This window comes from Bidens hawaiensis, unplaced genomic scaffold (assembly GCF_021521415.1).
Source record: "Bidens hawaiensis isolate Kalapana, Puna unplaced genomic scaffold, B.hawaiensis_p1.1 tig00014775_1, whole genome shotgun sequence".
Classification (NCBI taxonomy): domain Eukaryota; kingdom Viridiplantae; phylum Streptophyta; class Magnoliopsida; order Asterales; family Asteraceae; genus Bidens; species Bidens hawaiensis.
Genome location: NW_027492302.1, coordinates 311,575 through 383,663, shown reverse-complemented (window position 1 = coordinate 383,663; position 72,089 = coordinate 311,575). Strand labels below are relative to the sequence as shown.

At 36.5% G+C, this 72,089-nt stretch overlaps 5 protein-coding genes and 2 long non-coding RNA genes across 7 annotated transcripts; 6 read left to right on the top strand and 1 right to left on the bottom strand.

The window, feature by feature from the left end:
* Positions 1–6,373: 6,373 nt before the first annotated feature.
* LOC143547681 (F-box protein At1g67340-like) lies at positions 6,374–7,953 on the top strand. The gene is made up of 3 exons (XM_077039045.1): positions 6,374–6,636; positions 6,711–6,873; positions 6,978–7,953. The coding sequence occupies exons 1-3, from the start codon at positions 6,500–6,502 to the stop codon at positions 7,680–7,682; spliced, it is 1,005 nt and encodes a 334-aa protein (XP_076895160.1). The 5' UTR covers positions 6,374–6,499; the 3' UTR covers positions 7,683–7,953.
* A 20,600-nt stretch (positions 7,954–28,553) lies between these two features.
* On the top strand, positions 28,554–29,647 carry LOC143547680 (uncharacterized). The gene is made up of 3 exons (XR_013137814.1): positions 28,554–28,599; positions 29,064–29,183; positions 29,284–29,647. It is a non-coding gene; the product is annotated as an uncharacterized LOC143547680 (long non-coding RNA).
* Positions 29,648–37,608: 7,961 nt separating this feature from the next.
* LOC143547679 (uncharacterized) lies at positions 37,609–38,236 on the top strand. Its single transcript, XR_013137813.1, has 4 exons — positions 37,609–37,699; positions 37,784–37,828; positions 38,004–38,054; positions 38,153–38,236. It is a non-coding gene; the product is annotated as an uncharacterized LOC143547679 (long non-coding RNA).
* Positions 38,237–49,396: 11,160 nt separating this feature from the next.
* On the top strand, positions 49,397–53,871 carry LOC143547686 (putative inactive purple acid phosphatase 27). Its single transcript, XM_077039049.1, has 11 exons — positions 49,397–49,630; positions 49,703–49,794; positions 49,886–49,955; positions 50,570–50,692; positions 50,764–50,856; positions 50,934–51,075; positions 51,173–51,254; positions 52,055–52,393; positions 52,502–52,627; positions 53,097–53,406; positions 53,566–53,871. The coding sequence occupies exons 1-11, from the start codon at positions 49,397–49,399 to the stop codon at positions 53,869–53,871; spliced, it is 1,917 nt and encodes a 638-aa protein (XP_076895164.1).
* A 755-nt stretch (positions 53,872–54,626) lies between these two features.
* On the top strand, positions 54,627–59,481 carry LOC143547685 (putative inactive purple acid phosphatase 27). The gene is made up of 12 exons (XM_077039048.1): positions 54,627–54,803; positions 56,135–56,226; positions 56,334–56,403; positions 56,571–56,693; positions 56,789–56,881; positions 56,955–57,084; positions 57,546–57,627; positions 57,695–57,827; positions 57,915–58,120; positions 58,326–58,451; positions 58,530–58,839; positions 58,999–59,481. The coding sequence occupies exons 1-12, from the start codon at positions 54,627–54,629 to the stop codon at positions 59,302–59,304; spliced, it is 1,848 nt and encodes a 615-aa protein (XP_076895163.1). The 3' UTR covers positions 59,305–59,481.
* A 1,143-nt stretch (positions 59,482–60,624) lies between these two features.
* LOC143547677 (putative inactive purple acid phosphatase 1) lies at positions 60,625–63,625 on the top strand. Its single transcript, XM_077039044.1, has 12 exons — positions 60,625–60,832; positions 60,903–60,994; positions 61,082–61,154; positions 61,245–61,367; positions 61,466–61,558; positions 61,696–61,825; positions 61,918–61,999; positions 62,062–62,197; positions 62,284–62,489; positions 62,570–62,695; positions 62,777–63,086; positions 63,282–63,625. Exons 1-12 carry the CDS (start codon positions 60,650–60,652, stop codon positions 63,585–63,587), a joined length of 1,860 nt encoding a protein of 619 aa, XP_076895159.1. The 5' UTR covers positions 60,625–60,649; the 3' UTR covers positions 63,588–63,625.
* A 1,462-nt stretch (positions 63,626–65,087) lies between these two features.
* Positions 65,088–68,123, bottom strand: LOC143547676 (uncharacterized). Its single transcript, XM_077039043.1, has 7 exons — positions 67,731–68,123; positions 66,695–66,881; positions 66,375–66,625; positions 66,178–66,292; positions 65,895–65,987; positions 65,508–65,651; positions 65,088–65,398 (listed from the first exon to the last, which is right to left on the bottom strand). Exons 1-7 carry the CDS (start codon positions 68,087–68,089, stop codon positions 65,288–65,290), a joined length of 1,260 nt encoding a protein of 419 aa, XP_076895158.1. The 5' UTR covers positions 68,090–68,123; the 3' UTR covers positions 65,088–65,287.
* Between the last annotated feature and the right edge of the window lie 3,966 nt (positions 68,124–72,089).

Here is a 72,089-nt window from a genome sequence, read left to right as displayed (position 1 = left end):
CCTTCGCTGATCGGAGTGGCATTGCATCCAGTCGGATGAAGAAGATTTTGGTTCCTCCTTGATTGGTAGATTGGAGAGGAAAGCATACGAAGGATGAGGATTTGGCAAATATCCGGTCGGGAATTGTTGTGGTATTTCCGAAGGTTGATAAGTTGGAGTCTCCGATGGGTAATATATCGGAACTTCCGATGGTTGGTACATAGGTAGACTTGACGGATGATAGCTTGAATGCCTTGGTGGTTGATATACTTCGTGTGGAATGTTGTCAAGGTGATAGATTGGACTTGGATTGGGATTTTGATTGTGTTCCTCGTTAAAAAATGACTCGAAGTAGTCTTTACTCATGATGCCTTGTGGAAATTTATAATACTTCCTTGCTCTTCTTGATTCCTTATCATAATATTCCATTAACTTCTCATAAGACATCTTTGATAGGTGGTTTAGATTGAGGAGAGGGAAGAAAAGGTTACCAACCAATCTTATCCATATTCAAATAAACAAGTAAATATTTCCAATGCTTGAATCAAAGTTTGGGTATTGTTTTATGATACCCAATTCGCTAAAATCGATGGCTCTGATACCAACCTGTCACACCCCCAATCTAGGCCTAGGAGTGTGAACCATAGTTGGTACCATGTTTGTAAATAAATCAGAGTTGCGGGTTAATGCGGAAGACTTTATAAAAACAAAGGATCATATTTATAAATATTTACATTACACAATGCGAGACGAAAGTCTCGTTTTTAAGTTTACTTGTTTATATATTTTACAAAACCACCATATTTTATATTTACACAAAATTATCCGAGCCATCGGATTCTTGAGCTTCTTCGTCTTGCAAGCTCTATTCCTGATTACCTGCAATATGTTAAATAAAATACGTCAGCAACGAATGCTGGTGTATGCTGACGCTAAAAATATTTTCTTTACTTAATTACCCCTCGAGACCACCTAAGTCTCGGCCCATCTTGGCTTAGGAATAATCAAGTTAAAACAATCATCATAAACTCGAGTCTCTGCACTAGGTCACCTCAGCGAAACACCGCAGCATTTATGACATAACTTAGGTACCATAAATATACACATGGCCATTCCCCACTCGGACGTAACTTAGGTCCGACCCATCGTGGCTGGAGGTCGTGACCAAGCGTGGTGCGATGTGCCCACCACGTTCCACATATGTAAGGATCCAGACAAACTTATACCATAGTCTGAGGGCTGGCTTATACTCTTATTTATAATGTTTTTAGAGACACGTAGTCTCATGTAAAGTTTTACACATTACACGTTTGTTTGTTTGAAAACAAGTTTGTAAAAGTGGGCGTATTCACCTTTCAATGGGATCGGCTTCCAACACCGTCCGTTAGTCTTTTTTCGCTATCTCGCACCTATAGTACGAGTATAACATTCATTAGTCGGATACACGATCCGGCTTAAGAACTTTAGTCTTATCATCTCGATGAACCTTTAGTTCATTATTTCTTTTACTTTAAAACCTTTAGTTAAAAATTAATCTTTATAAACCTTTAGTTTATATTTAAAAAACCCGACGTTTCTTCTTCTTTAAGAAACGTATTTTCTTTATTATTTAAGTATACTCATTACACTTAAATAATATATTTTATAACAAAGAATAATCATATACATATATATATTCTCATATTTTCATCTTTCTTTCTTTATTTTCTTTGTTATATATTTTCTCTCTTTTTATATTCATCGAGTATAATTCCGACTTAGGGCATTAAGCCGTTATAATATTTTATTATTATTTTGGTAGGGCATTATGCCTACCTTGCTTGTCTTAATAATTCCCTTCACACTCGGGCAGCATTTTGACGCTACTCGCTTTTCAACGTTCACTTGATCAACACTCCTTTTCGCACTTGGCACGTTTCTCGAGACACCTTTGGCACGCACTTCGAGGAAATTACCGGGTCGTCGAGCAACACATCTTTCTTGTTCGGGATGTCGGGGATTGGCACGGAAATCGAGGTAACTGGCACGTTTATCGAGGTTTCGGGGCACGGTTATCGAGACGGGTAGAGGGCACGTATTTCGAGGTAGTGAGAGAAAGCTAGAGAGGGTAAGTGTGTGTAATTGAGGGTTTGAAGGGACTTAATTCGTGACTGCCCTATTTATAGCTCAAACTGGATCCCATCGCGGTACGCGATGGGCTCCCTGGCTTCCCCATCGTGTACCGCAATATAGGGTAGTCGAGTCAGCAGGTAGACCTGCCACGTGTCGACATGTTGTAGGTGCCGCCACACGTGGCGGACGTGTTGCCAAGTGGCAGCAGGCGTTGCCACCGTGTGCCACGTGGCACACGTGTCACGTTGTGTCAGACACCCCATCGCGGTACGCGATGGGTGTCTTTTTTGACACTATCGCGTAGCGCGATGGGTAAATAAAAAAGATTTTACATTTTAGTCCCTAAAGTTTGGAAATTGGCAAAATTGGTCCCTTGACTTTGGAAACTTAACTTTTTTGGCCCGAAATTTACGTGATGTTACAAATTTGTAGTAAAAAAAATTAATTCAAAAACAATGAAAAATTAATAAAAACATCTCAACTTAAAATCTAATAAAAATGAAAACGTAAATTGCAAAAATATTTACACAGTCTTCCTAGTTCTAAAAAACATATAATGTTGAGGAAAAAATATCATTGTGCCTTTTTATTTATCACTGTATTTTTTTTGTTTATTTTCGTTATTGACTATGTCTTTTTTTTCCTTAGCATTGTATCTTTTGTTATATTATTCAACATTGTGTTATATTTATTTCGACATTGTGTTATATTTTTCAATGTATTGTGTTTTTTTATTATTGTGTTTTTTGTTTATTCTCTGTATTGTGTATTTTCGTCGTGTTTTTTTTATGGGAACGGGAATGATGAGGGAAACATTTTAGTTTTTTTAATTCTTTCATTTTTTATTTGTAGTTTGAATTATGATTTTTTTATTAATTTGTTTTTAATGTTTTAGAGTATTTTTGTGCTACAATTTTTTCTCACACTTCTCATTTATGTCTTCATTTGTATTTTAATTATTCTTATTAATAATACATAATGTTTAATAAATATTTGTCACCGACATTCACTTTTGTGATATATCATATATGTAATGTAATGTTTGCCTTTTAACTTATAACTTAAGTAGTCTATCACTCTATCATGTCACAGCTTCATGATTAACATCGATGTTATAGCGATAACCATTCTACAATAAGAATAAACTTTGGTGGGAAGGATGTGAATAAAAATTATATGGTGTCAAAAGTCTAAAGGAAGGAACTTGTAGCGTTGCTTATTAATAAAGTTCAAGTTGTTCTACAAAATATAACAAAAATAAGAATGATTAAAAGAATTTGTAGTAAAAAAAATTAATTCAAAAAAACAATGAAAAATTAATAAAAACATCTCAACTTAAAATCTAATAAAAACGAAAACGTAAATCGGAAAAATATTTACACAGTCTTCCTCGTTCTAAAAAACATATAATGTTGAAAAAAAAAATATCATTGTGTCTTTTTTATTTATCACTGTGTTTTTTTGTTTAGTTTCATTATTGACTATGTCTTTTTTTTCTTAAAATTGTGTCTTTTTTATATCGTGTTATATTATTCGACATTGTGTTATATTTCGTTCGACATTGTGTTATATTTTTCAATCTATTGTGTTTTTTTATCATTTTGTTTTTGTTTATTCTCTGTATTGTGTATTTTCGTCGTGTTATTTTTATATGAACGGGAATGACGGGGGAAACATTTTAGTTTTTTTAATTCTTTCATTTTTTATTTATAGTATGAATTATGATTTTTTTATTAATTATTTTTAATGTTTTAGAGTGTTTTTGTGCTACAATTTATTCTCATACTTCTTATTTATGTCTTCATTTGTATTTAATTATTCTTATTAATAATACATAATGTTTAATAAATATTTGTCACGACATTCACTTTTGTGATATATCATATATGTAATGTAATGTTTGCCTTTTAACTTATAGCTTCAGGTGTCTATCACTCTATCATGTCACAGCTTCGTGATTAACATCGATGTTATAGCGATAACCGTTCTACAATAAGAATGAATATTACCTGATATTTAAATATAATTACCATTTATAAAATAAATACTAATTATAACAAGTAAATAAAGAATCTATAAGAATGTTATCTTACGTTTAAATAAATAGATATTACTCGTAAAATATTATAATTTAGAGACATGTTTTGTAAATCATTTTCATACAAATAACATTCTCAAAGGTGATCGAAGGTGTAACACTTTATCTTTCAATTTCCATGAGGCTTTTAGCCTTACCGCGTCTACAAGTCGGTTTATATTATAATTAAAAATAAATATATAAATATTTATTTTTGTATCTTTTTAATATATAACAATAATATATATATATATATATATATATATATATATATATATACTAGTTTGATCCTCCCGTGTTACGGGAGTTTATTTAAGTTTTTGTTTTTAATCGTTTTGCTATTTTATAATGATTATTTTATTTTTAACGTAGTTTGTTTGAATTTAATACATCTATTTAGTTTGTTATTATATTTTTTTGCGTTTGGGTATTTTCAATTGAGATGTGTAGGTCTTTTTAGATTTTTAACGAACAAAAATACACGAACACGAACATGTTGATTTTTTTAAAATGAACAAACATGACCACAAATATTTGTCTAATGAAAAATGGGACGTTGATGTAGTTGACGATGGCGGGTAATATCGGAAGTAACCAGCGATGGAGATGATAGACCAGCAATGAAGAACATATAAAGAAGATAAATTAAATTAGGGTTTAAGGATGAAAGTATTTACCTATAAATAAGATCTTATGACCCATAACCCGTGGAAATTATTCTTTAATGATTAATGAGTTATTTCACAAATAAACGAGATGTTATAACCTGTTTAAGGGTTATCTGGATTTATTGAGACCCATGACCCACGAAAATTATTGTTTGATTATGAAAGAGTTTCACAAATAAATGAGATGTTATAACCCATTTAAAGACTATCTGGGTTTGGTAAAGCCCATACCCGCGATTTCGGGTCAAATGCATGAGAATCCTCCATTTAGAAATTAAGCAATCTGGTGGCTCTAAATAATGGGGGGAACAACCTGAGAGTGACAAGTAGGATTTTATAGTAGACAATTATATAGATAGTTAGATACATATATATATGTATATGTATATGTATATAATCATTGAAATAATTTACATCAAAATAAAATACAAACAGGCAACAAGTTGCACCGCTAGCCCAATTTAAATTGCAAAATTAATTCTTTTGTTTTACGTTGTCCATAGTAAATTTCGGTTTTCATCAATATGCCCTTTCTCTTTCTAGCGTAAATCGTAGATCCAACGTTTAGAACACATCGAAGGTAAACGGTTTATCGCATAACCGCTGCCAAACACATGACTGTCACCTAACCTTAGATTCAACTTCAATCTCCCTAGTTTATTGTTGGAACAAACTCTACCTTTCCCTAGCTAATCAGATGTGGTGACATCACAATTGATAGGATTAACAATGCATGCATTCGAGGGAGACGAGACCATACCCGTAGGTAAGTTGCCGTATAACTAGAGTCAGTTACAGAAAAGTATTTCACGCTAGTAACATACCCAAACTCGATGTCCATTTCGCATATTTAGATATTCACTCGAAGAAGATAGAAGTCGAACTATATGAAATATTGAAAAGGATGGTGAATCACCCGTTCAATTTTTTGGGTGAGATTTTGTATTCTAGGTCCAATCATATTACTTCAAGTGTTCCGGATGACGATGTTAATTGTTTTAGGAAGAGAGAGAGAGAGATGATTGTGGTAAAGGAGGTCGTTGTAGGCGAGGTCCAAATATGGCTTTGAGGCAAACTAGGTTGAAGGTAGCCACAATGGTCATGGTGGTCCGAATTAGGTGGCAAACTTGCAGTTGGTGGAAGCGTTAGGCTGTGCATAATGCTTTAACGTTTTGTACATAGTATTAAAAGACCAATATGCCCTTTATCAAACAACCGAGACTAACAATATTAATAAAGTGGTCTAATTGCAACGAAAATAAAACATCTCTAACTAAAATAACATTTCAAAATATTGTACTGAAATAACAAATTTCAATCAACAAGATGGACGAAATAGCAATAAAAATTACTTAGATTAAAATAAAAAAAAATAAAAAATATATGTATATTTTTGTCCTTTATATCCGTCCTTTTATTTTACACACATGTGGGCCCCGTAACCGTAGCATCTTTGGTTTTACTTGATCTTTGTCATCACCTATATAAGCAGCCCCTTTTGTTTTTATTCCATTCACTCCAATAATATTAATTTATCACCTCGCAAGAAACGTATGAATCAACCGTTTCGAGATTCATTACAAATTTATACAAATAAACCCACTCACTCTTAAACACAAATTCTTCATAAATTAATTCAACTTTCTACACAGAGCTATTGCTCATGAAGCGACCTAGAGGATACAGAGTACCGAGATCTGATATCTTTGAATCGTTACATGATGATATTGTTATATACATCCTCTGTAAACTCAGCTCCTCAGCCTCTTCTCCGTCTGATTTCATCTCCGTTCTTTTAACGTAAGCTTTTATTTAACTTTTAGTCCATACATATTATTAAAACGTATAGATAATAATTGTTTTTCTTCTCACAGATGCAAGCGATTGAACAAATTAGGTCTTAATCCATTAGTTTTATCAAATTCATGCTCAAAATTGCTTGCGGTTCGAGCTAAAAACTGGTCAGACGAGGCACACACGTTTCTGAAGCTTTGCGTCAACGCTGGAAACCAGGAGGCTTATTATACTCTAGGAATGGTAAGTATTGTAACAGAATATTATTATTATTATTATTATTATTAAACTTTCTTTATTTGATATATTTTGATTTATGTATTCATCTATTTATTATTTTCGTGTAGATCCGGTTTTATTGTTTGGAAAACCGTCGAAATGGAGCGTCGTTAATGGCAAAGGCGGTGATTAAGTCACACGCTCCGGCACTGTACTCGCTGGCGGTGATTCAGTTCAACGGCAGCGGCGGGTTGAAGGACGAGAAGGATCTGCGTGCCGGAGTTGCGTTGTGTGCACGCGCAGCGTTTCTCGGTCACATCGACGCTATCCGTGAATTCGGTCATTGCGTTCAAGACGGTTACGGTGTACAGAAGAACGTCGCTGAAGGCCGCCGGCTTCTCGTGCAAGCTAACGCACGTGAGCTGGCACGTGTGCTTAATAATAATAATATTAATATCAATCCTTCATTTCCGCAATTATCGGAACTACCGTTGTGTAATCGGACCAGGTGCGGGTTGGAGTTGTTTAGCGACTACGGGTTTAATATTAATATTGATATGATAACCGGGGATATGCATCCGGTGAATAGGTTTATGGTGGAGTGGTTCGGGTTAAAAGGCGTGGGCGAGGGATTGAGGATGTGTTCTTATGAGAAGTGTGGGCGACCCGAGACACGAAACAATGAGTTTCGTAAATGCTCGGGTTGCGGGAAGGTAAACTATTGTTCGCGCGGGTGTCAGTCGCATGATTGGAGGGTGCGCCATAAGACGGAGTGTGCACCTATAGAGGAGTGGATGGGTCATGCGATTGATGACGTGGAGGGGGTGGTGTGAACGGTGGGGATGGTGTGGTGGGTGATCGGATGGTGGAGATTGTAGAAGGGTAGTAAGGTGATTTGGATCCAGATCTGAATTTGGCTGTTTGTGTAGACTGATTTTGTTTCTTTTTTTTGGTTATTTTTTTCTTCTTTTTGTAATATTTGGTTTTGTTAGGAAGATTTTTATATTTTTAGGCCGAATTTTCTATATATGGCATGGACGGGAGAAAATTTCCAGTTTGTACAAACTTTAATGTTACAGTTACAAGTAGACATGTTATTTTTTATTTCTAGATATACAATGGATTTTTATTTTTCTTAAAAAGTATGAGCATCAAATCTATATTCATGAAGTATACAGAAGTATACGATGTACATGTGGATATGGATGACAATGAAACCCGAATCCGATGAGAAAAACTAAAACCCGACATAATGGGACAGGTAATACCCGACTCATTAGGGTTTGAGATTAGTTTTTAAATTTTTCATGGGTTTGGGATTTCTTATACCCAATAACATAAACAATTTACCCGATTATATACCCGATGTAACTGATATAGCTTATTATAATATATATATATACACTATATTACAAATATATCATTTGTCGAGACTTATTTATGTTAATTATTTGGAATATTTTATATTTATGGTATCCATTTTTGTAATCGATTAGTGATATTTTGTCAAAATCAGACGGGTTTTGAGCCGGGTATACCCGACGTGTATTTTATCAAAACCGATAGGAAACCCAATGGGAATACCCGAAACCCGATGGGTTTCGAGATGAACTTTAATAACCGGGTATGGGTTTAGGAATACCTAAACCCGACACATTGTCATTCCTACATATGGGTCTACTTTAGTTTGGATAGAAGATTTAAATATCTTTAATACCTAATCTTCTACGTGATACGTAATTATGTATAAACCTTTCACTCACATGTGATTGGAAATCATCCTCTTTGATGACAATTAACTCACCTAAATATATTATTTAAACTATTGTAATGTATATTATGATCGGTGTTGTGCAAATCGTTAGGCATTAGCCGGTTGATGGGTACAAACTAAAGATTAATATGGTTAAATAATCGTAGTGGATTTTATATGTAAATTTTCAAATATACATATATATTTTCAATTTTGACTAGCGATTAGTTAGAAATTAATTGACTAAACATGATTTTTTCAACCATGATGTTGATCACGTATTGGTAATACTAATTAAAATTGATTAAATTAAAATTTGATTTTTAATACTTGATTCAATTAGTAATACTAATGGTTCGTTAATTGTAATGTTGGAATACTACTAAAAATTGATTAAATTAAAATGTTATATAATTTAATTGCATCACAGGTCAACTTATACGACGATATATTCTAATGTCAACTAAAGATTTCTAGGAATAACTAATCAAAATCTTTATTTGTTATGTATATATTGTGTATTTGGTGTCAATTCTATCCCAAATATGTAGACATACATGTATACAAATACGTACATATATAAATACGGCTAGGGATGACAATGAATCCTAAATCTGATGGGAAAACCCGACATAAATGGGACTGGTAATACCCGATTACCCCATAACATAGACCCATTTACCCTATTATATACTCGATGTATCTGATATAGCTTATATATATATACACTATATTTTGAATATATTATTTGTCGAAATTTTTTATGTCAATTATTTGAGATATTTTATCTTTATGGTAACCATCTTTGTAATCGATTAATTATGTTTTATCAAAATCCGGTAGAAACCTGACGAGCTTTGAGTCGGGTGTACCCCGACGAGTATTTTATCAAAACCCGATATGAAACCCGAAACCCGACAGGTAATTATCCGATTTAAACCCGACAAGTTTAGGACGGGTTTGAGATGAACTTTAATAACCGGGTATGAATTTGAAAATACTTAAACCCAACCCAACCCAACCCAACCCAACCCAACCCGTTACCATCCCTATATATGGCACTTATAATGTCTATTTTCATTCAATATATTTTATATGATAAGTTATTAGTTTACTAAATAATAATAATCATTATTTTGGATTTAAAATATTCACATCCATTATGCCAACTGATAATTAAAATATGCTCACCGAGGCATTTACATCACACTTAAATCATATTTAGGGTGTACTTAATAACATTGCTTTTCGTTTGAATATTATGAGTTGTATACCAATAGTTGTTACATTTACATCTTTCTTTAAAAATAACTAACTCTCTCATACATTCGTCTAAATCTACATCTTGTCTATTATATAATTAGAACGATCATCCACTTGAGACAAAATCTTTTCACACAACTTGATACTTTTATGGAGTAACATTTTCATATGTTGCGATTTTGACACATAGATCCAACATACATTAAAAACATGTATTGTTGTTGATATGTCCAAGGCAGCTTATAAAGATGATTTTGGGCAACATAGCACTATAATTATGAGAAGTAGACGAGGAATTAAAGTATTAAACCCTTTACTTATTTATACACGATTAAACCACTTAATCGATGAACTTTCGTCGAATTCTTAAGTAAACTTTGAACTTTGTTGCCACACGATTAAACTAGTTTATCCTTTTGAAACACATTACATTAATGTTTACATACAACAATGACAAATAAAGCATAAGAAATGATAAAAGACATCTCAATTTATTTTATAGTTTGTACATTTCTCTTCATGATTCACGGATTTTTCATGACAACCAGTTTCTTTTCCTTTAAGCTAACATGATTGTGTCAAAAATGTCATGCATCGGTTACTAATTGGGTAAAAATGTCAAATCATCATATGTCGTTTCAATCTCTACAATTTATCTTTTATAATACATTTAATACTCCAAAACATAAAAATAAAACAAGAATCAACACACGCATAAATTAAATACTATATAAAAACATGGAATGTTAAAATCTCATCATCATCATCGTACTCAGTATATTCCACTAATAACAAAGTTATAGTAGGGTCTGAGGAGGGTAAGATGTAGACAACCTTACCTCTAGCTCATAGGGATAGAGAGGTTGCTTCTGGTGAGACCCCCAACTCGATAGTAGCTTTGCATCAAGCCTTGGACATAAGGCACATAACACTCAATCGTCGGGACACCAGCTGATTGGTGCATGTACCCTTGTCTTTCGGCTATCAGCGCCACCACATGATATTTGATTAACCTTCCGCCACTTTTAATGTTATTTTCACAAGATTAGTAAAATAACGTTAAAATTAGACTGATGTAATATTAAAATCTACATATAATAATTAGACTGACCATAGGGATAATATAGCATTAAGAAAGATGAATGAGTTCTACATGTACTATACAACATAACACCATGTCACTAATTCACTGTAATGTATTATAAGGTATGTAGTTTCAACGTAAGTTGGAAACGTTAAATTAAACCGAGTTCGAATACACCAATAATACGGATAAACAATCAAATTCTGTGTCTTTTATATCGAAATAAAAGAAAGTTGAATAACAAGTTGTGCCGATAATTGGTTTTTAAGTGGAAAAATTATGCGATTACTCAAAAAGTATACAATATCACTTTAATAAAAGGTGGACTTACCAATAATTAGATTGTGTGACGAAAAGTCGAAAATAGCCACAAATCTTACATCTAAAAAGGCAATTATAAAAAGACAATTATAATAATGTAACAAATTAAAAAGGGTGAAAATGGTATTACGTGTTATCGGCCTCATTGTTACCCTTTTTAGTTTTTACCCCACCCCACCCACCCACCCTTTTAGATTAATGGTGAAGTAATGAAATGCTAAAATTATTTAAATTTTTTTAGATGATGTCCGACTATTACTCTATTAGTAACTATATTAAATCGTTCAGGGTGGTGACTGACGGTGGGTTGTGGCCTTGCGGGTAGTAGGCTCGGGTACATCACCGTCAGCCACCCCCTAATGGTAGTGTAAGATAAAATTTAAGTGGCAATGCAGAATTATCGGTTATTATGCTGGTTTTTAAAATTGAAATGGACGCCCCCACCAGTCTTAGTGTTATATAAATTTATTATTTGGGGACCTAGTTTTAGGAGTGATCATTGGATCGTAACGATTTATCCGGTTCGGATTGTTCGAGTTTAAGAATTCTAGAACCTTATTCGAAATCCGACCAAAATTCGAATTATAAATGTTCCAATCCAATCCGAACTGAATTCAGATCAGATTCAGATAATCCGAAATAATCCGTTTAACACACATGCAAACAACAGTCTAATTAAATAAAACATACAAATCGAAAAATCACAAACGAACAATGGTTTTATTAATTCCATCACAAATAATCAAGCTCTTATAGTCTTATTTTAACAAACAAACCCGTATTTTAAAATCGTTCAAATAATCATACAAAAAGGAAAAACATAGATATCTTATTCAACTTATGGAACCAACAAACTCCCATTTTCGAGTAACAAATTATTAAATTAGTCAACAAAATAACACAAAACATATGGAGTATGACGGTGTGTGTATGAGTGAGAGTATAGGGCAGTGTATTAGTTTTTTTTTTCATCTCAATGAATAGAGAAGTTAGGGTTGTTGTAAATAATTAATGGTGGTTAGGTCATATACTCGTATAAAACCATTAAAAACACATGTTATTTATTCGAATTCAACGAATATCCGAATAATCTTAACTATTCAAATTTATTGAAATTAATATCTGAATATATATTGAATCTGAATTAGTTATATGGATATTTGGATCGAGCCGATCTGGATTCCGAATAAAATCTCGGATCAGTTATTCGGCTTTTGTTTTGGTTCGAATTCGGGATTTTTTCGGATTACGGTTTTTCTGAACACCATACCTAATTTACAATACATGTATATAAGAGTCAGACTAAACATACCCCATTTTTACTTGTCGTACCCCGCCTCTCATAAAATCAAATCAAAACTTGTTATGTATTATCATTTGAAGTTTTTTAAACGGTTTTCTTTAAAAAAAAAAAAGAAGAAGCTAAAAACATTTTATTTAAAAAAATAAAAATATTTTATAAAAATATAAAAAAATTGTTTTGTAACATATATAGAATTTAAAATGATTTTTTATAAAATTAAAACATCATTTTAATAACATTTTCAAGCAAATATTTTTACTTTATATAATATGTATTTATAGAATAATCATATTACGTCTTTATAAAAACGATTAAAAGTTTTTTTTGTTAGATTCAGGTGCATCAGATTAGTGTTACATGAAAAAAAAACACTTGTTGATCAAGTCGTATATTATTTATTAAAACAATACAATTTAATAAAAAAATGTAAACTATCTTTAAAAATAATTTAAAAAGCAGAGAAAAAATGATGTTTGAAAAATAATAATGATAATAAAAGATAACATAATAGAGAAGAAAGAAACTAAGATGGTCTGAATTGCCTTAATGTATAAGTTGAGGGACATGATACATTTATTAAATTTGAAGGGATGAGAGTATGTTTAGCAACGTTAGTACTTATTTTGTGTAGGGTTAGGCTAAATGTACATTCCCTAGTTAGTGGCGGATCCAGAAATTTTTTTCAAGGTGTGCACTGTTTTTAAACGTTTCAATTTCATAAAGTCGGATATAATTTAAAAATTTCGGGTCGGTTTGATGGTTCGGTTCGGGCAAGCTTCATCACATATTAAATATATGATACAATAATAAAAATACATTATCATTAGAAATTAATTATTAACCACATAATGGTGAAATTATTAGCCACATAACAGTTACGGTTGACGACGCCGGTCTTCCTTCATCGACATTTCGGGTCAATATACTCGACTTTCATATCAACCGACAGCCACTTCAATATCATATTTGTCACAAACGGACGTGACATCTTCCAACCGCACTATCTTCTATTTGTGCTGAAATTTCATTATATATTTATGCATCTATACTATTTCAACAACCGAAGCGGAACCATTACGAATTAAAACCGAACTAAACAAAGCCCTTACTAACATTTTGATTTCATGGAATGGGGTTTTGTGAAAATATGATAGCTCAAAATAAAATTGTTCACTCTATAATTATAGGCGCACATAAAAGTATTTTCTTTATAAGAATGTTTTTTTTCCATATTTTAGAGGCTAGATTGTGTTAGTTGGGTCAAACAACTTAGTCCAAACAAGCTTAAATCAATAAATCTATATGCATATCCAAGCTTTAAATGAATAATTATGCAGATAGTTACTGTTCACACAAGTTTGTAAAATCTAAAAATAATTTGAATATAAACTAGCAATATTAATAATATGTGTATGCATCAGGTATTGGTGAGCAAAAAGTGGATAATAAAGAAGAATCGAACTCATGACATCAATGTTAACAGCAAATTCCTTATTCACTCCACCACTTTTTTAGTTTATTTTGGTGGTGCACTCCAATTTTATAAGGGGGTGCACTCTAGATTTTCATATACAACTTTACACTATAATTTCAAAACTCGGGGGGTTCCCGTGCACCCCCACCCTATAATGTAAATCCGCCCCTGCCCCTAGTTGCTTGTCATACTCCCCCCCCCTTGGAAAAACCAACTTTCATATTAACCTTTGAAATCAATGGCGGACGCAAGTTATTGTCAGGGGGTATTAGCCCCCACTCAGATTCCTATGAGATAGTGTATTTAATAGAATTTATAGTAAATTTGGTTAAAAACAAATTTAGACCCTGAAGAGGTAGGTCCCAGCAGAGCCCAGTTGGACCCGCAAGACTCACCTTAAACAGGGACGTCTGCGCAGAGACCAACTGGATCCGCAGGACCAACCATGCTCAGAGACGTGACGTCCTTACGCGCAGTACGCAAGCTGGTCCCGCAGGAAATGCCTCCCAATGGTGAAGGACTCCGCCTGTCCCCGCAGCCTCGGATACAAGCCATTAGGGAAGGCCACCCGCGCAGCATGGCTACACGCACAAGGCACTTAGCTCTCGATCATTCAGTGTCACCTGAAGGAATGAGCCAAGCCGGGAGCAATCCCGCACAGAGGCGGGAGGGGGAATACTCCCGCCCAAATAAGCCAGTCCGTATACTGAAGGATCTTTTACTGTACCTGACGAGGTATGGGCGAAAGATCTGATCAGAGATACGACAGCTCACTGATACAGTATGGCGAGCATCATGCTCCTGTACTGTATCACTATTAGCCGCTGCCTACTCACCAACTACTGCCATACCACGTGCGTAGCCGTCAGTTGGTGGAACAGGAATAGTATACAGCAGGCCTGGTCACTATCAGCCGCTACCTACCCACCAACTACCAGCAGGGCACGTGTGTAGGCTACTGTTGATGAACAGGAACACTGTAGCAGCCGGCCATACCTCCTTGGAAACCTACCTTCGGCTATAAATACCACAAATGGTATGACCATCTCATCTTATCATACCTTACTACATTATCATCATATTATACCTGATATCTGCTCTAGCAATCTCTTAATATACTTTTATATTTAAAGAGCAATCTAGTCTGATTCTCACGCCGGAGGGTGGTCACAAGGAGGAACCCCCCCCCTTCTCAGTGACGAGCTCACGGTGTCGGTTTTGCAGGTTATCAGAAGAACCATCTTCCAAGGGTCTAACCCCTCGTGGGAAACATCTCTCCAACCCCCAGGTTACCAGTAATCTGTCCGGGGTCCGGTTAGTGTTTCTCCATTGGCGCCATCCGTGCATAAAGCTAGAACTACAATTTTCTCCAGTTTTTTCAAACTTCTGCAAAGATGGTTAGAGAAATTCCGGTAACCACAGCCCCAGCTACTAGGGGGAATACCGGCAACACAGTTTTTACGAACACTACCCCGGCTACCGAAGCCGGGGCAAGTGAAGTAAATTTTACGAACACTACCCCACTTACCAAAGCTGGGGCAAGTGCAGTAAATGACCGCCTACTGGGATCCACCGATACCCAGTTTGAGAAACGAAGACTCCCCCGCCAGACTCTCGATGAAGTTAAGGCATGGGCGGAGGCACGACAAAAGGAATTCCAGGCTGAGTTGGACGAACGCTTGCGTTCCGTGCAACAGGCCGACGAATTCGAGTACTGGGAGGATGACTCGGAGGAATCCGACTCCGACGCGAACCCTCGCCATAGGGCAAAAGGGAAGCGTAAGGAAACGGAATCCCAACCGAAAAGGCATTTTGGACAAGCCTTCAAACCAAAAAGCACAGGTGGAAGTCCACGAGACTTCTCTAAAACGTTCAGACCAAACGTTGCAAATGCAGGAACGTCCAAATTTGCAAGGGACATTGCTGAAGCAATCGCCCCAAAGAGTGCCAAACAAATGCCCAACATAGGCACATATGACGGTATATCTGATCCAGACGATCATTTGAACAGGTTCATAGCGGGGGCAACCGTCAGCAATTGGACGGAACCCACGTGGTGCTACATGTTCCAAATGACGCTTGTTGGGGCTGCTAGAGCTTGGTTTGATCGTCTACCGGTCAACCACATCTACGACTGGGCAGACTTCCAACAGAAGTTTAGCCAACACTTCAGCCAGCAACGGAAGTATACCGAGGAGCAATGGACAATCCTCAAATGCATACGAGAGGAAGATGAATCTCTGCCAAACTTCATCACTCGCTTCAACTCAAAGAAGCTAAGTTTGGGCAATATCAGCGAAGATCTTGTTCGCGCTGCCTTCATCCAGGGCGCACATGACCCAGAGCTCATCCGCACCCTAACGGGTAAAGATGGCATGCCATCCACATGGGATGGCATCATGACAGCAGCAAAACGCTATGCGGAAACGGAGAAGCAACTGGGTAGAGATCTCCCACAGAGCACAAACCTCTACACTCAGAAGACGAGAGAGGACAACGTCCTCACCGCCAGACTAAATAAAAAGCGAAAGCTAGGCATTTGGCAGTCAAGGGTAAACTTTGACACCTCATCCGGCTTGCAACATCGAGTGGGCGGAAGGGATAATGTACAGCCGCACCGAAACTCCAGATGGACGCCACTCACCAAAAGCGTCACTGAGATATTCGCCACTGAAGAGCTCCCGTGGCCAAAACCTCCGATAATCCGACATCGTCACGATGCTGATCGGAGCAAATACTGTGACTTTCACAAGACAAAGGGCCACAACACTGAAGAATGCATAGATGTAAAAGACATGGTCGAAGCATTTGTCAGAGATGGGACGCTCGCGCACCTCGTGGCGCAATAAAGGCTGAGCAGGCGGATGCGTGTAGAACCCCAGCTGGGGAAAACGAATAAAAATTCCAGCTTCAACATTGAGACTACATGCTGCGTAAAGAACGAGATCCCGAACCAGGTGCGTATCGGCTCGATGGCGCTCCCATCCCAACATGGAAGGGAGCTCATTTACACAGTTTGCATGTAAATCAATTCCAATTTGTAAAGAAAAGGCCAAGAGCCACTTCTAATGGAAATGATTCTCTTTTAAGAACATCGAAGCTGATGATTTTACATTTAATACTTTTCTGAACACTAATATGCCGGTTTTCACCGCATAATTACGTGAAGTCATTGCATGGGAAGGCGGTCCTACCCGCACGAACCCAAAAAACGTGACAAACCTTCACGCAACCGCGCGTCGAACGGTTAAACTATGCAACACTGGTGACGGCATTCACATTACGTGAAGTCGTTGCGTGGGAAGGCGGTCCTACCCGCACGAACCCAATAACGTGACAAACCTTCACGCAACCGCGCGTCGAACGGTTCAAAACAAAATTCTTAAAGAGGATAAGGAAAACCTACACGCAGGTCAGATAAGGGTAAAGTTTTGCCATCCTACTAAGTGCAAGTGACGGTTCTACCCGCACAATCACGAAAGAGGAAGCAAGACTTCCTGTTATCAACCACGTTCAAAGGTTAACTTATCCTCAAAAGGTGAGAAACCTACACGCAGGTCAGATAAGGGTAAAGTTTTGCCATCCTACTAAGTGCAAGTGACGGTTCTACCCGCACAATCACGAAAGAGGAAGCAAAACTTCACACCTATTATCAACCTCGTTCAAAGGTTAACTTATCCTCAAAAGGAGAGAAAAACCTACACGCAGGTCAGATAAGGGTAAAGTTTTGCCATCCTACTAAGTGCAAGTGACGGTTCTACCCGCACAATCACGAAAGAGGAAGCAAAACTTCACACCTATTATCAACCACGTTCAAAGGTTAACTTATCCTCAAAAGGAGAGAAAAACCTACACGCAGGTCAGATAAGGGTAAAGTTTTGCCATCCTACTAAGTGCAAGTGACGGTTCTACCCGCACAATCACGAAAGAGGAAGCAAAACTTCCTATTATCAACCACGTTCAAAGGTTAACTTATCTTAATGCCTTAGAAATTTCGAAAAGGAAAACCTACACGCAGGTCAGATAAAAGTTAAAGTTTAGCCATCCTACCAAGTGCAAGTGACGGTTCTACCCGCACAATCACGAAGGAGGAAGCGAAACTTTAACACATTATCAACCACGTTCAAAGGTTCTTATTCTAAACACTTGGAAAATTGCTAATTTAAACTAAGTATGCAAGTCATAAGTTTATAAAGCAAGGAACCCAAAGAAGGAAATAACAATCTTATACGCAAAAAGATTAATATTTCAAAAATATATTACAAGAATGGCCGGGTAACTACCCGCCTAAAAGAAAAAAAAAAAGCTATACAAGTCTATCTTAGCAATGGGAAGGGATCTTCAGGATCAAGCTTCAGGGCCGCTTCCACTTGGACCCGCTCCGTCAGAAGAACGGGGTGGTTCGAGGAACGCTTTGAGGACAGCTAACCCATCATCAGCAGCAGCTACTTCGTCCACCTTCTCCACCACTGGATGCGGGAAGGCGGCGTATTGATTCAATGCTTGGTCATAAATGGCTTCGGTATCCACATCGAACAAAGGGAAGTTGGAAGGCGGGACGCCTTTCTCAACAAACCCTAGACCAAGCAGGAAGCCGGCCTTTTCCCCATCCTCATGAGAAGCGTTGAGGGCTGCGGTCATAGCATCATCGTAAGAGGTCTCTGAAAAGACCCGACGCACAACCTACAAAGAAAAAACACAAGTATTAGAACCTTTTCTTACAAAAGAAAAGCGTGAAGATAAAACTAAACATACCTGAGGCAACGCTTCTCGAAGAAGCCATTGGAGGGCAGCTTGAGCTTCTTTATGGGCGCGTTCGGCTTCGCTCTTGTTAAGGTTGGCAAGTAAAACTTCCTTTGCGGCAGCCTCTTCGACGCCCTTAAGCCTCCGCTCGGTGTGGTCAAGCACCCCCCTCTGGTCTAGGATTTCCTGGAGTTTCTTGGCATCTTCCATTGCCAAGGCATCATGAGCGCGTTGGAGAGCCTCTAATTTGGCCTTGAGCTCCTCATTCTCCACACGCAAAGGCTCAGCAACGGCTTCAGCCTTGGCAGCCCTCTCGGTTGCGTTTCGCGCAGTCTCCCTGGCCAGCCGAAGCTGTTCATTCACAGCTTGGGCAGCCTTGGAGCGGGCCTCGAGTCGCGCCTGAACTTCAACCTCGAGGGCCTTGAAGGCCTTCTCCTTGTCGGCGGCAGCTGCCGCCAGCCGTTGGTTCTCCTCCCGAAGAGCACGCGCCTCAGATATATCCTTGGCGCGAGCTGCTTTCAACTTGTCGTTTTCACGACAAAGCAGCTCGACGCGCGGATGCATCCGGGCCTGGAGAACCCGAAGCTCATTAGTTAGCCTACCCTCCTGGTAGCTAACCATGGCTTCCCCCAACGCACCCGGAGGAGCAGCGTGGCGAGCCCAGTCCACGCACTCCACAGGTGTGCGAAGGGTTGTTCCTCGGCGTATGTTCCATCGTGGAACATACACTTCATTGGAATCCGACACCACAAAAAAAAAAAAAAAAAAAAAAAAACAAAGGCAGTAAGGAAAAGATGATAAAAAACATAAGAAAAGAAAGGAACCCTACGCACCTGTAGGGTCAATGACAGGCCGATAGCCGCCAAACCCATCACCTGAACCTAAAGGAAATCCATCCAACAGGTCAGGCAGACGGGAAGGTGGCAAAGATCGGCGGGAAGCCCTGCGCGTACCTGATGGTCCGGCCATCGGTGCCGGTGGCGCGGGCATGGTGGCAGCCGCCGAGGTCGCCGTTGTGGTCACCGCCGCGGTCGCCGCCTCGTAGGCAGCAGCAGTAACCGCCGGCTCTGTGAAGGATGCTGTAAAAATCGCACTCACAGCCGGCGGTGACGTCATCTCAGCTGGAACAGTCTGCTCAGAGGGAGCAACTGAACCAGCGGTAGCAGGCGCAGGCACATGGGTCGACGCCTCAGGTAGGCTGACCAAGCCTACCGTCATTGGCGGAAGGGTACTCCTCTGCGCTTCACCCCGGAATGCGTCAACATCCACGCCTGCACAAAGAAAGTGTTAAATTTATGAAGTAATAAATCTGCAAAGACATTATGATTGTACTTACGGGTTTTCTTGACCCTGAACGTACGAACGGGCGGGGAGGAACCCGATGGAGCCGGCCTTTTGGTACCGGTCACCGTCGTCTTCGTTGGTTCTCCGGAGGTAACGGTCGTTGCCTCCGGAGCAGTGGTCTCCTCACCACCGGGGTTCCCCGCCACCTCTTCACTATCTGACTCCGAGTCAGATAGAACCACCGGACCAGCCGTGGAGGCCTTCTCCTTCCCTTTCCCGCCGGCAGCAGCTTTCTTCTTCCGCACCAGTAGAGGAGCATCTGAGGATTCCTCAGAAGAAGACAGGTCAAGAATTCCAACAGCGGGTACAGCATTAAGGGGTTGAGGAAAGAATATCGCCTTACCTGGCCGCCGGTGGCTCAGGATCTCGTGGCCCAGCGGATAGACCTCCACAAAACGATCCGCCGTTTGCTCCAGGATGGGCAACTCACCCTCGTCCAGAGCACGAGTACCCATCCGCGCGGGACCGTCGGTTTCCCGCGGGAACAGAAGCGACTCCAAATTATTTCCCTCTGAAAGAAAAGAAACAGTTAGAAGACAAACTTGTATCAAAAAGAAAGACAAGACATACCATAGGGAATAGAGTTCAAACCGTATTCGAGAAGGATGGGAACCTGAGACGCATCCTTCCACACCCGGCTCATCCCTAACATGACCATCCCGGACTCCGCAAACCGGTAAACCGGAGATTGGATCCGGGATATCTTCGAAAACCATTCCGCCTCCTGGTAGTTGGGGGCGTGAAGGCTCGGTATCGCTTGGCCATTTTTAAACTTCATGGCAAGGGGGATGGCGCGGGCAGAAATGTAGAAGAATTCCTGCTTCCACGCGCGAAGACTGCGCTCGGTGTCGCAAATCTTCAGACCCTTAATACGGGTCGTCAAGGTGTACCACCCCTGGATGCACCTCCAGGTATAGAAGGTCATCAGGCGGTCCACATGGGGCTCGATGCCCAAAATCCGGCACACCCACTCAAAATGGCGAATCTTGGCGATCGCCATGGGGTGCAGCTCGGTCAAATGAACACCGTGCCTCTCAAGGACACGGTAAACAAATTTAGTCAATGGAAATCTAAGATTCCCATAGACAAAAAATGCAGCATAAACCCCGATCTTGCCTCTGGGGGCATCGTACACGGTCTGGTGGGATTCAGGAAACTCAGGCTCGAGATGATCGAGCATGAACTTCCTGACAACATACCGGTACTGATCGCCGGGCAGAGCACACTGGCACTCGCCAGCAGTACCCCTGTCATCGGCTATAGCTTCAGCATCACGAGAAGACATCTTGCAGAGAAAGAAGAGAACGATTTCGAGAGAATGCTCGATTGAATAAAGGAGTATTCGCCGGAAATCGCCTTAAGGATGAAGAGAAGAGTGAAAAGTGTGAATTGCAAATAACCCTCTCCCCCTTTATATAGTAATCGCAATTAATGCGGTGAATTTAATGCGGAGGAGAGAGAAATTGAATGTGCAATGAAACTATGACACGTGGCAAAAAGCAGGCTGGCAACAGCTGTTGAAAGGACGTGTGCCAGTGATTTCGCGGCCACGCGCCCGAAAAATCGCGCCCACGCGCCTGAAAAAGCGACTGGAATGACCATGTTCTGTCACGTCACCATAACTTCCTGCACGTCCTGACACAGTCAGAAGAAACCGTCGCACGACGTTTCAGAGGTTTGGACTTATCTTTTCACCAACTCTTCGAATTTCAAAATTCAAAATTCGAAAATATTAAAAAGTAAGCGGGAAAATACCCCTTACCCCTTGGCAAGCAAGTAACCGTAAGACGGATGCGGGTACAGTGTAAAGGCAAAACCCTTCACATACCTAGCACCCGCAGGGAATTGAAGCCAAATAAACCTTGGCAAACAAATAACCGTAAGACGGCTGCGGGTACAGTGTTAAGGCAAAACCCTTCACATACCTAACACCCGCAGGGAATTGAAGCCAAGAAAACCTTGGTGAACAAGTAACCGTAAGACGGATGCGGGTACAGTGTTAAGGCAAAACCCTTCACATACCTAGCACCCGCAGGGAATTGAAGCCAAGTACCTCGGCAACCAAGTAACTATAAGACGGGTGCGGGTACAGTGTAAAGGCAAAACCCTTCACATACCTAGCACCCGCAGGGAATTGACGCCAGGAATACCTTGGAAGTAAAGTAACCGTAAGACGAGCACAGGTACAGTGTTAAGGCAAAACCCTTCACATACCTAGCGCTCCGCTGGGAATTGAAACCAAGAAGGATCTTCTGGGCAATGCTTGCGGAAACGGAAATAACATCCCCGCATAGCGGGAACGTCGAGAACTACGTTGTTTGAAGCTCCAAGATGGAATTGGTGGTCTTAACATAATTGATCACTATGTTCAAAACTACCAAAACCTCATGGAAAATACATACAACTGGGACTCAATGCTCCTGACTTGCGAAGAGGTTACAGACCTACCCGCATCATACCCAAAGACCAAGCAGGAAACTCGGGCATTTCTGCAAGTGACAAGGACTTCCGCGGAAAGAATCCCCATGGAAAACCTTACAAAACCCATTTTCAAAACCCTTTGCTCAAGTCCAAAAGTTCACCTCACTTTATTAAACACTCATGAGAAGAACATTGGACTGGGGGGACTTGAAGAGGTAGGTCCCAGCAGAGCCCAGTTGGACCCGCAAGACTCACCTTAAACAGGGACGTCTGCGCAGAGACCAACTGGATCCGCAGGACCAACCATGCTCAGAGACGTGACGTCCTTACGCGCAGTACGCAAGCTGGTCCCGCAGGAAATGCCTCCCAATGGTGAAGGACTCCGCCTGTCCCCGCAGCCTCGGATACAAGCCATTAGGGAAGGCCACCCGCGCAGCATGGCTACACGCACAAGGCACTTAGCTCTCGATCATTCAGTGTCACCTGAAGGAATGAGCCAAGCCGGGAGCAATCCCGCACAGAGGCGGGAGGGGGAATACTCCCGCCCAAATAAGCCAGTCCGTATACTGAAGGATCTTTTACTGTACCTGACGAGGTATGGGCGAAAGATCTGATCAGAGATACGACAGCTCACTGATACAGTATGGCGAGCATCATGCTCCTGTACTGTATCACTATTAGCCGCTGCCTACTCACCAACTACTGCCATACCACGTGCGTAGCCGTCAGTTGGTGGAACAGGAATAGTATACAGCAGGCCTGGTCACTATCAGCCGCTACCTACCCACCAACTACCAGCAGGGCACGTGTGTAGGCTACTGTTGATGAACAGGAACACTGTAGCAGCCGGCCATACCTCCTTGGAAACCTACCTTCGGCTATAAATACCACAAATGGTATGACCATCTCATCTTATCATACCTTACTACATTATCATCATATTATACCTGATATCTGCTCTAGCAATCTCTTAATATACTTTTATATTTAAAGAGCAATCTAGTCTGATTCTCACGCCGGAGGGTGGTCACAAGGAGGAACCCCCCATTCTCAGTGACGAGCTCACGGTGTCGGTTTTGCAGGTTATCAGAAGAACCATCTTCCAAGGGTCTAACCCCTCGTGGGAAACATCTCTCCAACCCCCAGGTTACCAGTAATCTGTCCGGGGTCCGGTTAGTGTTTCTTCAGACCCCCTTACTTTTTTATTTGGCTCTCATGCTTAGGGTTGTTCACGAGCCGAGCCGAACCGAGCGAAGGCTTGCTCGTTGCTTGGCTCGTTTACAACCGAACCGAACCGAATGACTGAAATTCGAACCGAGCGAAAACCGAAACGAGCCAAAATAGAATCGAGCATTTTTCGAACAAACGTCGAGTGATATCGAGTATTATTTATTTCTTTTTCATTTTAAAATTTTCAATAAAAAACAAATTTGAAGGTTGTAAATAATATCTTTTATAAATAAATTAGTAGTTTCTAGACAAACATGTAATATATTGTAATTTTTTATTAAAAACTAAGTTTGAAGTGAGATATAATGATCATTTAAACAAAATTTTAGTATTCTAAAAACTTGAATCGAACAAATAAAACTAAAATTGATGGAATATGAAAAATTTTAATGGGTAAAAATAATTGTAAGCTTATATTTATGTGTTTTGTCTATATATCTATATATTTGTTCATATATAATTATATATACAATAAATTAAAAATAATTGAGCCGAACCGAACCGAGCAGACCTTTGCTCGTTTCTTGGCTCGTTTACAAACCGAATTGAGCAGAGCCGCTCGATTTCAATCGAGCGTAAAATGAGCGAGCATTTTTCGAGCAATTTCCGAACGAGCGACGAGCAGTTTGGACAGCCCTACTCATGCTCTACAATATTTCAAGTTTCAACCTAATGAACAAAATTTGAAAGCCCAGCTCACGTGTATTCTGGCTTGTCAATGATCAATTAAAAGAAATATAACAAAAACCTAACGCTCGATGATATGAAGAACACGAAGTATTTGTTACACACTTAAAGCAGTTTTAATTTATTATTTATATTTTCATTTTATTTTTTTATTTGAGATTTTAGTTTTTTAGAGTGAATATTGTTTCAAAAGAAAGTTATATCAATGACAGATGTCACATCTAAAAGACAAAGATACGATATCAAAATTGTTGATATGCTAATTTTAGAGTTTGGTGTTTAAATGAGATTAACACAAAGTTATTTCAAAACATGAAGGCTTTCATTTGGCATGACTTATTTTCTAAGTTTTATTCATTGAAGTTAATGATATCGTGTGCACTTTTCAATATGAAGTTTGTGTAATTTATAGCATCGAAAAAGAAAGATTCGGAAGTGTTACGAATAAAACTACAATTGATCGTTTCCAAAAGATAAAATCACGTAGAGGATATTTATAAAGGTATTTTGCGACGTAATAATTTAATGAAGTATGTATTTACATTTTTATGTAGTTTATTTATATTGATTATTTTTTACCTCCACTGAATTAAACTTCTAAATCTGCCACTGTTTGAAGTCATATAATTACCAAATTAGCACAAAAGTAAGAATTTAATATTATTTTTTTTACAAGTTGCGTTTTCTTTTTACGATTTCGAGTTTAGGGTTTTGGGTTTCGGTTTTAGGGTTTAGGGTTCGGTTTCGGGTTTAGGGTTTAGGGTTCGGTTTCGGGTTTAGGTTTCAGTTTTAGGGTTTAGGGTTCGGGTTTAGGGTTTAGGGTTCGGTTTCGGGTTTCGGGTTTAGGGTTTCGGTTTTAGGGTTTAGGGTTCGGTTTCGGGTTTCAGGTTCGGTTTCGGGTTTAGGGTTTCGGTTTTAGGGTTTAGGGTTCGGTTTCGGGTTTAGGGTTTAGGGTTTAGGGTTCGGTTTCGGGTTTAGGGTTTAAGTTTTAGGGTTTAGGGTTTTGGGTTTCAGGTTTCGGGTTTAGGGTTTTGGGTTTATTTTGTAAAAGATAAAGTGGTAAAATAAGGATTAGGGTAAAAGGGTTATAAATATACTATTAAAATTTAAAAAAGATATTATAAATATTTATAATAGTAATATTAAAATATTGTAGGGACTAATATGTATATAAATAATGTTAAGAGCTAATTGTAATTTATGTAATAAGTTCAGAGAGAGTATATTTAGTAAAAATGGAGTAAGGGGTATACGTTTAGCAGCACCCTTATGTGTATATGATTAGGATTTGTTATTACATTGAGGGTGTTAAAACTTGAAATTTGATAAGTGATTAAATTTATTATAGACCACGTGGTTTTCATGATTCGCAATATTTGACAAAATGATGAATGCGATTTCAGAGTTATCCTAAATTTTTAATGAAGTGATATATGTTGAATTAAATTGAAATAATACTTCTTGATGAGATGATGATATCATGATAACATATATTGTTGTTATATATTGATATGTTCTTTGTTTTTTTTTTGAAGAAGGTTTGTTGAAGGTAGAACACGGTGATGATCGAGAAGGAAAACATGTAATTCAGATGGTCACTTGCTACAAGCCTACAAGTGATATATGCATTATACTGTTAACATTCATTAAATCACCAAGACGAGAACAACTTCTAGACATTTTCTACTTAGGAAGAGGGAGAACACGTGAAAACAAACAACATGTTAACTTTACTGGATTGTCATATTGTTCTCATGAAGATAATATTAGATTAAGAATAACGTTTAACCATTAATCGCCACCATCTTTGCTCTCTCAATATCATAAAGTTGTTAAGGTATTAAAAAGGGCTAGACGATCACGATCATTTACAAAAATATACGATATGTACATTTACCTAAACAATGTAGTTTTTATGTCATGAACGTTGTAAGACAAAGACAAAGAAAGTAAGAAAACTCAACCCTTTGAAGAGGTTAACTCCTTAATGCGTATGACCCATCATTTCTGAATGGCGTAAAAAATACTTACAAGTAGGTCGCAACACCAATCCTCATAAATAACCTTTTGTTCACCTAAGAGTGGCATCAAACAAGTAACATGTTTTTTTTTACAAACTAATTACATTTGATCTTATTAATTTAAAAAATTATGATAAGTTCAAACACTTTCTATTTATAAAAAAAAGTACCAACACATAACGGCATCTTTATGTATATTCTTAAATAAGTTATTAGTTATTGAAACGTGTTTTCTAAGTCTTATTTAGCAATCAAGAATATCGTTTTAACATTTTCGTCTTAGATCGGTGAATAATAAGACGTATAATATGTCAATTCATGTATGTTTGCTAAATGATTTTAAGATTTAAGTATAATATGTGAGTGATAGTAGATTTAAAGGTTAAACATTAGGAAAAATTGCTTGCTAGTTCAAATCATTGATACTTATCTATACAGGGCAAAAGGGGCACACAAATGGTGAAAGGTTGAATCCACCTGTAGATTACAGGGAGAATGCGACCAAAAAAGACTGCCCACTCATTAAAGAATAGGTAAGGTACCAAAGTGCTGTACTACGCGTTAGACATTTGTAAGCTGTGGTTACAACTGATTTGTCATTACTTTTATTGTCACAAAGTATATTTAAGTTTTATTCTACAACAAAATCTTAATTATTAACCTTTAGAGTTGTTATTTTAAAGGTCATATCAAATTGTTTTCATCAATCGACTAAGTTGTTAAGTCTCATCCAAATCGACTAGTCAATTTAAGAGTTGGTTGTACATCATCTATACTTTTATAATTAAGTTTTTGTTTGAAATTGAGATAATTAGTCACAGTGTTTTGACAATTTTTTTCTTCATTATTTGACTTTTGGTAGCAAAATGATAAAGATGATGATCGAGAATAATGTTTAACTGTTCAATCCCAGCCCTCTAGTTAATTATTTTAATCACGTTGTGAGCCAAAGCGATAAGATTGATAGCAATAATAAAAATAACCTTTTTAGTAACAACAACAAATGAAGTACCATAAAAATACATACTTGTTAATCCGAATTAATTAACCATAAATATACATATTTGTCGGTAAAGACGAATCACCGAAGAATCTTAACAACAAATCACCAACAAATGTTATCATCAATGAAACGTTTATGAATTACTATGAAATGGAAAAGTGTACTTTTAATGTTGCAATAAACTTTAAGAAAAAAAAGAACATATCCAAACAACCTACATCTAAATTAGAAAATATAATATATATCTCCAATGTTTCGATTGTTAATTTTTGAAGGTGTATCATATTGTAACTCACTTGTGAAATTACATGTAATATTTGTAGCTAAAGTATTAAAACATGTTAGGTTGTATCGTTAAATTCAAAGCATGCCATGGGCTGTTTGAAACCACAAATAGATATAAACCTATTGTTCAACAGAAGAACAAACACCTCTAAAGCCCCAAGCCTAACTGTCGTGTCATTTGAAATGATAATCGCGACAATAGGGAAGGTTGCGATGGCCGGATGACATTGATTGGGTTATCTACGTTAGTTGATGTTGCTTTGACAAAAGTGGTTGTTGCTGGAATAATATGAAATAATGTTACGTATATAAATCTTAAAAAAGTGGCCTTAAGAAGTTAAAGGTTTGTTTTACTATATGAATGGAGATTATTTTTAAGGAAAACTTTACAAATTAGTAACAAAGTTCAAGTAAAAGCTAAAGTTTTGTGAACCCCAAACAAGTCTTACTAAAACTATGCATTTGACATGTATTAGTCGTATATGTTCTTTACTAATAGTACAGTAATTGAATACTATAGCGTTCATATACTTTTTATAATAAATATTATCAATTATTAATCCATATATCTACTCTATAATAAAAGAATACAACTTCTGCCACTTGTCACTCCAAGAATGATCCTCACCCTATTTCAACCCATTTCATATTGTGAGTCTTATTTCGGGTCCCGTTGCAGTTAAAACTCGACCCGCTAGATTATTGTCGGACCTATATATCTTAATAACCTTTTTTTTTGTAATCGCAATGTTGTAAAACCTCAGTGAATCCAAACCCTTGGTTCGCTTCTTCTATCCAAACCTCTCCGGATTTCAAAGGTAAATATGTGAATAATTCATTATTGATTGTTTTTGTTTGTTGATTTCCATCAATTACATATATTTTGGAATTGAACGATCCCTGATGGTGATTACATATATTTGGGTACAAACAGAACCCTAATTCGAAAGATAAGGCTATCTGACTACTTCATGTTGATTAACTAATTACCGATTTTAGTTCCTTAACTTTTATGTTCAATATTACGTTGTCAAATCGATTTGAGTTTATCATTCTTTAAAGTACCATAAACCCTAGATGTATTTGTTTATTGATTCTTCATTCATCAAAAGTCAAATCTAATCACAACCCCTGTTAATGTATTTTGTTTTATTTTTACAGGATGGGCTTCAAATTATATCATTAGTTATTTAATGTCTTGACTATCAGATGACAAAGTTTAACATCTAAATATTAGGATTCAAAATCATAATACTAAATTGTGCGCGCGTGTGTGTATCAGTTGATTGAATGTGAAGATGATGATGTTAATGTTCAAGACAGAAATCATTTAGTTGAAGATGATGTTTGTGCTTCAGTTCTTGCGGTTGTCACTTTTAATTTAACAATTCGACGTCGTTTTGTAAGTTTTAAAACATAATTCGTTTAAAGTTGTTTCTGCCCACCCTTTTATTAAATTTGGGCACTAATCATTTTTAACTTTTAACAAAATATATTTGTAGTGCCTACCTCCTCACTTATTACAACTTTCTAATATTGATGAGAGTCCGGAGACCATGGTTCTTAACTTTGTCAATCTAGACGGTGATCATCGTTAAATGCCTATACGTGCTTAGAAGAATACAACTAGGTAAAATATAAATAGCGTACAAAATATATATGATTTTAATCTGTATCTTGGCGGCGCCATCGTGTTATTTATGTGAAAGGAACAACAATTTCTTTCATGTTACGCCCTCTGCATTTGCAGCTTGGGTTTACCTTTCTTTGTTCACTTTATTATATATATATGCAAGGCTCTTATGATCCATTTGAATCTCTACATATCTAAGCCTCATATATTGCCTTTATTACGTGCTACTTTAATGTTTTTCTTTGTCGGTTTTTTTTGCCTAATTCTAAGTCTCTGGGATTCAAATGATGATGGAGGCAACAATGTATTAGCTCTATCTAATCTATCTCTCGCTTATAAAATCCAATTTCAATATTAGATTTGAATTCAATCAGTTGCATTGATCATTGATTCAAAGCAATAGGCGTGGTGTTTTATTTTGTTTTCATTCATAATATGATTTTGAGATTGAGATGAGGGCGAATACACTCACTGGACCTACAATAGATAATTTGCAATTTTAAATAAATTCTTAGCTAAAACATCATAGTTCATATCCAAGATTGATTAAAGGCAATTCAGGCTGGTTCAGGAAATTTCGTGTTATTTCGTGTCATTGTTTCAGGTTTTTCGTATCCTAAACGGGTCAATTGATTGAGAAAATTCAGTTGGGCTGAAAAAAAAATAATCTAGATATGTAATAAAAAAATATAATCAAAGTGTTATAGTCTAGATATATCTTATTGTGTTTCTATAGATTTTTTGATGAATTCTTATAAAGATATGTCCATGACAAAAACAAACATGAGTTGACCTAAACACATACTGTGAACACCCCAAAAATAAGTATGGAGATAAAAACCAAGAATATTGGCAAAAGCAGTATTTACTCAAAATATTATTTTACAAACCATGCAGACCATTTAATTGAGAACTTGTCCCACGTATATTCAAAATATGAAAGCTATACGCTAAACTATAAAGCAAAATACGATTATAACATTTATTATGAAATTTGTTTGGCAAATTGGATATTAATAATTCCAATTTAAAGCAGTTGACCGATAATAATCCCAACAACTTTCATACCATTTGTTTCATTGGACCTCCGTTAAAAATAACTTAACGACGTTAATTTTTTTTCCAAATTTCAAACTGATTAATAAGACTTTTGATCGGAATGAGGATACGGGTCAATTGATGTATAACTTACTTCAAAACGGTGGTCCAAACGACTAAAGGATGCTTCAAGTCTGGAGCTTAAACTTTTAATTAACAAAAATCAAGTTGTTTGGAGCACCGGTTCGAGTTAAGTTTTACATCAGTCGGTTCGTATTCTCATTCCGATCAAAAGCCCTAAAACATCAATTTGAAATTTGGAAAAAAACTTAACGTCGTTAAGTTTTTTTTAACGGGGGTTCAATGAAAACAAATGGTGTGAAAGTTGGGACTGGTAACAACTATTTTCTAAGTTGGGATTATTATCGGTCAACTACATTAAGTTGAGATTATTAAAATCTAATTCGCCATTTTGTTATTAAAATTTAAGATTCACACCTTAAATATAACCAAAATTTAAATGTTTTAAATTTATGACATTTATAAATATAACCATTATTAATTTTAGCTAAAAATGGCGGTTAAATTTTAAAGATGACAGTATTCCCATGAAGTATGTTTCACGATTACCATAAACAAAAAACCAGTGTCAATCATATGTGGTCTTATCTAGAGTTATAGATAGACATGAACTAAAGATTTTGATCCTCAAAAATTAATATATGTTGACCAATACAATCACAAATGTAGTGTACAATGTAATTTTTACTTATTTGAATAATGATTGTTTTGTATTTTATGTATTTGTAATTGTGTTTGCAATATATGATACTTGTGTTGTTTACTTTATTTCGCTTAATGGTTAAAGTTTAAAACTTTCAATAATTACCCGTGTAATACACGGGGCTCAAACTAGTAAAATAATATAGTTCGAATTTGTAATTCATATGCATTGCTAGCTTGAGAAACAGAGATCACCATAGCTGGTTATCTAACACACACCGTTATGGAGTAATATGTAATTTGAAAGTACTGAGGCGTGAAAAATATAAATTATTTTTTCAGTGTCAAAGTGATTGTGTTCGTATCAACGTGACAATACATGTTATGTCTGAGTTTATGTGTCTGACATGATTTTCAAATTTGTATGGTTTTTTTTACGTCCACTTGGCTTTCTCCTTTCTCTCTGCAAATAGCTAGGTCAACATGGTAAAGGTTGTGCAATGATATAGGGTATATTATTTGAGTGCTATATTTGTCATTAAATAGTGTGAAAATATACCTTTTGCATTTAAACACTTTAATATAAATTCATTTTTAATAAGAAAGAAGTTAATATTCGTTATGCATCACCAGGATCTTCACTAGTGTTTTCCAAGGTATCAATGCTATCCTTTCACGAAACGGATAGCAAAGGCGGAAAGCAAGTGATTCGCTTATAATACAACGAACCATTTTTTCCTTTAGTATTTTCAATTTCTAATTCATCTTTCAACCGTGACTTTCTTGATGAGGAGCGGATAAATCGAATGATCAACTCCTATATTAATCAGGATATATAAGAATAAAGTGATTTTTTTACTTATTTTAAACTTGCTTTGTTTTATCTACCTTTCGATGTCAAATGATATATGAATAAAAATGTACCAGTTATTGAAGCAAAAATGTACCAGCCATCAAAGTTATTTCAAGGCTTTGTTATTTTTCTTTTAACATTTTTCTGTTTCTCTTTGCAACTTTTTAAAAAGTTTATATTTAATTTGTAGTTTTAACTAAATCCATAATTTTTTTTAGTTTGTAGTGAATATATTGAAACAAAATAGTAATTAAATAATATATTTGGTTTACTAACTAGAGACATCAATATATTATTTTAATTAATTATATGGGTTTTAAATCATTTTCTTTAGGACCACATCAATTGGAAATAAAGAACGAAATCGTGTTATTGAATAATAAAGTGACAAACTGTACAAGCCAAACCTAATTCAATGTCACATTTAAACCACACGGTAATTCATCATTTATGCTCCATTGTTTCGTTTGGCGGTTTCCCTTCATATTTCATAATATTACGAATATGTCATTCGGACGTGTTTATTTTAATCAATGTTTTGACTTAAACTTTACTTATAATCGGGGCTTACAAATATTCAGATGCGTTTATATTCCTATCACAATAAATAGAATTACATCTACTGGTTGAAAAGATTCACAAGATTCCTCAGCTCTTTCTCTTCCCTTTCAAGCAACACTTAATCGGTAATTTTATGTCAAATGATATATATTATTTTTCTAACAGTCGATATATTACAAAAATAATTAAATAAATAACGAACCAAGCTCAAGCAAATACTTGAAGCGAATTTTTCTTCTGGGAATAGTAAATAGTTATACTGAATATTTTATCAAAGGCCCATACCATATTGGTCCTTAATAAATGTGTATGATTACTTCAATTAAACTATTGGATCTTGATGAGCTTGTCATGTGTTAGTATTACTGAGTATTTTGGTTATACAAACTCATATAAGACCCTCAGTAGTTGAACGTTTTGGGGACGCGTTTTAGCCCAAAACGCCGGTGGGGGGGGGGGGGGGGGGTCCCCCCGGCGTTTTGGGGGTTTTTTTTTGAACGTTTTCAGTATAACACGGAAGTGGGCACAAAAATAAAAAAAAGAGCCGTTGCATGTATCATGCCGTTGGGATTATATATATATATATATATTAATTAAATTTATACTATAAAAACAAACCAAACTCATATTTTTTTAACACATTCCTCTATTCCTTCCACTTCTATATATTTTTTACTCAAATATTTTTATCAAAATTTCCGAATAACAACCAAAATATTCTCGGTTTCGGTCAATTTGCCCGTCAAGGCAACCAAAATCAACAACCGAACACATCTATCGCCCCGATGCCAACCGTACCTATGATGGACCCGCAAATGGCCGAGTACATTGCATTTTTACAAAACTCTATGCCAAATGCAGTGCCCGGTTTCCAAAACCCAACGGCAAACATTTTTGCCGGTTCGGGTTCCCAACCCGTCCCGGAGACCGAACCCGAGGTCGAGTTCGTGCCGGAGACACAACCCGTCCCGGAGACCGTAGGCGGCTCGAGCTAACACGGACGTCCAAGAAAACACGCAAAGAAGCCCGCCGGTGAACCTCGGGTTAAAAAGACGGTGATACCGTGGAGTATCGACGAGTAGGGGTGTTAATCGGGTCAACCCGATCGGGTTTCGGGTTATTCGAGTCGGGTTATTCAAATAACAATATCACTTCAACTAATAATTATAAACTGAAGGTATGCAAATTTTGAAAACCAATTTGTGTATCATATTATCATACTTGGTTGATGAGAATTACAATATAATTCAGATTTGTATTTGAAAATAATGAATGCAATCATACTCTAACTCTATTACAACAGAGCATATTAATGGGAATGGGCTCTCTTGGCGACAATATTGATATTAACTAAAACTTCATTTCATGGCTATTCATATTATAAGAATGGGAATTAGCTTTGTTGGCAAGAAAGATTGAACTAAACTATTTAAGCCTAATATAATTGTTGTATAATATAAATGTAAAGTGCAGCTATTAATCGGGTTATTCGGGTTAACCCGAAACCCGATTTTTTTACTAAAACGGACCCGAAACCCGACCCTAATAACTATTCGGGTTAATCGGGTTAACCCGATTAATACTTTTTGACCCGATTAACCAGACCCTAATTAGCTTATTCGGGTTCGGGTTGGGTTAATCGGGTTCGGGTATTTTAGACACCCCTATCGACGAGTGCGTACTATGTGCTCATGCTTGGTGCTCGATATCGGAAGATGCCAAATGCGGTATATTTTTAAAGTACATATATATTTTTTTAAATTTCTTAAAACAATCATTGAACGTGTAATGTTTTTATTTTTTTAGCGAACTATCAAAAAACGGGGGCATTTTTGTTACTGTCGAAATTGGGCGACATAAACACCAAATGCATGGGTTTCCATACGGTTTACTCCCGGATCAATCGAACGAGGAGTAGCGGTGTCTCGGACGCGGAAGTCATGGAAAACGCGTTGACAGAGTATCAACATAAGGTCTTGGGGGCCTTCAACTACTTTGGCATTTGGAAAGACCTGTTGAGGTTTCACCCGAAATGGGGCCAGGTTTTGGATGCCGAAGCCGAAGGTGGTTCGCGTAAAAAAAGTCTAAAACATCATCTTCGGCTGATCCAGACACGCCCTGTTCCGACGCTCGAAACTTCAGCTTAAGCAATAATGATGCCGTGAATACTACCGAGATGCCTCGGCCGGGGGGTAGAATAACCAAGGGCAAGGGTAAGGGGAAAGGGGCCGCTTCGTCGTCGAATCCCAAAATGGATAGTCAATTCAAAGAAATGAACTCTCGACTCCGAGATTTACACGAACTTGGAACTGAACGACTTAAAGTAAATTTGGACGCCGTCGAACTTCTTAGAAGAAATGAAATGGACAAAGACATCGAGATTTTATCAAGTGAGCTTACTGAAGCCGACCCGAGAGTCCAGTCTCTAAAAGCCGCTCGACAAGCGAAAATTTTAGAAACATATAACATGTAGTTTTATTAGTATGTTTTTTGTATTTTTTTATTTGAGTATTTTTTTTTATTTTATTTTAGTTTTTATTTGAAAGTTTAATGTAATTTTTAATTTTAAGTTTATTTATTTAAATGATTTATTATTTAAATGACTGGACGCCACGTGACGCATAACGCTTCGGGGTGGAGAGTTATGACTACTCATGGTCTAAGGTAAAAAAAAATCATTTTGGGCCTTATGTTACATGTGTAGTTGTGTACGATTCTTTTACACTATGGGGGCCTTGTAGTGTGTTAGTTGGATGTTTCGTCTACACAAACCCACATTAGATCATAACAAATTATATTATATTTTCATGTCCTACAAGTAAATTACATTAAAATTCCAAATATTAGACATAAACTACATTGAAGTTCTACATTTTTACATATAAACTACATCTTAGAAATAAACTACATTATGTTTACACCTTTTAGTGAAAGTTACATTACATTTCACGTGTGCCTATGGCTAGATGAGAGTAATATATACATATAAACTACATTTACATGTGTACATATGATAGAACATGCATACATAGGAAACTACTCCTAACATGACCTTGCCTCAAATCTCAAGATTTGGGAATCCAATCAGTTGATCACATCAAAACCAGGTTTGCTTTAAAATTTGTTTTAGAGAAAGGATGATGCAATTATCTATGGCAAAGTAATTAAATTTCGAGAACACCAATTTCAAACAAGCTCGCTAACTTCGTGTTACTATTCTATTCTCATATACCAGTCACCAGTCACATACGAAATACAAAGAGGTTGTCAATTTTGACCTTTAAAGACCCGTTGGTTACCACCATGCGTGGATACCATATTTGTTACAAGTTTTAACAATGGATGTTTTGTTGCAAACGGACCCACACTATATAGTGATTGAAAAGATAGTGAGAATGTCATAGAAAGACTTATCTTGTTAGTCGCCAATGGCGAAGGACTCTTAGGGCCAGGGGTGGCCCCGGCCCCCTGCTATTTTACGCGGCAATGTAAATTTATTAGTTTTCGTCCGAAATTTTTCATACGCAGTGTAAATTAGCCGTTTTCGACCGAAATTTTATATACGTAGTGTAAAATTTAGTTGCTTTCGCCCGAAATTTTATATACGTAGTGTAAAATTTAGCCGTTTTCGCCCGGAATTTTTTATACGTAGTGTAAATTTAGCCGTTTTCGAACGAAATTTTATATACGTAGTGTAAAATTTAGCCGTTTATGGCCGAAATTTTGTATACGTAGTGTAAAATTTAGCCGTTTTCGCCCGAAATTTTCTATACGTAGTGTAAATTTAGCCGTTTTCGGCTGAAAATTTAAGTCCGCCCCTTTAATTGTGAAATTTTGTATACATTTTGAGTTCGCCCCCCCCCCCCCCCCCGATGTCTTAGTCCAAGCTTCGCCACCAAATTAGTCGCAATGGATTATTGATGGATCATGGATGGTCCGGCTTTCCACCACAACCGAAGAACCTAGACCTTCCGGCCCAGGTGTCCGTCATCAGTTTAACCTTGAGAATGTGTTTCGTCGGTAATATGTTGATAAAAACATACTGACGAAGTACTGACCGTCTAATAATGTTTAGCATTTTTGTAATTTTTTTTATGTTTTTGTTGGGATCTGTCGATCATAATTACGTAAGTAACAAATCACGTTTGTTAACAAACAAAACTCCATTTATGCGTTGAAAATTGAAATCGATCATGATCACCCCTAACAAAATATAATGTTACAGTTTGTTTAATGTCTAACCAAATTAAAATTTTAAACCAACAAAAGTTTAAATCCCAAACCAATTAAAAGTCAATGACCCATTAACCGTATTATATAATATATTGTTCCTCTTAATAAAAACTACCTTTTTGAATGATCATGACCGTATAAAGTCCTCGACTTTCAATCTTCACCGTTCAAACTAGGAAAAAACCTTCTAGTTCCACTCCACCGATATTCTCTGTGTCTCCAACTCCCCTTTATAATAAATCTCACTTATCAATCCACCCTTTTGTTTCCAATAAAAAATCTGACTTGAAAATTCTAATTAAAACGCGATTCGCATCCAGTAATCAACCGATCACTACCGTCATTTGAGTTTGCAGCGTACCTAACGAGTAAGATCAATAGTCCTGATTTTTACGTTTATGTATTTATTGCTTGGTATTAAGATCAATAGTTCTGATTTTTTGAAATTTAGTGTTAGAGCTACGCATTGATCCTGTTGTGCTGCTGAAGTTATGATGTCACAATGAACTGCGTATCGTCATATAAATGGTAAATTGGGCACTGTCATTAGCTTTTCTACTACACATGCTGCATGATCATATGAATCAGATTATTCATGTCTTTCGAAAATCACATCCAAACATTCCCCAAAGTTCATATGTATGTGTTATTTCCATTGGGGGTGGTTTGGTATGCTTCGAGTGGGAATAATCAACAACCAGCTTTGAAGATTTTGGTAAAACTAATAATGATTTCCTTTTTATATATATATATATATATATATATATATATATATATGTTGTTGCAGGAATTTAGTTTCAGCCCTTTAATCTTCAGCCACAACAAAACAACTGTTTGATGAAATGCTTGAACCGAAACTTACTTCAACGAATCTATGGTATTGTCATGACCCTGTTTCAAATCTGCAAAATTTCAACTAAGAAAACATTTAGACTGATTTTTATTTTGTAATTGATTTTAGGCATTAGAGATGTTTTGAAGTTTACTCCACTTTCCCCATCATATGGTAAATAAATGCCCATCAAGGATATAGCTATTTATTCAATTTCTGGCATTCATGATTCACATATGTTTCTATTTCAGGCTTATCACTATCAATTGTTTGATTATTAGTACATTTAACATATTTAAGAATAGAACTTTGCACTTCACATACTTAAACGCGTTTAACATATTTGCAGGTTTACTTTATGAAAAGAAAACCTACCCAACACTTGAGTTATCCAGCAAAGGTACCACTGGAATAATTTATTTGAGACTTAATTTGTTGATTAATCGTTTATTTGTTTTTTTATTCCTCTCTCTTTTTTCATGTTAATTGATAATGAAGGTAACACTCGAAATAAGAAAACGCCACTTTACCACTTTACGTTTGAATGATATTCGAAAAAGTCGCCTTGAGCCTCCAAAATGGTTGTGGCCATGGTTGCCTTCTTGGAGAAGGTATATCATTAGGATAGACTTGAGTCAAAACATTCTTAGTATTCTCCCTCCCCCCCCTCCCCGCCCGACCCACACCAAACACACACACGTTAATGTTGATTTATTATTCTGACACAGCTGTGGCGCCTTGTGCTTCTATCTTGGCAACTGGTGGAGTGGCTAAAATAGTAAAATCCATCAAGGCACACTTAGTGAGTTAGTGGTAACAGCCTAGTAGCAGGTAAACTTTTTATTTCATTAACAGGTAAAAGAAAGTTTTTTTTTTTGTTATTGTGTCAAATTTAACTCGGTCACGGGTAAATTTTTGCTTCTTCAACGGGTTAAAAGAAAAAAAGGCCTTTCTTTGTCGGTCGCATTTAACCCGGTAAAAGGTCAACTTTTGTTTCATTAACGGGTAATTACAAGTTTTCATTATCGGGCCAAATTGATCCGGTAACGGGTCAAATTTTGTTTCATTAACAGGTTAAAACAGGTTTTTATGGTCAATTTTTAACCTGGTCACGGGTCAAGTTTTTGTTTCATTAATGGATTAAAAAAAGGATTTTATTGTTGGGTCACACGTAACCCGGTAACGGGTCAACTTTTTGTTTCATTCACGGGTAAGAAAAGGGTTTTAATTAGCATGTCAAATTAACCCAGTCATGGGTCAAATTTTTTGTTTTAACTAACGGTTTAAGAAAATGCTTTTATTATTGGGTCACATTTAGCCCGTTAACGGTACCAGTTGTGGCTAAACTTTAACAGGAAACATACATGTTTGCATTAGAACTTTGCTGAACAATTCCTTCAGGTTATTAATTCTTTATTTTGGCACCTATTGTTAAATTGCTAACTCTAACTTGATATACATAAAGCATCGCAGAAAACTGATATGCGTTAGGAGTGAGTATATGTGCACTGCAACTCCTACAGATTGGTCATGTTGGTTGTGGTGGCGAGGAATCTGTGCAAGTGGCCAAAGTGGTTGTGGTACCGGTGGTAGCGGCGGGGGTGTTGCTGGAGCTAGTGGTGTCGTTGGCGGTGCTCGCACTTATATTGGCAGTGACGGGTAGATGATGGCTACATTTGATGGTGTGGGTGGTGTTGGTCCAATTGGACTCAGAAAGTGACCCGTGTTAACTCATATGCGATCTTTTTTACCCTCGATTAACCCATTCTTAACCTGTTAGTGCACGAAAATTTGACACTGTGGATATGTTATACTTGCATATGTTTTGGATTAGTTATCCTTAGCATGTGTTCCATATCCCGTCAGGATCAAGGATCCACAGTACTTATTATTTATTAACAGTTGTTCTCATGTGTAGTCTTATATTTAGCAGGTATAACAGTTAGAAGACTTAGTCTATCCACTAACTTGCAGTAAATAAGATATTGACATGTCTGGATCAATTATCCTTTTGAAGAGTTCCAGAGCTATGTCAGGATCATGTATCCTCGGTATTTGGTGCTATTAACGGTTGTTTCTTATATGAAGGCTGATATTTATCAAATGTAACGGCTAGGAGACCTGGTCTACCCCCTATTTCCCAGCCTGATTGATGGAGAACGTGGTTAAAATGGCAGTTACGATTATATTAAAGGCAAAGGCGGATTTTAAGAAAAATTAGTTAATAGTCTTAATTATTATTAACTCCAATGAGTTATTATCTCATATATATATTGAGCTATGATCGAGTAGAAAAACACATGTACTCTCACACACACTAGAGCAGAACACATAATTCTCTCTACACGCTAAGCATACTTTGTAATCTCGATCATATACTCCATCGCACTTGTAACCACCTTTTGTTTATCAATATGATTGACGGTGATACTTTTCACCGTCCGAGGGTTTTTTGTGCCGGAGACCACGATAACCATATACTCATCGACCAAAGGTTACCTTGTTGATCATTGACTAAAATACTTTGACCAAAGATTATCCAATTAATCCTTTTGACCGGAGCTATTTTACCAACGATTACCTCGATAAGTTTTGACCGAATTAAGACTATCTTGGTTAAGGGCTTTTTCCCTCGTGATCAAATCACTGTGTTCACCCCGATTACGATTACTCATTCGATATTATCGAGTTAGCACCTTACCTCACATTTACGAATTTGGATACTTGATCCTTAACAAATTTTTGTCCAAAACAATTTGGCGCCCACCGTGGGGCAATTGGTGCTATAATCCAGAAAATACCATATCAATATTCAACTTTTCATACCCATATCGCCAACAATGGCCTCTCAATCAACCTCAGCTTCATCAACCATGACATCCTCGGTTTCTCTCTCATCAAGAACTTTGCCGCCGATGCTTCCTCCAATTACGGGAGCATCAAGGACCACCGCGGCTGGAAACAAGACACAAATTCCAGTCACCCAGAGCTCAAAAACCATTGCTGCCACTTCGGTGGTCAAATCTAACAATGATGTTTCTGCAATGTTTTCTCAGGTTAAGGCATACATGGAGCAGCAGAACAAAACCAACCAGAGGATCCTACATGAAATTGAAGATCTCAAGAAAAGAAAGAGGCCAACGGAGGATCAGACTTCCTTAATGCCTAGGGTGTTGGATTTCACTACTCCAGGATCCGTGGCTCAACATACTCAAGGATCCTCGATCCATCAGCAAGGATCATCCATCCTTCAACCAGGGTCCGTGGGTCAACAAACTCAAGGATCCTCGTTCTTTCAGCCAGGATCATATATCCCTCAATAAGGGTCCATGGGTCAACAAACTCAAGGATCGTCGTTCATTCTACAAGGATCATCCATCCTTCAACCAAGATCCTCTGGGTTGTATCCTCAAGGATCCTTCAGGTCACAACCTCAAGGATCCTTCTGGCAGAATCAAGGATCCTCCGGAATTCACCATCAAAGGTCTTCAGAGGTCCATGAAGGGGACATCATCCCCATGCAGACCATTGCCTCTGGTGGACCTTCTACTGTAGCAGATGTCTCTCATCTTAACTACACTCCTGGGATGCCAACGTTCAACCAACCAAGAGGTAACGCATATAATCACATATCCTCAGACACTAACCTTAGCTCTATGTAGGATACAGGTATCAATCAGGCTATGGCTAGGGAACTTCAGAAGCTTAAGGATATGATATCCAGCGTTCCAGGAGTGGTCCGTCCAATTCCTGAAATACCAGAAGGGAGCCACAAACTGTCCAGATTTGCTCCACCAATATGCGATGCGGAGATCTCGAAATGCTTTCAAACCCCCCAACATGAAGGTGTATGATGGGACCACTGATCCGGAAGAACACGTGGCTCAGTATAGGGAAAGGATGGAGATCAATCCAATTCCTGAAAGACTCAAGGAAGCTTGTCTATGCAAGGGTTTCGGATCCACACTAACAGGATCTGCACTTAAATGGCTGCTAAGTCTTCCTCCTTATTCTGTTACTTCTTTTTCACATTTAGTTAACTTGTTCAAAAGCCAGTTTTCTTGTAGTAGGAAATTTGAAAAGTTAACTAGTGATTTATATAGAGTTGTCCAACCTTATGATTAATCCTTAAGGGATTTTGCTACCAGGTTTGGCAAGGAGGCCCTAGAAATACCTAATCTTGATATGGCTACAGCTGTTGAAGCATTCAAGATGAGACTTTAAAGGGGCTCCCCATTTTATGATGATCTTGTGATGACTCCATGCAGGACTTTAGATGAAGTCAGAAACAGGGCACTCAGATTTATAAGGCTAGAGGATGATAAGAAGATCCAGGAACGGTTAGGAGCTCCAGCAAAACAAGAGTCACCTAACCAGAAACAAGGATCCTCATTCAGGAACAATAACTCGAAGCTTTACTCCAAGTTCAACAACCAAAACGTCCGGGCAGCTGAAGAAGGAGATGATGATGAAGACTACCCAAGTATTTCTGAATATTGCTTCTCTGTTGATACTCATGATTTGATTTGTGCCATGAAGGATCTTGGAGAGAAAGCAAGATGGCCTCAGAAAATTGAGAAAACAACATCCTTCAAAGACAAGTCCAAATGGTGTGCATTCCATAAAGACTTTGGCCATCAGACCGATGATTGTATTGGTTTAAGGAGGGAAATTGGATACCTCATAAGCAAAGGCCATTTCAAAGAACTATTGGGAAGAAAAAAGTCGAGGATCCAGGATCCTGAGGATATCCCGCAAAAAGCAACTCCGCCCCCACCAGATGCACAAGTAATCAACTTCATCTCCGGTGGCTCGGATATATGTAGTACTTCCTTCTCCGCAGCTAAGAGGCTGGCCAAAGAAACCAAGTTGGATAACGGGGAACGACCAGTCATCTCCACTACTTTAACAACTGATAAAAGAATCTTCTTTGATGAAGAAGATAAAACCAGCATCCAGGATCCTCACCATGACGGTTTGATTATTACTTTGTTTATTGCTAACCATTATGTACGCAAGATCCTAGTAGATGGTGGGAGCTCGGTCAATATCATCCAACACGATGTGCTTCAGAAGATGAACATACCAGACTCGGAGATCATTCGGAGGACGTCCGTGTTAGTTGGTTTCAGTGGAGAAACCAAAAAAACATTGGGGGACATTAACCTCCCAATATACATCGAAGGGTTAAACTCTTACCAAAAATTTTGTGTTATTGACAATCTGTCTTGTTGCAATGTTATTCTTGGCAGGCCTTGGCTACATGGGATGAAGGCTGTAGCTTCTACTTACCATCAGTGCATTAAAATACCAACTCATTTGGGAATAGTAAGAATATATGGTGACCAAGTGGAAGCCAAGAATTATTATTCTTCATCCATGAAGCCGACAGCTAAACATACGATAGCATAGCAATTACAGCAAAATCCTAGGAATGTATTGGAAGCTCGGGAGAAACACATTAAAGAAGTATACATCGATGACATGGTGGTAAAGTCAAAGAAAGCTGAGGATCACCTTAAAGACATTGAAGAAGCATTCAATATCCTCGACCAATATAACATGAAATTGAATCCGTCAAAATGCCACTTTGGTGTTAAGGCTGGAAAGTTTCTGGGATATATGGTGACTAAAAGAGGAATTGAAGCAAGCCCCGAGCAGATTGAAGCCATCATCAACTTGAAATCTCCTGCAAATGCCAAGGATGTCCAAAGGCTCATGGGAAGAATAGCCGCTCTCAACAGGTTCATTTCAAGATCCTCCGAGAAGTGCAAAGACTTCTATGACATTCTGAGAAGAATAAGAAGTTCGAGTGGACGGAAAAGCATGAGGCTGCACTCAAAGCCTTGAAGGATTACTTATCCTCAGCTCCAGCTCTGATGAAGCCTGTGGATGGAGAATCCTTATACCTGTACCTAGCTGTCTCAGGAAACGCTGTAAGTGCTGTCCTTGTGAAGGATCATGAAGGTGAACAACATCCTGTTTATTATGTAAGTAAAAGTCTTTTAGATGCAGAAGCCAGGTATTCACATTTAGAAAAATTAATTCTTGCACTTATTATGGCTTCTACTAAATTGAGACATTACTTTGAAACACATACTATTATTTTGAGAACTAATTATCCTGTTAAGAATGTTCTTAGAAAGCCAGAGTTGTCAGGTAGGATGGCCAAGTGGGATGTGAAGCTGAGTGCATATGATATTCAGTATGAGCCTAGAACAACCATTAAATCACAAGCGCTTGCAGACTTTGTGGCTAATTTCAGTAGTGACATGCAAAATGAAGCTGATCTAGAGGTCCAACAACTTGAAGAAACCAAGGATCCTTGGATCCTCTTCACAGATGGAGCATCCAATGTAAGAGGAACAGGTTTGGGCATACTACTAAAATCGCCACAGGGGGGCATATTACCCCAGTCTATAGCCTGTGAATTTCAAGCAACGAACAATGAGGCAGAGTATGAAGCTCTGATCGCAGGTTTGCAATTAGCTAAGTACATGAGGATCAGGTATCTTCAAGTATATATAGATTCATTGTTGATTGCTAACCACTTTAATGGCTCGTATGCTGTTAAAAGAGAAAAACTAATCAAATATCTAGATGTTGTGAAGGAATTAGCAAAATCCTTCGAATTGTTTAGCATTGTACAGGTACCAAGGGAAGAGAATGCTGGGGCAGATGCCTTGGCAAATTTAGCCTCATCTTTGAAGATTCCAGAAGACACGAGGATCCCAATCATTCATATACTCTCGCCAGCAATAGGAGAACAAGAAGTTGGGGAGATAACAACTAACAAAAAAAATCGTACTTTGGAATCCATCATCCTCAAACAGCCAAGGATCCTGGATCCTCCCAATCAAAAAATACATTCAAGATGGAGAAATTCCAGCCACAGAGAATCCGAAGTCTTTCAAACTCAAGGTATCACAATATATTTTATTACATAATGTGCTATATAGGAAATCTCTTGCAGGTCCATACTTGAGGTGCATCGAGGATCCTGAAATTCAAAAAGTGCTCAAAGATTTTCACGAAGGTGATTGTGGCAACCACACAGGGGGGAAGAGCATTATTCTCCAGGATACTTAGGACTGGATACTTCTGGCCAACAATGAAGAAGGATGCTATGGAATACTCAAAGAAGTGTGATGTTTGCCAAAGGCATGGAAACATTCTTCACCAGCCAGCAGAACCTATGTATCCTATATCCTCTTAATGGCCTTTCATGAAATGGGGAATGGATATTGTAGGCAAGCTACCAAAGGCACTAGGCGGAAAGGTCTTTATGCTTGCTATGACAGACTACTTCTCTAAATGGATTGAAGCAGAAGCATTCGTGCAAGTCCGAGAAAGGGAAGTTATATCCTTTATTAAAAGAAATATTATAACTAGATTTGGTATCCCTTCTAAAATTGTTTGTGACAATGGTTCCCAGTTTATTAGGAAAATAACCACTAACTTTTGTGACAGTTGGGGCATCAAGATGATCACTTCTACTCCAGTTCATCCTCAAGCCAATGGTCAAGCAGAGTCAAGCAACAAGATTATCATCAACAACTTGAAGAAGAAGCTAGGATCCAAGAAAGGCAAGTGGGATGAGGAACTTCCTTATGTTCTTTGGGCTGATAGAACAACACCTAAGAATGCAACAGGTCAAACACCCTTCTCATTGGTGTTTGGATCAGAAGCTGTAATCCCTACAGAAATGGTGGTTCCTACTGCTAGAACAAGCATCCGTGATCCTGAGGCCAATAATGAAATCCTTCTCCAAGATCTAGATACTGTTGATGAGCTCAGAGACCTAGCTAAGATCAGAATGGCAGCATATCAACAAAGGGTAGCTGGGGCATACAACAAAAATATAAGGATCATAAGATTTCAAGAAGGAGATTTGGTATTGAGAAAAGCCTTCCAAAACACAACCAATCCGGCAGATGGGAAACTAGCACCCAAGTGGGAAGGTCCTTATCTGATCGAGTCGGAAGCAGGAAAGGGGGCATATCATTTTCTCACAATGGAAGGCAACATGTTACCAAGAGCATGGAATGCTATCCATCTCAAGAAGTATTTTTTCTAGTCAGGATCTAGCATCCTTCGAAAATCAAGCATCCATCTAGGATCAAGCATCCTAAAATTGGTAATATCAATCTGATCACTTATTCTTTTCAATTTCTTGTAATTAATTCAAGGATAATATATTCTTAACATTTTATGTTTTCCAAGTTTTTAAGTTACAATGCAGATTTCAAAAAGATATTCAATGTCTAAGAGGTTGGCCACCTCTCCCTCACGCTTAAGGTACATTGCTATTTTTCTTGGCCTAGCCCACGATTGGATATGAACCCCGATGGTCATATCCTCCAAGGTTTAAAGGTTTTCATTTTTCTTATAAATTAGAGTTTCTACACTCTCGCCTGGAGCGCACGCTATCCAACGTATAGTTCGGGGCAGCGGGACCAGTACACGCTTAGTGGCTGACAATTTCGTTGTCTTCGGCTATATGGAGGATCCTACGATTTATGGTAGACGTACCATACCACCGGTTTATAACGTTTTCACGTTATCTTAAGACAAAGGTTTCTAACATTTTCATGTTAGATAAGGTTTATAACGTTTTCACGTTATCTCACGTTTGGGCTAAATCCCGTTTTGGGCGAGTCCCCAGTTAACATCCGTATATTGGGCCAGTCCCCAGTTTGGGCTTGTCCCCAGTTTTGGGCTTGTCCCCAGTTTAACACCAGTTCACGGGCTTGTCCCCAGTTCACGGGCTTGTCCCCCAGATTACACGGGTTTGTCCCCAGTTGCACGGGCTTGTCCCCAGATTACACGGGCTTGTCCCCAGTTTATTTTATGGGCTTGTCTCCGGTTTATTGGGCTTAATCCCAGATAATATCATAAATTATTTGCATCAGGTATCATAAATTAGATTCTGAGGATCACCAAAGGATCAATACTTATGGATTCAGAATCCTTTAATTAAGTTTTATAAGGATTGCAAAAGGATCAATACTTATGGTAACTTAGGTCTAACCAGACCTTACAGTATGATTTCTGTTTATCGGTTTATACTTATTTGATTTCAGTTTATATCTTTATAGATATAAGGATTCATTATTCTCAATCTATTTTTATAAAGATTTAAGATCCTGGTTTATTTTTGCAAGGATATTTTATCCTAAAAACTTTTTACTAAAGAATATTATTTCTTAAAACTTTCAATGAGACTTAAGCTATATCAAACAAACTTTCAAAATAACAAGTAACAAGCGAATAGTCAAAATTTTTATTAAACATAAGTCACCTGGACTTATCCAAAATCCTTAACCCGGATTTCATCATTCATAAAAATGGATCATCCACCCGGGTTAAACAGGTGTTACTAGTTGTTCATGATTTGCAGGGAGAAGGATATACAGTCGGAAGTGAAGTTTTCATGAAAACTCCATGATATGTGACAATTATATCCAGCTTGTCAAATCTCATATGTTTTTGCAGAAAGTTTGAATTCAAAGGCAAAATACAGCTGTGATCTTATCACAACCGCCATTTTGGGGGCAATTGTTAGTGCACAGAAATTTGACACTGTGGATATGTTATACTGGCATATGTTTTGGATTAATTATCCTTAGCATGTGTTCCAGATCCCGTCAGGATCAAGGATCCACATTACTTATTATTTATTAACGGTTGTTCTCATGTGTAGTCTTATATTTAGCAGGTATAACAGTTAGAAGACTTAGTCTATCCACTAACTTGCAGTAAAGGAGATATTGACATGTCTGGATCAATTATCATTCTGAAGAGTTCCAGAGCTATGTCAGGATCCAGTATCCTCGGTATTTGGTGCTATTAACGGTTGTTTCTTATATGAAGGCTGATATTTATCAAATGTAACGGCTAGGAGACCTGGTCTACCCCCTATTTCGCAGCCTGATTGATGGAGAACGTGGTCAAAATGGCAATTACGATTATATTAAAGGCAAAGGCGGATTTTAAGGAAAATTAGTTAATAGTCTTAATTATTATTAACTCCAATGAGTTATTATCTTATATATATATTGAGCTATGATCGAGTAGAAAAACACATGTACTCAAACACACACTAGAGCAGAACACATAATTCTCTTTACACGCTAAGCATACTTTGTAATCTCGATCATATACTCCATCGCACTTGTAACCACCTTTTGTTTATCAATATAATTGACGGTGATAGTTTTCACCGTCCGAGGGTTTTTTGTGCCGGAGACCACAATAACTATATACTCATCGACCAAAGGTTACCTTGTTGATCATTGACTAAAATACTTCGACCAAAGATTATCCAATTAATCCTTGACCGGAGCTATTTTACCAACGATTACCTCGATAAGTTTTGACCGAAGTAAGACTATCTTGGTTAAGGGCTTTTTTCCCTCGTGATCAAATCACTGTGTTCACCCCGATTACGATTACTCATTCGATATTATCGAGTTAGCACCTTACCTCACATTTATGAATTTGGATACTTGATCCTTAACAGATTTTTGTCCAAAACATAACCCATATGCGATCTTAGTATGCATGAATGTATGTAGGTCTGTACAATTGTTGTACTGAATTTCATTGCATTGTATTTCTTTTAATAAAGTTCGTTATCCTTTTACACTCATAAGATACGATTGTACTTTTATTTAAAACAAACAATGTTTTTATTTAAAGTGTGTAGAAAGTTAGTTTGTTATTATGACATTAAACAACCCGTCCACCGGACGGGTATAAACCTAGTTTGTTTTATGTTCGTTGTTTAATTTAAAGTTAAAATTTTTTTATCGTATTTCATACAATGTAAACGAAACAAAAATCATTAATAAATAAATTTAAACACACGGGGTACATATTTCTCCTATTCGGTTTTTTAAAGCTAGAAATCGAGCCATTACAACTTTTTATTTTTTTACCAAACGTTTCTCTTTCGACCATACAAGTTAAAACATTGTTTAAATACTCTTCACCTATTTGATTGTGCAAACCCGTATTGATAAACTTCCCTTAAAAAACACATTTCAACGGTTGTAGTGTAAAACCAACGCTAGCTTCAATATTAGATAAACCAAAGGAAAAGTGGAGTGCTTTCTGGTTTACCGAATATTGAAACTCGCATTGTTTTTACCGCCCCAACCGTTGAAATGTGTTTTTCTAAAAAAATAAACTTATCAAGACGGGTTTGCGCAATCGAATTGAGGATGAGTAGTTAAACAATGCTTTAAGTTGAGTGCTCGAAATATTGTTTATTTGATAAAGTAAAAGAAGAGGTAATTATTTGATTTCTTGCTTTCAAAAATCAAAGAGGAGATATCTGCAACCCATGTGTTTAAATTTATTTATTATTGTGTTTCTATTTTTGTTTTGTTTATATTGTATGAAACACATTAAAAGGTAAATTTAAACGTGACCTTAGAGATTTTGTTTTAGATCCGCCACTGCTGCCGGAGGCTGAAAGCCATAAAGTAATGTCAAGATCACTTTACCCTCCGTTGATCCTATCTTTATTCTTTTCTTCGATGCTATCTATTTGTTCTTTTTACTTTTTTAATTGTTTAATTATCGTTTGAGGTGCCCTCATTATTCAGAAGAGCATAATGCAAGGAGTCAAATTTATGGATCGAACGCTGCATGTTAATAACTCTCTATAAATTATGCATGTAGCCATTTCAAATATTTATTCACCTTATGCTCGTTTCTTCATTCAACAGACACAGCATGAACATTCATTTTCAATGTTTATTTTTTGCACCATATTTAACTTTGTTTATTTCCATTACATTAACCTATGCTTCATCTCATCATTATCAAACACTAGCGGGCGGCCACCGCCAAGGCGGTTCTACCAAATTTAACGAACAACCACTAGCGGATATTGCAATCTACGAGGCGGTTTTAGACCTCCACGAAAATGCCTCCGTTGAGGCTTCACCTCATGTTCTTGGCTTAAAGGTACGTACCAGGCATATCTTTATGCATAATTAACTTGTTTAGGATATTAAAAGTTAATTTAATTTTTTTAAGGGTGAGGATACTGAATGGGTTACCATCCAAGTTGACCATCCTGAACCATCGGCTGATGATTGGGTTGCTGTTTTTTCACCAGCAAAATTCAAGTAAAGTTGCTTAAATTAATTTTATTTGTGCTTAATTTTGTTGGTGAAAGTGTGTGATATAAGTATATAACTAATCATGTTGCATTGGCAGTGGATCAACTTGTTCCTTTGAAGATTATACAAGAATACAATCTCCATATATATGTTCATCTCCTATAAAGGTGACATTTTTATTTTTCAAATGGTTATAATAAGAAATATATCCCAATAAAACAATGGGGCTATTTTCTATTCTAAGGGAAAATGACCAAAATGTTTATTTTGAATGGTTAAAGTCAAGAAAACGTCCACTTGACCATCTTGTTCCCAAAATGTTCACCCCTAAATCTCGTCAATTTAATCATTACTCCACGAGTCAATGAGATTTTTAACAATTAGATTCTGTCATTAATTTTTTCAAAAATCTCGTTGGAAGTCAAAAAAATCTCGTCGGATACCGATAAATGGTTTGTTTTTTTAAACTACCGACCCTATATTTTTATGATATGTGGCAGAATCTTGTTGACTAAAATCTCATCGCCAATGATTAAAAATGGAGAGGGTCGACGAAATTGAGGATGGATATTATGAATTAATGAACACTTAGTTTATTTGATAGGCCAAATGGATATTTTGGTTATTTTATTGTTATCCGGTTATTATGGCCAGAGTTTCAACAAGTAACCAAACATTGTTCGTTTGTTACTTTGTTTCCCTCATTATAAATACTATCATCTTTAAGTATAATTTTCTGTTTTCCATTGAAACAAATTGAAGATAAATGTTTTAATCACAGTTCATGAACGTAAGCTACGGAAATCCTAATTACATGAAATCGGGGAAAAGTTCACTAAGGTTGCAGATCATAAACCAACGTGCCGATTTCTCTTTTGCATTGTTCTCAGGTGGCTTGTCAAAGGTACTTGTTGGTGTTTTCCTGCTGCCCATATCAAGTTATGGTTTACCAACTCAAATATCATAAAATTGCAGCCAAAACTAAAAGCAGTGTCGAATACTATAACATTTGCAAACCCGAAAGCGCCTCTTTATCCACGCCTTGCTCATGGAAAGTCTTGGGATGAGGTGAGTTAGTTTCAACTTTTAATTTCGAAAAAATAAATCCCACATATATATAATCCTATAGCATGGTGTTTGAAAAGATGACGGTAACATGGTCGAGCGGCTACAGCATAGATGAAGCTGTGCCATTTGTTGGATGGGGTATGAAGGGTCATCACCAAACACAATCACAATCGCGTTCACCCGCTGGAACACTAACATTCATTCAAAATGACATGTGTGGTAACAATCTCGTCTTCCTCTTCTTCGTCCAAAAATTTGATCATTTTTCCATTTCCTACGTCGTCGTATGTATCAAGCACAATCTTTATATGTGCAGGAGGAGCAGCACGTAGTGTAGGATGGCGTGATCCAGGCTTCATACACACGGCTTTCTTAAAGAATCTTTGGCCAAACATGGAGTATGTTACCTAATTCAACTCCTAAATGTTTTAAATTACTTCGATCCATTGGTCTCATAACATGGATTCAAAACAATAAAATATCTTACTATACTATTAAAGAATACAAGATATTCACGTACTTTCAACTAGTATGTGTCCACATAGGCTTCCAAGTTATCCGGTTTTCATCTATAGAATTGTCACATAGTTCACTAATTAATGTTTTCTAGAATCATAAGTGACCTCATTAATTAATGTTTTCTATAATCATAACCAACTATTTTCTTTCAAATGATTTAAAAACCGATTTTGACCACAATTAATTATTTATAGCTGATTTTGTGTTTCCTTTTTTAGTATTACTATTAGCAATTCAATGATTTGTATAACAAGTTCTCATTCCACCATTTATAGGTTTTGCAGAGAAATATGTAAAATATTTTTATGATACCTACATATATATATATATATATATATATATATATATATAACGTTTGAAATATTTTCCACCCAAGTGTAACACGGGCCATTATCCTAGTAAACGAATTTAGGAAAGTTGATTGATTACTACACCCCCCAAAACATTACATAAGTTACCTTTTATAGTGAATTCTAAATTAGCAAGTATTGCCAAATCTGAGAATCGACAAAATGTCAAACAAATCTTACTATGAAGGCGTAAGTAACTAAATGCGTACTTAAAACCGATCTTTGATTTACGTGTTTGTATCTTTTGTCATGTCTTCTTCTTTCTAGCTGGTCCAAGTAAGAGTTGGCTTACAACGGATTTAATTAATATTGATTGTAATCGTTTTTAGGTACATGTACCGAATGGGTCATATGTTACAAAACGGTGAGTATGTTTGGAGCAAGACGTACTCGTTCAAAGCATCACCCTACCCCGGCCAAGACTCATTACAACACGTAATAATATTTGGAGATATGGGGAAAGGAGAACGCGATGGCGCTAACGCGTATAGCAACAAGCATCCCGGTGCACTCAATACAACGGACACACTCATAAAAGATTTGGGAAATTTCGATATGGTTTTGCACATAGGAGACATGTCGTATGCGAATGGATACATCTCTCAATGGGATCAGTTTTTGGCCCAAATGGAGCCCATTACTTCAAAAGTCCCTTATATGGTTGCCAGGTTAGTAATTTTTGGCCTGTTTAAATTTATTAAGTTAGAACTTTTAGGTAATCTTAAAAAAGGTCATAAACTATAGATCTTTTGTTTTGTGCGTATTTGGTCTTTCAGTGGAAATCATGAACGTGATTGGCCAAACAGTGGATCATTTTACGACACTGACGATTCGGGCGGCGAGTGTGGCGTGCCAGCCGAGACATTGTTCTACGTTCCTGTGGAAAACCGAGCAAAATTTTGGTATTTCACTAATATATACGTGCATTGCTATTAGACTATTTCCGTTCATGAGTCGTAACGCATTAATTATTAAAATAAACTGTCGTTCAAAAAAAGTAAAATAAATTAATTTTTCTCTCTTCCGCATACTCAACCTAAACAACCCAATCTAACTAGTAACTACGCATTCATAAACCATTTTTTTTTATTAAGTTTCCAATTATATGTTGCCCTGTGTCATATATAATTATATAAAATAAAAAATGATATTGGTGACCAAAGGTTGCTACATCCATCAGTTGACGGTGTTTGGTTTTCAAATTTTCTTTTTTTACCTTTTGGGACCAAAGGTTACTTTTTTTTCTTAATACACATTTTTTCCCTTTATTGATGACCATGTATAAGTTACAAATCAAAGCAGTTTTAAGGGTCTTTATAATAGTTTTGATACATTATCCGGTAACAACACTATGGTCTGATCATTTCTTAGGTACTCGACGGATTATGGGATGTTTCATTTTTGTGTAGCCGATACCGAGCATGATTGGAGGATCGGTACAGAACAATATAGATTTATAGAAAATTGTTTGGCATCAGCCAATAGGCATAAACAACCATGGCTTATTTTTGCGGCTCATCGTGTTCTTGGGTATTCGTCAAACGACTGGTACGGGCTTGAGGGCTCGTTTGAGGAGCCCATGGGCCGAGAACACTTGCAACAATTGTGGCAAAAGTACAAGGTTGATATCGCAATCTTCGGCCATGTTCATCAGTATGAAAGAGTTTGCCCCATTTATCAGGTACCTTGGTTTGAAAACAACTTAAAAATAGTACTTATAATTAAGTTCAAATTCTTTCTTATATCAAATAGTTTAAAAATTCAACTAAAATTGTTACTCAACATATTTGACTGTTTATGTGACCTTTATCTAACAAACCTTTTATCACATTGTTCATAGAATCAATGTGTGAACGATGAGAAATCTGACTACTCAGGCACAGTGAACGGGACAATTCATATAATTGCCGGTGGTGGAGGGAGTCATTTGTCTTCTTTCTCGGAGTTGGAAACAGTTTGGAGCATTCACAAAGATCATGATTACGGGTTTGTAAAACTAACCGCATTTAATAAGTCATCACTACTTATGGAATACAAGAAAAGCAGTGACGGAGAAGTTTATGACTCGTTCACCATCACAAGAGAGTATGGAGATGTGTTGGCTTGTGTTCATGATGGTTGCGAGCCTACTACACTTGCAACTTAGGTTCCAATTCTGTTGACAGTTATAAACGGAGCATTCTTAAGCGCTTGTGCCATGATTCATGGTGTTCTATTTTAGAATAAATATATTCTTTTTGTGGTAATAATGTAATTAACTTTTCGAAGAAGTTTGACGATAAATATTTTGCTCGTTTGAAATTATATCATGCCCTTTTGTTTTGTTATTTTTTATATATACAAAAAATTTCATTTGTGGTTTTCACTTATAATTCAGTTGTCCGTCCAAAATTATGTTGAAGTCAGTGGCAAAGCTTGGACCAAAACAGGTATATTCGGACTATAACAGCTAAATTTATAGTATGTATAAAATGTTTCTGATGAAAGCAGATAAATTTACACCTACTGAGAAAAGGGAAAGAAGGGGGGGGGGGGGGGTGAGATTTCCGGGCCATAAGGAACCCTTGCCATTTGCTTGAAGTTGATAACTTGATCAATTATGCTTTACATGATTCCTTTGTTTAATACTAGTCAAGACAGGATGTTAAATATTAAATCGCTTTTATCCTAGTGTGGGAGGGAAATTCTCACTACTAGAAATATTTTTTATTTTTTGCATTTTTGGATGCTGGATCACATTGCCTAACCACTTGATCATTAACAATCTTTAAAATATATAATATTTTTCATCACAATATTATTGAGCATTATATGACTTTGCGATTACCACCTATAAATAAACAAAAGGTCTTTTGTCTTTTGGAGACGTACTAAAGTGTTTGATAAAATAAAATGTGTATAATGAGTAATCTTATTCTCATGTTGTTCTTGTTTTGGGTCTCAAATGATGTCGTTTATGGAGTTGGTCATGGTCCAATTGGTGAACAGCCATTAGCTAAAATCTCCATTCATAAAGTTGTCATTGCTCTCCATGAATCAGCTTCCATTCGTGCTAACCCTTCTCTTCTCGGGTCTGATGTAAGAAAATGTTTTCTTAATCTTTTTTTACTCATTATAATTCTAGTAAGTTTTATTGGTGGTGTTATGGATATAACTGGTACGTTATAGAACTAAGCCTAGGAATTGTAGATTAATCAGTCACATAAAAGAAGTATCAATAAATTAGTAGTAAGTTGGTAACTATGTTTATAAGTTTTTTTTGTTACAACCACGAAAAGTATCGCCTCATTAATTACATATTTTTCACTTAAATTATTTACACAACGTACATCGGGAATTGTTATATGAACTTCGTTACTCATACCAGGGTTGCTTAAAGAGCGAGCCAAGCCAGCTTTAGCTTGCGTCATGGCTCGAGGTTAAGCAAGCCAGCTGAGTTCAACTAGGTTATTCTTAGCAAGCTGAAATTTGAGTTCAAGCCTGGCGGCTAGCTCGTAAAATGCTTGGGTCTGCTTGTTTTTTCACTTTCAATTATAATACTATTTTCTTACAAAAATGCAAACATTTAAACACAGATTTCGTACGAGTCAAATGAGCTATTCAACAAGCTTAGATTAGTGTACAATCAGGGCTTCAAAGGATAGACTGGACTATATATTATTTGAGTTATAATGTATAAACAATAACATTTGGGAATATTTTAAACGAGCTACACGAACTATCTTCGGGGCACGAACTTTTGAACAATCCTAACTCGCACACACTATAATCTCTTTTGATCATTACAACCTGTGAAGTTCTGTTCTACATTTTACACTCACGACATGGAAATATAAAACAACTTTATTATAAGTTAATATATAAACGTGAATTTGATGTTTTAAGAAATTTTGTATAACAATTGATTGTTCGTTACTCTGGGGGCTCTTATGAAGGAATTATTGATATACGTCTGACGTGTTTAAGACCAATGGTGTTTTTCTTAAAAGAATTTTTCTAAGATACGGTTAGAGAGTTTTTTTTACTTTTAATCTTTCATACTAAAACAGTTAAAAGTTGAGTTATGAATTAATCAAACCAATATCAACCCCTTTGTTCAATGTTCGGTTGTATAAGTTTTATTGAACGTTCAAGCACTAACATTTAAACGAAAGGAAACACTTTTATTATTCATGTTCGTTCGTTGAATAATAAGGTCATTTTTGTTCATGGTAAACAAACATACATGAAAAAATATTTGAAATATTTTAGAACAGTCTATTATAAAGTATACATTGCGTTCGATGTCTCATATAATTGAGTACCATTATATATTATAACAAATTTTTGATTAATAGTATGTGTTAATAAGTAACCATAAACATGTAATTGGTACAATACCTCATAACTGTTGATATGCCCATGTATAGGGTGAAGATACTGAATGGATCAACGTAAATCTTGAGTACCCCGAACCGACAATCGATGACTGGGTTGGCGTTTTTTCACCCGCCAATTTCAGGTAATTAATCATATCTTACATATCAACTCCTATAATACTTCTTTAAATGCTTGCATCTTGTGAATATTTTTAAAACAAATTCTAACACATGATCATAAATGTGATAGTTCATCAGATTGTTACCCAGAAACCCGTAATCAGTCGGAGGCTCCATATATATGCACATCCCCTATAAAGGTGAGAGATACCATAAATCTTGGAGTCGGTTTTAGTTTTATGTTTGTCGGGGCACGTTAAATTAGGGTACTGAATTAAATAGAGAACCACGAGAACCATATAATACACGTATAAAAGTATTTGTTTGTTAATACTAAATAATAACATGAAACATGTTTTTGTAACAGTATAAATTTGCAAACCACTCTACTGTTGATTATGTTCATAGAGGAAAAGCAACACTGAGCTTTCAGATTATTAACCAACGTGCAGATTTCTCATTTGCGTTGTTTACAGGAGGATTCGAAAATGTGAGTTGAGTCATTATTTAGCTCCGTCACATTTGTGATTTATTCAATTACAATAGTTTTAAAACATACATTTACTTATGTTTTTGGAATCACAGCCAAAGTTGGTGGCTGTTTCAGACCCTATATCATTCGCAAACCCGAAGGTCCCTCTGTATCCTCGTCTTGCTCATGGAAAGGCTTGGGACGAGGTACATTCACTTGTGCGTTTTGTTCTATTTTGTTCTTTATATTTAAGATGTCCTATGTTATGTGGTTGTGTAGATGACAGTAACGTGGACTAGTGGCTATAACATTTATGAAGCTACACCGCTTGTTGAGTGGGGTAGGAAGGGCCATAACAAAAAGCTTTCTCCGGCTGGAACATTGACCTTCACCCGTGGTAGCATGTGTGGTATGTTGTCATCTTATAGAGACTGGTGTTTATAAGCCGGCCAAACCGCCCAAACTGAAGCAAGTTGGCCGGTTTGAGATCCATTTTTTTCATGGTCTATTAATAAGTTCTAACGGTTTGGTCTGATTTGGAACCTTGAATCGATCGTTTAACTTTTACTAGTATATGTATATATTTTTTTTCATTTATGAAATATGTAGTTATGTATATGCATTATATTCATGAATTTTCTTTATCATTGAAATTTTTTTAATTGAAAACTAATGATCATGAAAAATAAATTATACAAATTGGCTCAAATCACCAAGTGGTAAAACCGGTCGATTTGATATGTTACTTCCCAAAATTGTGGTTAGTGATTTCTTCTGGTAAAATAGGCCTCACCAGACCGCGAACAACCCTATAACATATGTTAAATTAAAATGTGGCAATAGTAAACTTACATTTTAATGGTTGTATAGGTGTGCCTGCACGTACTACTGGATGGCGTGACCCTGGTTTTATCCACACTAGTTTCTTAAAAGAACTGTGGCCCGACACCATGTACGTCTGATCTTTATACTTTCAGATCGATATTTTCATCTTCATTTGTGTATAAAAATGTTTTCAGATATGAATACCGCATGGGGCATCTTCTGAAAAATGAACAAACTATTTGGAGTAAAGTATATTCATTTAAATCATCACCGTATCCAGGTCAACACTCGTTGCAGCGTGTTATAATATTTGGAGACATGGGAAAGGTATAATCAACAAAAAATTGATAGAAAGAAAAGAAACAAATTTTATATTAAATTTTTTTTCTCATAGTTATGCTATCATCATACTAGGCCGAACGCGATGGCTCAAACGAGTATGCCAACTATCAGCCAGGATCGCTGATTACTACAGACCAATTAATCAATGACCTTAAAAACTATGATATAGTTTTCCATTTAGGAAATTTGGCATATGCAAATGGATTTCTCTCACAATGGGATCAATTCACTGCACAAATTGAGCCCATTTCATCAACAAAACCGTATATGATTGCAAGGTTCGTATATATGTATCTCTTATGAATAAAATTGTACCAATTATCAAATTATACAATTTTTAAGGGTTGTATAGTTGTATATGGGCTAGAAAATAAAGTTCTCGAAGCTTATGTAAGTCATAAAGCTCCTTATACATCAAGCATAGATGATGAACTTATATGAGAAATCTTTCATTTAGTGTAAATTTTTTTATGCATCCCACAGTGGTAACCATGAGCGTGATTTTCCCAATTCTGGATCTTTCTTTGACACTCCGGATTCAGGTGGGGAGTGTGGTGTGCCAGCCGAGACCATGTACTACGTTCCTTCAGATAACAGAGCTAAACTATGGTAAAAACATATATATATTTTTTTCGAACAAATTAGTTGTGTTTTGATTTTTGACTCAAACTTTTAGAATATTTACAGGTACTCAACGGATTATGGAATGTTTCACTTCTGTATAGCAGATTCAGAGCATGATTGGAGGGAGGGTTCGGAACAATATTCATGGATAGAGAAATGCTTAGCATCAGTTGATAGACAAAAACAGCCATGGTTGATATTTGCAGCTCACCGTGTTCTCGGTTATTCATCAAATAGGAGGTTAGCCAATGAGAGTGCATTTGAAGAGCCCATGGGTAGAGCACACTTGCAAAAATTATGGCAAAAATATAAGGTGGACATTGCATTTTATGGGCATGATCATAACTATGAAAGAACTTGCCCTATATATCAGGTACTACTTTTCCTTCTTCAATAACCGATACTTGTTAATAAATCAAGAATACATGTAACTTTTTAAAAAGAAATAATGAAACATGATATAACCTCATTAAATGCAAAATCTGGGTAATTTACTCTCAAGAATATTGACTATTTATTATTGTATATGTAGAATCAATGTGTTAACTCGGAAATATATGATTATTCTGGTATTGTGAACGGGACAATTCATGTTGTGGTGGGCGGTGGAGGGAGTCCGTTGTCGAATTACACTGAGATTAATACACATTGGAGTTTGTATAAAGATCACGATTGGGGTTTTGTGAAACTAACTGCTTTTAACCACTCATCACTTTTATTCGAGTACAAGAAGAGTATTGATGGAGAAGTTTATGATAACTTCACAATCTCAAGGGACTATAGAGATGTGTTGGCATGTGTACAAGATGGTTGTGAAGCAACCACTTTGGCAAACTAGTAAATCGAATTTTAGGGGAATAAATTTTCTACTTGTTGTAACGTACACGCTTGATTTTATGACTCAAAATATTAAACATGTGAATGTGCTATTCAACTTTACATGAGCTCAAACACAAAATCGCTTTACTTTAAAAAATGTATATATAGTTTAATTCCCTAGTTGTAAACAACTGACACTTCCGCGTTCGATGATTCACCATGAGGCTTGATCTTGATCTACCTCATGTTTGATGTGTTTTAACTGAGAGTATATGTATATTAACTTACTAACTATTGATAATTGAGAACATGTGATATTACACATAAAGAATTGTGTTTTAACCCAAAACGATATTTACTAATATCCCTATCACTTAAAGTTCTTATTTATTTATTTATTTATTTTAGCAGAGTATAATTATTATTGAACTCAATCTTTTGTTTAATCAACATAACCTACTTAAATCATAAAAGTAAACCATAATTATAAACTTGAAATTTCAAAGTTTTATAAGATAAATCAAAATATAGGATGTTTTGAAAACAAGGCGGGTCAACGAGTAAATGATAGGCTACTCGACTCATATCGGACCGTTCGTGAAATATTAAAAACCAGATGATCGTTAGGAGCGATTACCAAATCCGTTTATAGGTTATTCGAATTTGAAAATTTTAAAACTGAATTCAAATTCAAATAAATTCATAAAACCCGATTAGAATTTAGGTTATTTAAATCGGTTAGGTTCGAGATATTTGAATTCCATTCAAATTCAGAATTCGGTTCGGATAATGACATGATTCAAATAAACCGAAATTTGAAGTCTAACTGCAAAATTTATAACATTATAACCTAACACCATTTATAACCTAACACCATTTATAACATTTTTTTTAAAAAAACATGAACTTCATTAAAGTAGCAATTAGAAGTTTATTTTTGTAAGTTGATAACTCAAAAGTAGTTAGAAGTTTATTATTTTTGTAAAAAGTAGTTAGAAAGTTTATTATTTTTGTAAAAAAGTAGTTAGAAAGTTTATTTTAGTACGGAGTTTATTTTCCTGATAACGAAAGAGTCCAAAATTGACTGACTCTCCGTAATAAACTAATAATTGGCCATATATCAGAGTTCAAAGATTCTCACGTTCTCTAAAGTCCAAACTAAAGTATAATAAACAAACAACTAAATAAGATGACTTATTAATCCAAGCTAGTCAAGTTAACGTTTTGGATCACTCGCCATCAATCTCTCTTGACTTTTACGAAGTTCACTACAGGCCGGATATCTCTTCGAATCTTCCCAAATCAAATCCCATTAAATACAAACAAATAAACCATATTATATTCTTGCCTGCAATCCTGCCACAATGAAGATCCTATATACAATATTATCATTTTACATTGTTTTACTTTTAGCATCAGCCCATGTCATCAAAGATGATTACCCGATCACCGAACAACCCTTGTCGAAAATCGCTATTCACCGATCGGTTCTTGCTCTTCATGATGAGGCATCCATTAAGGCTCACCCTACTGTTCTTGGCCTCAAGGTAAAAGTTGATATATTATTATTGTTTGTGTGATTGAAAATGATAATGATTAGTTGTTAATATGATGAAGGGTAAGGATGTTGAAAGAGTGACTGTGGAGCTTAAACATCCGAAACCGTCTAATGATGATTGGATTGGAGTATTTTCTCCAGCTATATTCAAGTAAGTTTGTGTTGATTATCATGTATTTAATAACATTTTAGTTTTTAATTTTAATTAAGATTAAATTAAGATGTTATAATAATGCAGTGCATCCACTTGTTACTATGAAAGTGATGATAATAAGCAGCAGGTTCCATACATATGCTCTGCTCCAATAAAAGTGAGATTAATTCTTTCAATTGCATGTTTTATAACATTTTGAAAAATATTAAATTTATTTGAGTTTAATGTTTACTTAACTTCTTCACAGTACACATTTGCAAATTACTCGAATCCTGGATACACGAAAACAGGCAAAAGTACCTTAAGGTTTCAGATAATCAATCAACGGGCCGATTTCTCGTTTGCCTTGTTTTCTGGTGGATTGTCAAATGTATGTATCTACCATGTAATTTGAATAATGTTTTGTTTAGTTATAAACTTATAATGTGATTGATTCTTATGAGTATTGTTATGTTTTCTTATTTGCAGCCAAAATTAGTGGCGTATTCAAACTTCATTTCGTTTGCAAATCCCAAAGCACCTCTTTATCCACGCCTCGCACTAGGAAAATCTTGGAATGAAGTAAGTCTTGCAAATGCGGTTTTACATCATATTAAACTTCATCTGCGGACCCCACAAATACCCTGCTAAGTTTAATCTATTATAAATATACTTGTTTTATATTCTTATTGTTCTATGTATTTTTGATGTTAATGTAGATGACAGTAACGTGGACAAGTGGTTACAACATAAACGAGGCAACTCCAGTTGTCTTGTGGGGAGTCATTGGTGAACGACCCATGCTTTCTTTTGCGGGAACACTAACATATCATCGAAATAGCATGTGTGGTATGTTCATTTTAATAAACTATGAATTTTAGGTAGTTTTGATAAACTAGGTTATTATGATTCTTAGATTGTAAATTTGGGATTTTCTACAGATTCACCCGCAAGGACAGTTGGCTGGCGCGATCCTGGTTTTATACATACAAGTTTCTTAAAAGATTTGTGGCCGAATACCAAGTAAATATTTATATTTGTTGCTAGTTGATCATATATATTATAATTTTGATTTCAAATTGTAGGTATTTTTACAAAGTGGGACATAAACTAGTTAATGGTACATACATTTGGAGCAAGAAGAAGTATTCGTTCACATCGCCTCCTTACCCGGGACAGGAGTCGTTACAACGTGTGATTATATTTGGTGACTTAGGGAAGGTAAAGACGTAAAGTTAAATCCAAAACTTTTCATAATATAAGTACTTTAGTTAAATCTAAGTTTATATTTATAATATATGTTTCAGGCAGAACGTGACGGATCCGACGAGTACAATAACTACCAACCTGGTTCACTAAACACCACTGACCAGCTGATTAAAGACATTAACAACATAGATGCTGTATTCCACATAGGCGATATCGTTTATTCAAACGGATACATTTCACAATGGGACCAATTTACATCACAAGTCGAACCCATTGCATCGGTTGTGCCATATATGATTGCAAGGTTCGTTTAACTTTAACCTTTTATTCAAATTTTACATATGTTTCAATCATGTATCAACATTTTGTAACATATTCGTGTAGTGGTAATCATGAACGTGACGTGCCTGGAAGTGGATCTTTTTATGATGGTAATGACTCGGGTGGTGAATGCGGTGTCCCAGCCGAGACCACATTTTATGTCCCTGCTGAAAATAGAGCAAAATTTTGGTAACAAAAGTCCAATATTTGAATATCTATCCTATTATCCAATGATTCAATATAATGAGATCGTTTTGATTGTTTTTGCAGGTATTCGGTTGATTATGGAATGTTTCGTTTTTGTGTAGCGGACACCGAACATGATTGGAGGGAAGGAAGTGAACAATACAAGTTTATTGAGAAATGTCTTGCATCATTGGACCGGAAAAACCAACCGTGGCTTATATTTGCAGCTCATCGTGTGCTTGGTTACTCTTCGGATTTTTATTATGCACTCACAGGCTCGTTTGCTGAGCCGCTAGGACGAGAGAATTTGCAGAAGCTGTGGCAGAAATATAAAGTGGACATTGCGATTTATGGTCATGTTCATAACTATGAAAGATCTTGCCCGGTTTATGAGGTACAATACTTAATCTTGTGGACTCCACCAATACCTTTAAGGGGATCAAATGCAGATAATCAATGGAAGCTGGATTCAAACCCGAGGCCTCTAACAGAGGGTCTCAAGTGTTTGGATTTGCATTCCGGAATTGGTTATTTGATTATTCAGTATTTATTTAGATTACAATTTTTGATTTTTTGTGGTGTTGGTTAGGAAAAATGTATGAGCTCTGAAAAGTTTCATTATTCTGGACCGGTGAATGGGACAATACATATTGTAGTAGGTGGGGGCGGGGCTCATTTGTCGAATTTTAGTGACATTAATACCACGTGGAGTCTTCACAAGGATTATGATTTTGGGTTTGTGAAAATGACTGCTTTTAATAAATCGTCACTCTTGTTTGAATACAAGAAGAGCAGCGATGGGAAGGTGTATGATTCATTCACCGTCTCAAGAGACTACAGAGATGTGTTGGCGTGTGTACATGATGGGTGTGAACCTACTATTGAGGGATCCTAAATGTTGGTAAAATGTTTCAATGTGTTTTTATTGTGTAATGTCTTGTCCATAGACCAATGCTAAAATAATGAGAAAATGTTATGTTTCCTTTTCTTTAACTTAGTATCTTTTTAAATCTTTTGTGTTTAGACTTGTATATTTGTCTATATGCTTGTATGGTGAAAATCCACACATTTGGCATTGCCATGGATATGATGTTGATGTATTGTGAAAATCACTTAAACCTAGCATCAATCACTTTATAACGTGCCCAAAACTTTTGTTTAACAAGTTAAAATCTGAGATGCTTTTATTACATATGGGTTGTGGTTTCTTATACCCTCTCTTAGGAATCATACACAATAGGTTGGATATTATTTCAGCAAATAATATATATTTTCTAAAATAAAATGATTTAACAAGTTTTAATGCTTTTACACACCAAGAATGGAACATTGAGTAACTTTGATGCATTGGTTCATTTGACCCGTAATTTTCCGAATCTATTTATTCAGACTTTTTTTTACTAACGATCAGTGGCGTAAATCGACATATTTGTAAAAAGATAGACTAAAATTGTCAGCCAAATAAAGAAAAGCTGGTGTGCATCTTAAATGAGAGTTCATCTCCATCAATGGAACTTTCAGTTTGAGTCTCTTTTCTTCTTTCATGAAATTACAATTTAGCTCGATTGGAAAGAGCTTCAAACTGATGTAGAATTGGGCCATTCCAGCACTAGTTGGGCAGTAAAGGCTTTTGTCTTTAGAAGTGAAGACCAATGCTAAAAACCTGACATGAAAGTTGATTTTGTCTTCAACTAGATGGGTGTGTAGCCGTTCAAAATTGGGCCTTGGGTAACGATCGTTCCTTCAAACACAAGTCAACCAGCTCTCCCCTTCCCTCCAAGTCTCTAATATGTCAAATGTTTAAAGACCGCGTTTACTCAATTATGATAAATCGTTTGGGTTCACTTGTTATTCAATATCTTATATGAGAAAGCCTTAACAATTAGAGATATTCGTGCAACAGAAATGTTTGCACTACCCGTTTACCCCTGATTGGGAGTATGGCCCTTATAATTAGTCCACTAATTCGTAATATGGCCCTCTACTAATGACATGCGCAGGCCTTCCAAGTACGACGTCGTGACATAATAATATAGTTTTCAGTTGTGTTTGCAATACATACAGGATCACTATCCCTTAGATCCGAAGACCATTGAAAGAAAGCACCTTACTAATATAAACTAGACGATACAAACACCCACCAAATCAGAATAATGCAATTGAACTTGAACTGATGGTTACAGGATTTCTTGAAGCACACTTTTATGGTAAAAGAAAGGATGGAACTTGGCATATGTTTATTATTTATCAGCAATTAGATTAGCAATCCAGAATTCCAGATCTTTGGTCAAATTATTATATGTGTGAGCACACATAAACACGCAAGGGGTTTCTTTTTATGCCTTCCGGCCTAAAAAATATACCATCTACACATAAACACACAGAGATCTGATCATTGGTTGATGTTGAATAGCCAGAGTTGAGCCACAGTGGAGATCGGATAGCTTGCCATTATTGAAACTAGATCTACAGCTGGTAAGGGTTTGATTTTACTTGTAATAATATAATAATAATACAAACAGTTTAAACGCGCTACTGCCACGTAGACACAACTAAAAATGTGGCATAGCGTATAAACATTTAAGAATCAAACCTTCAACCAACCATTTCCACCTCGTTCCTCTCTTGCTCACTTTGTGTTCCCATAGATGCAAACAAATGCTCTATCCGTAGAGGAGAATGACGAACCATATATTGGAATACAATCTGCATATAAATTAAGTTTCACTTTAGGTGTAGAAATGTTCAAATGCCGGCTTCAACTCTCAATCACTTCTAAATGAACCCTTTTTAAAAAAAACAAATAACAAATTACCTTGGAGTAACTATCAGCAAAAGCGCGTGCACGATGGACCTTTCCTATGTAGTGTAAATCAGCCTTCTCCAGTTTCCCATTTACAAATGTTAATCCACCATCATTAACAGCAAATCGTATAAGGTTTCCCGATTGCAGTCCTGTCTGAAAACCAGCAAACATCTTTTGTCATCTTGTAAAAAACAAACATTTGACAATAGTTAACCAGAATTGTCAAAACTGAATGGTTTTTGTAAAACTTAAAGCCAAACATTTTTGTTGTAAAACTGAAAGATAATAAAGGCAACTTAGCTTTTTTGGTTCATATTATTTTCCCATAGCTTCTAGCTTATGGGTCATCGTCCTTTTTAATAAATGAACTGATGCTTCATAAATAATAACACAAACCTCTTGTATGAAAGCTGCATTCAAGCATCCAAGTACGACGGGCGGATCATCAGATGTAACCAGTTGCCCATTATCTTGTAGCTCCAAAACCACCTTTTCATGATAAACAGAAAAATAAGTCTTGAAAAATTGTAGCATTATGCAGATCTCAGAAGTATGTAGATAAATGGTGGCATGATCATCTGTATGTGATCTTGACAGTGTTCTTATTCTAAATATCACATAGCAATTTACTAATTGCCAAAGGTTTAATCCATAGGGAATAATGCAAAGCATGTGTTACCTGTTGTTGATTTGGAACTTGTCCTTTGTTATCTGTATCAATAACATACTGACTACAACTCTCATCCTTCCACACAAGCACCAATGGTGTGTTTCCTGTTTGATAATGTGCATGCCTAAATAAAAAAAATCACATTGAAACATTAATATATACAAGAACATACTTTTAAAAACAAATATATCCATTAAGAAGCTTACTTGTTATAAAACAGTAGTCCATCTTTCACATAAGGTACCGCGCCTGTATAAGCTGTTTGAAGGCCCTCATGATCACAGGCGTAAACAGGAATGAGGCTAAATCTATATCTATGATAAGTAGAGGGAGCCTCACAAGCTCCTGACTCAACAAGCTTGCTGTTCATCCAGAAGAATCTGAACTCAGCAGTGCATTCATAGAATGAGATTCCTGCCCAGCATACCATGTCTATCACATAGTACGTTTGATCCAACTGCAATCATAAGAAACGCATAAACACAATCGCAACAAAAAGCACAAATTCCGATTTACATCATTATACCTCGTGAAATATGCAGTCGAGTATACAATATGATTGACCAGATCTGGAACTATCTTTGGTTTTGGCGCCATTAGGTAGAGCAGAGGGAAAACGATGTAATAGAGAACCGTTTCGTAGCCTGCTTACAGTTGTCCCATTTGATGAAACAACGAAACACCGCTTTCCAGAAGGCCTTGCAAATACATACCTGCAGGTTTAATTCATTAAAAGAAAGAGTAACCAAAATTTCCCCCCTATTAAAATTGAAAATTTGTATGTCTAGCAGCCCTAATATTGACAGGTACGTAATATTATAATGCGCATGAAATCATCAATAATTAGAATGAATAATAAAATACAAAGGTCTCCTATATATATATGAAAACTGAAAAGTAATAGCATATTAACAACCATCATACAGCTGCTACAACAGAAATGTAACTACAACCATAACTGCAGAAGTCGCTAGGCATTGCCAGGTCACTCGACGGGGGAGTTGCGAGTACTCGGACTAGATGGGGACTCAGACATGGTAAATTATAATAAAATGAATTTTTGGAAAATATATACATGTCAAATATCATTAGTTTATTAATACTTATAACAAAATTACGTGAACATCCATATAAATCAAAAGGATGCATGTTTCAATACTGAAGCAATCCAAAAACTGATATTCATTCCTTAATATTAATATTATAGCCATAGTAATAATTTAATTCTCGTCTTCCAAGGTATCTCCGTAAAAAACAACGAAATCAGACTTGTCCGAGTTTGACCGATTCCAAATAATATTAGCTGAGTTGAATAAACTCGCCTCGGCACCCTACCATATATCGAGTACTCAACCGCCCAAATCAACTTTTACAACACTGGCTACAACTGTAAGTCTATAACTACAGTATGTGCCCTAATACCTAATTATCTAAATGATCTTCTTCTATAATAACCAAAGCCAGCAATTTCTTATTAACCAAACAATTGAGCCCTAATTATCTAAACTGCGTTCTTCTATAACAATTCAACAATATCTTGCCCTAATCATTATTAATCATACCAGTCTTCACTGAGGCGATCAGGAACATCGATCATCCACTCGGGAAGCATAAGCTGACTAGCGAACCACCGCCGAGCTTCAGAGCCTTTGAGTTTAGCGGCTTGGCGGATGTCAATTTCGTTAATATCTCCGGCATCGGTTTCAGTTTCAGTTTCAGTATCTGGTTCTTCGACTATAGGTTCGGGAAGTGATTGAGGTTCGGAGTTAGGGAAGGAGAGGATGGAGGATGCCAGACGTCTGGCTTGGAGCTGAGCTTCGGTCCGGTGCTGAGCCTGCCGTTGTAGAGATAGCTCACGGCGTTTTTGTTGGTCGGAGATTGCCGGACGTTTGAACGGACGACGTATGTCATGAGGCGCCATTGATACCGGTTCACCTGGGCACGTGTAAATGAATAATAATCAAAAGTCGCAATAACAAGGTAGCAAAAGATTTTGGTTGGCAGTAATGGGAGATTGTGGAAGATGAGGGCTGCTCAAATTTGAATTGGGCTGACGAGTGAAGTGGCTAATGTAAGAGGCCTGGCAAAAAAAATGTAAATGGGCCTAGTCTATTTTCTTAAATAGTGCACAAATCGAGTTTTTCAAATACGCGGTTTTGAGTATGCAACCGGGTCCTGTAAAATTGGGTATTGACAATACCCGGTCATATATAGAATCGGATATTTAAATACCCTATTTTCGAGTATTGAAAAAAACCCTATTTTGGATTTTTTGGGGTAATTTTTGGTAATTTTCGGGCATTGATTCGATTTTTTAAAGAGTTGCACTTTTTAGAGATATTTTTCGGGTATAGATCGGGCATTTGAAAAGGCTGCTTTCAAGTATTGGAAAACCTAGTTCCAAGTATGAAACCGGTTCTGGTTTTCAGGTATTACCGGGTACAAATCTGGTCCGGATCGGATACGGGTTTTGGTATTGAAATGCATACCCTATCCGTACCCTATAGGAAGAGTCGGGTACGGATTCGGGTATTGAAAATCAGAAAAAATGGGCCTAGGAAAAAACCATGTTCGGGTTTTTTGTGCACCTCCATGTAAGAGGCCTGGCAAAAAAAAATGGGCCTAGTCGAATTCTTAAATTATTGCACATATGGACTGAAGCCACTAGACCACTATTTAGGGTTTGTTTGGCAAAACTAGCTGGTGGCTAGAAGCTGTTAGTTGTAGCTTTTTAGATGTATTTATGTGTTTGGCAGAGTAGTTGAAGTTTTTAATACAATAATTGGGTGCCCGCACGGTGCGGTTGGGTGAGCGTACAACCTGACATCAATCACATAATCATTGTCGGTACATGATTCACCTGATGACAGTGCACACATAACCCGAATGTAGAGGTATAATTAATGCAAAGACAGTACACGTGTAACCGGTGGTGAAAATCAAGACACAAAACTAAAATATACGGTAATTTCAAATAGACAACTTTTTAAACCAACCTGTTTTGATCCGAATCTGGTTTTGACCAGGCATTGTTCTGATCTGAAACATGTTCTGAGCTGACCCTTTTCGACTCAAAACCATATTGAAATGAACCGAACTAAATTAACCATTTTTGTATCGACTTGGGTCGACCCTGATTTGGTCTTACACATGGCCCGAGCTCGCTTGACTCGACTTGTTGCCGATCATAACCGGTAATCACTTAATATGTTAATTTTTTAAAGTTAAAAAAATATAATAATACCATACTCAAAATAAAGAGAATAAAATGTTCATTTTTATGATGAATTATTAAAAAAAAAATTATCAACGTGTAAAAAGTTATGGTCTCTAAAAAAGTCGTGGGGTAGTTGGTTTTGAATAAGGGTTAAAGGTGTAACTATTATATAAATTTACAAAAGCCGCTAGAAGTTCAGGTACCAAACTTGTAAAGTTTTCCCAAAAGTGTGTAGCGTTTTCTCCAACGCTAATAGTAGCAACGTTTAAAAATGGATTTTTTTTCTCTTAATCTAAATGTTTGAAGCTTATTCAACCAAACAAAGTTTTTTACTATGTATGAGCTTTTTCTTAAAAGCTTGAATCTAAAAGACCCTAAAAGCTCCTAAAAGATTCTTGTCAAACGCGACTTTCTTGTATTTAGGCTACCACAATCTTCGAATTTGGAGAGTCCGATGCCTCACTCTGGCCAGACTATGTTATCATAACCAGGGTCATGTTGGCTTCATAGTTTGGCTTGGGCGTTCCCCCGGGGAACCAACCGCCGGCTGTCACTTGATAGTCGTTGTGCCACCACAAGAGCAGAACTCACTGGCGTAACACACGATGGGACGAAAACCCGAGTGGGTTCCAGGTTCGAACTGATGACCTTTGCACAAGGCCTAACTCAGATCTTTCATTGTCAATATTCATCCAAAAGTGACACAAGAGGAATTCGAACTTGAGTCTCTATTGGAGAACCCAAGCCTCCTACCACTATGCTACATGTGAGGGATAGTTGCTAAGTATTTGGAATTAATTTTATAAACATGGGTCAATCAAACTGAAAATATAACTTATTAAAAATTGTAAGACGGAAGACGTGTATGAGAATTATTTTCTAATTATGTTCTAATAATGTCATACGTGATTTCATAATAGTAGGTTAGAAACATCTATCGGTTAACTAATTAGGAAGTAGTGCATGATTCAGATCAATTAAAAAGGACCTTGGAAATGTTATTTGAACCTAAATGATGAAACAATTGTGGTTGAATTAGAAAGTACGGATGATGAAGATGTGACCGTGACCGAACTACGTGAGAGAGACATCGATAGATAAAGTGTGCGAGGAAATAGCTCCATCCTGTGTTATGGTTTGTTGTTATGGAATAAAGAAGGATGACGAATAACAAACCAACAAAATGAATGTTGGAGTTTGCATGAGGTTCATGCAAAGAACAAGTCACTCGAATAAATGAGTTAGGTTCAGGAGGGAGTATGCATCAAATGAAGATTGAAAATTTGTCTTGAATACCATGATATTTGATAATGAAGTTGAGAAAGCAAACATGTGTGCCATTCAAAATGGGTTAATGCAGTTCTAAACAATGGAAAGTTGGAAACCTTGAAACTAGCACAATTGTAATAAGACGAAGAAACCTACATGTAATGTAATATAATCGAATCTAAGAATCAAGCTTAAAGAGGTACGAGTGTTAGCAGGTTTGAAAGAGTTTGAATGAATAATGGAAGTTGGTATTGAGAGAGTGTGTGAAACGTGCAATACCAACTTGAAGCAAATGGTTAATGTGAAAAGTATAACGGTGGTACAAAATATCTCAATGGTTGATTGAGACGAGATTTAAAGTTCTTCAAGGGAAAATTTAGTTTTCTTGGAGTCCAAATGGAGTCTAAATTTAGTTTACATTTATTTTACATCCATGTGGTATTGAAACTAAATTTCCCCTTGAAATGAAGGTTATACACTTTCTAACGCGTTTTCAAACCATAGGGGTGCAAGTGTATCATTTTGACTTGTAGGGGCATATCGTTCGGCCACGTTAGAACCACATGAACGCAAATAAGAAAAATCTTTTAATAAAAAGAGTTGTACAAGATTTATGAATATCAAGTTAAGTTTCTTCATTCACTTACTCAATAATTCAACATATTGGTCCTAATATGCACAAATTAATATATAAATTCAGATATTAGTCCTAAATTTAGTTCCTAATATATATTGAGCCAGATATTAAAAGAAATTCATTACGTTCCTTCCTCAAAAGGCTTTCTAAAAGTTCTAATTGCTTGGTTGATTTTAAGTTTAATATCACTTAAAACTCCTTTTAGTTAATCGAATTTCTAAAGCAAAACAATTCAAAACCGTGTTCAAAAGTATTAATGATTATGACTCATTGTGGAGACTATACCATGTGCTTACACTTTCTAGTATTAGGTCATTTGGTTTCTTTTTATAAATTTATTTGGTTTCCTTTTTTATATTTATTGACTCATGACGGTACATTGTAATATTGTATGGTGGTAGGTCCCCCTCAAAAAAAGTAAAAAACTGGAAAGAATCATTAAAAGGTACAGAACAAACTCAAATTGTTTGGTTCTTTCCAGTGGCGGATCCAAGAATTTTTTTAAGGTGGTGCACTACTTTAGATGTTTCAATTTCATAAAGTCGGGTAAAAAATTTCCGGGTCGGTTTGAGGTTCGGGTCGGTTCGATGGTTCGAGAAAAAGTTCATTACATAACAAAAATACGATAAAATAATAAAAGAAACTAACAAAAACTAACAAACTAACAAATTAAAACCAACAATCTAACAAACTAAAACTAAATTTAGCAAATAACTTAACAATTAAGTAGTTAACACTTAACAATTAAGAACAGTTAACATTTAACAATGAATCATGAATGTAAACTTACCTTCAAAA

Coding starts and splice junctions, on each gene's coding strand:
- LOC143547677 (XM_077039044.1), top strand. CDS start 60,650: ATGAAGATCCTATATACAATATTATCATTTTACATTGTTTTACTTTTA. Junction 62,198..62,283: donor TATTTGGTGACTTAGGGAAG/GTAAAGACGTAA, acceptor TATATGTTTCAG/GCAGAACGTGACGGATCCGA. Junction 62,696..62,776: donor GAAAATAGAGCAAAATTTTG/GTAACAAAAGTC, acceptor TTGTTTTTGCAG/GTATTCGGTTGATTATGGAA.
- LOC143547676 (XM_077039043.1), bottom strand. CDS start 68,089: ATGGCGCCTCATGACATACGTCGTCCGTTCAAACGTCCGGCAATCTCC. Junction 66,293..66,374: donor GGACTACTGTTTTATAACAA/GTAAGCTTCTTA, acceptor TTTTTTATTTAG/GCATGCACATTATCAAACAG. Junction 65,652..65,894: donor ATGCAGCTTTCATACAAGAG/GTTTGTGTTATT, acceptor GCTGGTTTTCAG/ACAGGACTGCAATCGGGAAA.
- LOC143547681 (XM_077039045.1), top strand. CDS start 6,500: ATGAAGCGACCTAGAGGATACAGAGTACCGAGATCTGATATCTTTGAA. Junction 6,637..6,710: donor TTCATCTCCGTTCTTTTAAC/GTAAGCTTTTAT, acceptor TTCTTCTCACAG/ATGCAAGCGATTGAACAAAT. Junction 6,874..6,977: donor CTTATTATACTCTAGGAATG/GTAAGTATTGTA, acceptor ATTTTCGTGTAG/ATCCGGTTTTATTGTTTGGA.
- LOC143547686 (XM_077039049.1), top strand. CDS start 49,397: ATGAACATTCATTTTCAATGTTTATTTTTTGCACCATATTTAACTTTG. Junction 52,628..53,096: donor GAAAACCGAGCAAAATTTTG/GTATTTCACTAA, acceptor ATCATTTCTTAG/GTACTCGACGGATTATGGGA. Junction 53,407..53,565: donor GAGTTTGCCCCATTTATCAG/GTACCTTGGTTT, acceptor CATTGTTCATAG/AATCAATGTGTGAACGATGA.
- LOC143547685 (XM_077039048.1), top strand. CDS start 54,627: ATGAGTAATCTTATTCTCATGTTGTTCTTGTTTTGGGTCTCAAATGAT. Junction 56,404..56,570: donor TATGCACATCCCCTATAAAG/GTGAGAGATACC, acceptor TTTTTGTAACAG/TATAAATTTGCAAACCACTC. Junction 56,882..56,954: donor ATGGAAAGGCTTGGGACGAG/GTACATTCACTT, acceptor GTGGTTGTGTAG/ATGACAGTAACGTGGACTAG.